The 52,799-nt window shown below is 43.6% G+C and overlaps 1 pseudogene; it reads right to left on the reverse strand.

Annotated features, from left to right (window-relative positions):
* Window positions 1-23,115: 23,115 nt before the first annotated feature.
* Window positions 23,116-27,405, reverse strand: LOC134760754 (zinc finger protein 561-like; annotated as a pseudogene).
* Window positions 27,406-52,799: the final 25,394 nt, after the last annotated feature.

The raw sequence follows: 52,799 nt of genomic DNA on the forward strand, positions 1-52,799 counted from the left end.
ACTTAGGACCAGGTTGTTAGAAATCCTTGTTCCCTGGTGCTTAAAGAAATAGCACTTGAACATAAATTTAATTTCCTCAGCAAGCCCATTTTACTTTCGGCAGAACAGGTACACTCACCAGCAGTTTTGCCACTGGAGTACACTAAACAAAGGAAACAGGGTCATTTATAACCTGACGTGTCCACCCTACTGCAGTGTCCGGTTTCCATTGGCTGGAACGGAACATCACATTCTGTATTTGACCCGGTTAGCTACCAAGTCAGAACTTTTTAAAAGAGGCAAAGGCAGAGGAGAACAAACAAAGGAGGAAGTAACTTGTGGAATGCTGAGAAACATAAAAACACCTTCAAATAAGGAAGAGGAACAGGCTGTGATCTAATGTTTGCTTGGACCAGTATAAGCATGCCAGGGCAAATATTTAGGTTACATTGTGAGAGCTAAAGAACATAAAGCACATTGATTTCTTTATTACAGCTAACAGATACTTAAGAATGTTAGCACAGGTCTTTGAATGCATTTCACTTCTAAGAGAAGTTACTATTTGTTTCTAATTAGATGGAGAGGAAAGTCTCTTTGAAGAGGAAACTCTACTTTACTTTTTACAGGGTCGAACACAGAAATTCTAGTTTCCTCCTGGGTGGGTGTGGACAGGGCCTGGGTTGGCTCAGAGAGTGGGATGCAGAAACAGGTTCAGAGAAAAGGTGAGGTTACAACCGCACCTCTGGATGCAACTGTGGGTAGAGGGTTGGGGCCCGCACTCGGAGGCGGCTTAGAGGTTGGACCTGGCCTAGCTCCTGCTACAGGTGGACGGATGGGCTGGAAAGGCTGGGATAGGGGATGGGACACACCCCAGGGGATGCTCCTCCAAAGCTTTTCCCCAGTGGGTGCAGTTTCACTCTTGTTGCCTAGGCCCGCGCCTGGCACGACCCTGTCTCTATTAAAATATATATATACATGTATATAGTCAGGCATGGTGACTCATGCCTGTAAAAAATAAAATAAAATAAAATATATGTGTGTGTGTGTATCTATATAAAATTTTTCGGATGCCTCTCCTCATGTTCCTAGAGCCTTTCCATGATTTTTCCATATTGATAAAGCTGCCGGTGAATGGCATGGTCTATATCTTCCATTCAGTCAGGCTTTCTGTAGGCCTTTGTTTCCTCATTCTTTAGTTCTTAGAACCTGCTGATTCCATTGCGTTTTCCCTTTTTTTTTTCCTTTGAGACGGAATCTCACTCTGTCACTTAGAGAAGAGAGACAGACCCTCTTATATTGTTTTATATTGTTTTATACTCAGAAAAAGAAAGAAAAGCAAAACTAAAGGCAGGTAGCCCAGCACCTAGGAACCAGACCTGAAACCAGGCCTGGGCCTGCCAGACCTAAGCCTGGTAGTTAAAGATCGACCCCTGGCCTAACTGGTTATGTTATCTATAGATTCCACACATTGTATGGAAAGGCGTTGTTAAAACTTCCCGGTCTGTTCTATTTCACTCTGACCATGGGTGCATACAGCCACTATCACATACCCACTCCTTGCTCAATCAATCACGACCCTCTCACGTGGACCCCCTTAGAGTTGTGAGCCCTTAAAAGGGACAGGAATTGCTCATTCAGGGAGCTCAGCTCTTGAGACAGGAGTCCTGCCAATGCTCCCAGCTAAATAAACCTCTTCCTCCTTTAACTCGGTGTCTGAGGAGTTTTGTCTGCACCTTGTCCTGCTACATTTCTTGGTTCCCTGACCGGGAAGTGCGGTGATTGGTGGATGGTCGAGGCAGCTTCTTAGGTGGCTTAAGGCTGCCCTGTGGAACATCCCTGCAGGGGACTCCGACCAGCCCGAGTGACGCGGATCCTGAGAGCACTCCCAGGTAGGCATTTGCCCTGGTGGGACGCCTTGCCAGAGCAGTGTGTGGCAGGCCCCCATGGAGGATCAATGCAGTGGCTGAACACCAGGAAGGAATGGGCACCTAGAGTCTTGACATCTAAAACTTGATAAGACTAGTCTTTGGAACTTGCCCACTCCGTTTTAGTGGAAGCATGGCCTGATCACCCATGGTGTGCCTTTATCTGTACTTTGGTTTTGGTTTTGGTTTTGATTTTGACTTTGTTTGAATTGCTTGACAGGAGCAGTCTTGGGAACATGCCCACTCCATTTGAGTGGAAGCATGGCCTCATCACCCACGGCATGCCTTTATTGGCGCTTTAGTTTTCGTTTTGACTTGGTTTGAATTGCTTGACAGGACTGGTCTTGGGAACTTGTCTACTCCATTTGAGGGGAAGCATGGCCTGATCACCCATGGTGTGCCTGTACTGGCACTTTGGTTTTTGTTTTTGACTTGACTTGGATTGCTTGATACTTTGGTTTTTGTTTTGACCTGGCTTGGATTTCTGGATACTCTGATTTTGGTTTTGATTTTGGTTTAGTGTAAACTACAAAAGTGTGTGTGTGCCCTTTTTACCCATTCTTTGTTTTGTGGTGTGCGTGTGGTGTGAGCGTGGTGTTTTGTCTTGAGGAAACATGGGTGAGGCAAAAGTAAGCCCACCCCACAAGGAACGATGTTGAAAAATTAAAAAAAAAAAACACAAGATTTAAAGGAGACTATGGAGTACTATGACACCAGGAAAACTTAAAACTTTGTGTAAGATAGACTGGCCAGCATTAGAAGTAGGTTGACCATTAGAAGGAAGCCTGGACAGGTCCCTTGTTTCAAAGGCATGGCACAAGGTAACCTGTAAGCCAGGGCACACAGACCAGCTCCCATACATAGACACTTGGTTACAGCTGGTTTTAGAGCCCCTTCCCCCAACACACAGTGGTTGAGAGAAAAGCAGCATAAGCGGCTATCAGATGCAAGGAAAGACCAGCAGAGAGAGAGAAAGGAAAGAGACAGAGAGGAAAAGAGGCAAAGAGAGAGAGAAAGAGACAGAGAGGAAGAGACAGACAAAGAGGGAGTCAAGGAGAGAGAGAGAGAGAAAGAAAGAGAGAGGCAGATAGAGAGAGGAAGAGAGAGAGGCAAAAGGAAAGTCAAAGACAGAGAGACAAAATCCAAGAGAGAAAAAAAGAGAGAAAGAGATAGACAAGTAGTTAAGAAAAAAAAGCCATCTATACAAATTCTAAGTTAATTTGGACAAAACAAGGTCTTACTAATAGCAAAGGATAATTAAAATCCCAAACTTACAAGGTTTTCAACAAAAGTAAAGTTTGCTAAAAGTTAACAGGGTAACATGTATTATGGTAACTTCTATACTTGTGGCCTTAGACAGTCTAGTCCACAGACATAAAAAAAAAAAGGTTCACTTTGGAAGAGAATGGTTATCATCTTCAAAAAAAAAAGAGTTATAGAAAAAGTGTGTTAAAAAAGAAGTTATGCAAGACATGTTGTATAATTTAAAAGTAATTAGTCCTCCTAAATGTAAGGCTATTGAAGAGACAGTTTATGTGCAAGGTGTATAAGGAAAGTAAAGTATACCTTTGGTAAAAGGATTATAAGGAGGCATAAGAATGTGGATTTTTACCTACATTAAAAGGTTAAAAATATGTATATTTTGATTTAAGGGTTTAAGCAAGTTTTGAAACGTTAATTGGGTGTAAATTCTGTATGTAAACATATTAGCTAAAATTAAAGAGGTATCATCCAGTTTTTCTGTAAACAGGACATTAAAATAAAAGCATAACAGGTTTTTCTTAAAGCACCAACCTGCTCTTTAGCAAAAATTTTAAAAGGTTAAAACGAGTCTATAAAATCTTACCTTATGGTCAAACATTAAAAATTAGATAAGTATGTCTACAAATTTTTATTAAAGTTAAGTTTAACATTAATAACACACTAATATAAAGATAAAATTTAGCTTATCTGGTATAAAAATCATACAAAAAGCATTATTAAATATAAAATGGTGTTTAGCTTTCTTTGGTCTAAAAACTAATAAAAATAGGTGCTAAAGGAAATTTCTCAGTAAAAAGGCACTAAAGACTATAAAGTCCACTGCCAAGGTCCCCACATTTAAAACAAAAGGCCAATTTCTTAGAAATTATATACTTGATTTATCTTCCACTTTCCTTTCCCTCAAAACTAAAAGTCTTTTAGCACATGTACCACCCCTGGAATTTCCGGTAAACCAGCACCAGCCTGAAGATCATGTTCTCATTGAAAGGTGGAAAGAAGAAAACCTCAAGCCAGACTGGGAAGGACCCTACCTTGTGCTGCTAACCACCAAGACTACTGTTTGTACAGCAGAAAAGGATGGACTCATCACATCTGAGACAAGAAAGTGCCACCCCCTCCAGAGTCATGGGCCATAATCCCAGAGGAAAACCCTACCAAACTAAAGCTAAGAAAAATTTAACTTTTTCATCTATTCTATTATTCTTTCTTCTTTCTGCGCTCTATTGCTGACCATCTAGTTATTAACATAACCAAGTCAATTTCACCTCAAACTATTGCATTTAATGCTTGCCTTGTTATACCCTGTGGGGACTTGCCAAGTCAAAGACAGCTCTCTATTTCAGAAAAGTATTTCTGTCCCTCCTGACTCTCCTCAGACTGGGCATTAGTAAACTAGGACCATTTAATCCGGGGAGATTTCAATAAAGACCCCAGTGACAACCAAGAGTCTTGCCCCCACGATGTAGTGCTTTCATGCCATAGTTGGTCCAACGTTCTGTGGACCACTAAAGAGCAAGGATGGACTGCCCCAACCGGTTTTTGTAATTTCCTAAAAACATACAGTCATTTTACTAGAGGATCATAGAAGTTAAAGACTTAAAACAAACTTTAGCAATTAAGACAGGATACCAAGATGTAAATGCCTGGTTAAAATGGATCAAATATTCCATCTGCATGTTAAACAAAAGCAATTGTTATGCTTGTGCACATGGCAGACCAGAGGCCCAAATTGTCCCTCTTCCACTAAGGTGGTCCTCCAGTCGACCAGGCATAGGATGTATGGTAGCTCTTTTCCAGGATTCTACAGCCTGGAGTAATAAGTCATGCCAAGCTCTCTCTGCTATATCCCGAAGTCTGGCACCCTGCGGATCAGCCCCCGAGAGACATCCAGCTTCCGTCTCCCAACACTAAGTTCACTTCCTGTCTGAGAGGGAGGAAATTTAGCATTCCTTGGAGACCTGAAGGGATGCAATGAGCTTAAGAATTTTCAAGAGCTTATCAATCAGTCAGCCCTTGTTCATCCCCGAGCAGATGTGTGGTGGTATTGTGGTGGACCTATACTGGGCACTCTGCCAAATAACTAGAGTGGCACTTGTGCTTTAGTCCATTTGGCTATCCCTTTCACCCTGGCATTTCATCAACCAGAGGGAGAAAAATAAGATATCCTAAAGTAAGAGAAGCCCCTTATGGGTCTTTCAACTATCACATCTATTTAGATGCAATTGGAGGCCTGCAAGGAATACCAGATCAATTTAAATCTTGAAATCAAATAGCTAGAGGATTTAAGTCAATATTTTAGTGGGTGACAGTTAATAAAAATGTAGATTAAATACTGGCTGGGTGAAGTGGCTCACGCCTGTAATCCCAGCACTTTGGGAGACTGAGGTGGGTGGATCACGAGGTCAGGAGTTCAAGACCAGCCTGACCAAGATGGTGAAACTCCATCTCTACTAAAAATACAAAAAATTAGCCAGGTGCGGTGGCAGGTGCCTGTAGTCCCAGCTACTCAGGAGGCTGAGGAAGGAGAATCATTTGAACCCAGAGGGTGAAGGTTGCAGTGAGCTGAGATCGTGCCACTGCACTCCAGCCTGGGTAACAGAGTGAAACTCCATCTAAGAAAAAAATGTAGATTAAATAAACTACATCTATTACAACCAACAGCAATGGACTTTTCATGAGTTAAAAGAAAAACTCAGGTTGGCCCCAGCCCTGGGGCTACCTGACCTGACAAAACTTTTTACACAGTATGAGTCAAAAAAATAATAATAATGGCAGTTGGAGTTTTAACCCAGACTGTGGGGCCCTGGCCAAGGCCAGTGGCCTATCTCTCAAAACAACTAGATGGGGTTTCCAAAGGCTGGCCCCCATGTCTAAAGGCCCTGGCAGCAACAGCCCTGTTAGCACAAGAAGCAGATAAGCTAACTCTTAGGCAAAACCTAAACATAAAATCCCCCCATGCTGTGGTGACTTTAATGAATACCAAAGGACATCATTAGCTAATGGATGCTAGACTAACTAGATACCAAAGCTTGCTCTGTGAAAATCCCCGCATAACCATTGAAGTTTACAACACCCCAAACCCTGCCATCTTGCTCCTGGTATCAGAGAGCCCAGCTGAACATAACTGTGTAGAGGTATTGGACTCAGTTTATTCTAGTGGGCGCAACCTCTGAGACCATCCTTAAACATCAGTAGACTGGGAGCTGTACGTGGATGGGAGCAGCTTCACCAACCCTTGCAAAGTGACTCTGAAGAAGACAACAAGTGTTTCTCCAGTCACACCCGGAAGCTGACTGGTCCACGCACAGCTGAAGCATGAGAAAACTCACTGTGGGACTCATTTTCCTTAAATTTTGGACTTGTACAGTAAAGATTTCAACTGACCTTCCTCAGACTGAGGACTGTTCCCAGTGTATACGTCAAGTCACTAAAGTAGGACAAAAGATTGCTACATTCCTATTATTTTATGGTTATTATAACCATACTCAAACTCTAAAAAAGAACTTGTTTGTATAATGTTATTCTATGCAAGGTATGTAGCCCAGGAAATGACCAACCTGATGTGTGTTATGACCCATCTGAGCCTCCCATGACCACAGTTTTTAAAATAAGATTAAGAACTGAGGACTGGTGGGTGCTCATAAATGATATGAGTAAAGTGTTAGCCAAAAAAAAAAAAGAGGTGCCTGAACAACTCACCTTGAAATTCGATGCCTGTGCTCTCATTAATAGTAATAAGTTAAAAATAGGATGCGGTTATCTTAATTAAGAAAGAGGCTATATCACAGAAAATAAGTACATTTATCATAAATTAAGACTGTAAAAATAAATGTAGATACTGGTCTTGTGTCATTTAGGTTACTCGGATAAAAAAATGAAAAAAATCCAGTCCACCTTCAGCAAGGGAAAATTGGCCATTCCTGTACCAGTGGTCCGTGTAACCCCCTATAACTAGTAATAACCAACCCCCTTATTCCTCGCTAGAAAAAAGGGGAATGTGTAACCCTAGAAATTGATGGAGTTGTACTGGATCTTCAAGTAAATATCGTGGTTTGAGGAAAAGTTTATAAACCCTCTACTGAGCCAGTATTTCAAACCTTCTATGATGAACTGAACGTGCCAGTACCAGAAATTCCAGGAAAAACAAGAAATTTGTTTTTGCAATTAGCCGAGCATATAGCCCAGTGTCTCAAAGTCCCTTCATGTTATGTATCAGCACAAGTGTACTATATGAATCATTATCAATCTATTGCACAGGAAGACATAAGTAGTGAAAAGAAGAGTGAGAACTCCCACTAATAAAAAGAGAGAGTCTCAAAGCAGGGAAATGAGAGAAGAGAGACAGACCCTCTCATATTGGTTTATGTTGTTTTATACTCAGAAAAAGAAAGAAAAGCAAAACTAAAGGCAGGTAGCCCAGTGCCTAGGAACCAGACCCAAAACCAGGCTTAAGCCTGGTAGTTAAAGATCGACCCTTGACCTAAACAGTTATGTTATCTATAGATTCCAGACATTGTATGGAAAGGCATTGTAAAACTTCCCGGTCTGTTCTGTTTCACTCTGACCACCGGTGCATGCAGCCCCTGTCATGTACCCCCTGCTTGCTTAATCGATCACGACCTTCTCACATGGGCCCCCTTAGAGTTGTGAGCCCTTAAAAGGGACAGGAATTGCTCACTCGGGGGGGGGTCGGCTCTTGAGACAGGAGTCCTGCCAATGTTCCCGCTGAATACACCTCTTCCTTCTTTAGCTCGGTGTCTGAGGAGTTTTGTCTGTGACTTGTCCTGCTACATCACCAGGGCTGGAGTGCAGTGGCATGATCTCAGCTCACTGCAACCTCCGCCTCCCGGGTGCAAGCGATTCTCCTGCCTCAGCCTCCCAAGTAGCTGGGATTACAGGTGGCCACCACTAAGCCCAGATAATTTTTTTATATTTTTAATAGAGATGGGGTTTCACCATGTTGGCCAGGCTGGTCTCAAACTCCTGACCTTGTGATTTGCCCATCTCAGCCTTCCAAAGTGCTGGAATTATATATATTCCTGTAGGAGATAGAAGCTTCAAAAAATAAAAACCTACAGCCAAGCCAATAAAATGGAGAGCATATCTCACCACAACTGCAAAGACAACTATGCTGACATTACTACTTTTAATTGGTGTTGTGCTGGAGGTTAAAATCAATCTAGTAAAGCAAGAAAATATATATTTATATTGCCTAATGACTGAAGGGGAAAAATAAGTATTACTAACAGCTTATCTGATTGCCTATGTGGAAAGGGAAAATAATCATATTAAGTACTTTGGACTGAACAATGACCCCAAAATTCATTTGTTGAAGCCCCAAACCCCAATGTGAGTGTATGTGAAAATAAGATCTTTAGGAAGTATCATTAAATGAAGTCGAGGGACACAAGGGGCTGTGGGGAGGGACAGGGAGAGTGAGAGCACGACCTGTTTCTTGGTCTCCATCATGTAAAGACATGAGGAATTAGGCATTTACATGTCAGGAAGAGAGCTCTCACCAGAAGTGGGCCATGCTGGCACTCTGATCTCAGATTTCCAGCTTCCAGAAACATGCGAATATCAATGTTAAAAACAAGTAGTTTAGACAATTCCTCTTCAAAGAGTCATTTTGTTACAAAGTGTTCTGCAAGAGGTCTTTACTTCCTTGTACTGTCTGTCCTGAAGTGTTATTTCCCTGTTGTTTAAATTAACCTTGCCCACCAATCTATCAGCCCCTCCCATCCTGCTGTGCTCAGGCATGCCCACCAAGAAGTCGCCCCCTCCCTGCTATAACAGCCTTCCCTGCCAGAACTGTTCTTCCCTGCGCTCTTCAAATTAGCTAACTGCATTCAGTTTAGACTGTGTGGTTCAACCCCAACAAATAGGGGAATGACACATCAACTAAGGCCAAGTGCATTAGGGATTAAAAACCCCTGCTGTCTTTTGTCTGATGTGCTCTTGCCATTGCTTCATCCACGAGACGCATGCTTCTGTAGAAGTAAATTTGACTCTCTGAGAAAATTTATGTTCAACTGCTATTTCTTTTGGAGCACAAATAATATGTGTCTAACAATTTGGTGGCTCATACAAGGACCCTATTCTCTTCCCGGAGGGGTTCCAGTCCTCTCCTGTGAGGACACATGCCCCACTGCCTCATTGCAGTGGCCTCAGGGGTAAGGAATGGAGACCCACCTGGTGTGATGAATAAACCCGGACTCTCAGTAACATGGGAAGAAAAGACCTATAAATACTGCGGTGACCAGATAACTGTGTCCACAGACCAAGGTAAGAAATGCTGCAGGAGCTGGCAAAGTATTTCCTAGGTGGTCATGACCAAGCTAAGAAAAACCACAGGGGCAGTGAAATATTCCTTGGTCAGGACATAACAAGGCATGAAAAACTGCGGGGGTGGTGAAGTATTCCTTGGAAGGGGTATCTTGGAAGTTAAAAGTGTATGAATGAGATGCACGATTGCATGTGAAATGAGTATTAAGTCGAGATCTGCAGTTCTGTGGTCACCTCATATGGCTTAGGGTGACCCTCCTGTAAAGGAGACCAGGATGGGGGTTTATACCAACCCACCAATGCCAAGAGGGACCTAACATGGCTAGAGAAGTATGAAGTGAAAGAAGAGGCAAAAAATTCCCAGTAGGGGGGATTGAGCCTCACAGAAACCTCCAGTAGTAAGGAAGGCAAGAAATTTCCAGTAGAGGAAATTGAGCCTCACCCGAAACTGCAAGAAATTTCCAGTAGGGGAAATTGAGCCTCACCCCAAATTGCAAGAAATTTCCAGTAAGGGAAATTGAGACTCACCCCAAAAGGCAAGAAATCTCCAGTAGGGGAGACTGAGCCTCACCCTAAAACCATCAAGATGGGAAATACCCCAAGCAAGGTAAAAAAAAAAGGATAAAGCTAGCAAAAATAATATTAACCTGATAGTCCCCAGGCCTAATGTTAAAATATTAGAAGAATAATGAAAAGACCTTAGAGAAATGATAATTAAAAGAATTCGAGAATCTGTACCCTATATCCAAAACATTACAAAAGCTTTCAATACACAACAAGAAAAAAATAAATGACCTATAAAATTCCTAAAAAGACTCAAAGAGCAAATGGAGAAATATGCAAGTCTAGAATTAGAAGACCCCCTCAGATGAGGGATGTTAAAGCTTATTTTGTAACTAATAGTCGGCCAGATATTAACAAAATATTACAAAAAATAGAGAACTGGAAATATAGACCTATAGAAGAGCTTCTTTAAAAAGCCCAAAAAACACCAGTGCAGTGGCTCATGCCTGAAATCTCAGCATTTTGGGAGGCCAAGGCAGGCAGATCACCTGAGGTCAGGAGTTCAAGAGCAGCCTAACCAAAATGGAGAAATCCCATCTCTACTAAAGATACAAAATTAGCCAGGCATGGTGGCACTTGCCTGTAATCCCAGCTACTTGGGAGGCTGAGGCAGGAGAATCACTTGAACCCAGGAGGCACAAGTTGCAGTGAGCAGAGATCATGCCATTGCACTCCAGCCCAGGCAACGAGCGAAACTCTGTCTCAAAAAAAAAAAAAAAAAAAAATCCCAAAGAGTATATGTAAGAAGAGAAAAAGAAAAACAAAAGCAAAAGGCAAAAATCTTTCTGTCTACCATACAACAAAGTACCAAGGGAGCCAGACATATAAAAAATCTAGACCTCCACTGTCCAGGTGATATAAAATGTATAAAAGAGTAAAGCCAGGAGACTCAAAGGAAGAAAAAAAAACAGAAAAAATGTTTCAAGTGTGGAAAATTAGGTGACTTTAAAAGACAATGTCCCAAGTGAGAAGGAGGAAGAGACTGAGTGTAAGGGAGAGAGTGCTGAGACAAGCTTGGTCGGGGAAACCCTAACCCAGTAGCAGTAGAGGAATTAAAGACACACACACAGAAATATAGAGGTGTGAAGTGAGAAATCAGGGGTCTCACAGCCTTCAGAGCTGAGAGCCCTGAACAGAGATTTACCCACATATTTATTAACAGCAAACCAGTCATTAGCATTGTTTCTATAGATGTTAAATTAACTAAAAGTATCCCTTATGGGAAATGAAGGGATGGGCCGAATTAAAGGAATAGGTTGGGCTAGTTAACTGCAGCAGAAGCATGTCCTTAAGGCACAGATCCCTCATGCTATTGTTTGTGGCTTAAGAATGCCTTTAAGCAGTTTTCCACCCTGGGCTGGCCAGGTGTTCCTTGCCCTCATTCCGGTAAACCCACATAATGGCATTAGGGCCATGATGAACATGTTACAGTGCTGCAGAGAATTTTTTATAGCCAGTTTTGGAGCCAGTTTATGGCCAGATTTTGGGAGGCCTGCTCCCAACATGTCCCACTTCTTTGATTTGCAAATCAATAAAAGCAAAGGGAGTTTTGTCACAGTGAGCTACTTCTTGTAGGAGTCAGGATCCACATCTGCAGACTATACAAAGACAAACAACATGAATTAAAAGCACAATCATCATTGAAATTACAGAGCTTCTAAGTGTTTTTATCCATTTTAATGGGTTACTGGCTGCTAATTTGTCTGCAGCTCCTTTAAGCACCCCAGTTCCTGGCATTAAGGTCAGGTGTGCCTGGGATGCTTTAAATATTTGTTCTTTTAATTTTGCAATATCCAAAAACAAGTTTGTAGAGTGTCCTTTTAGATGCTTTTTTATTTGTGATCTTATTAAGAGTTATTAATACTTTCCACAAATCCTTAATGTTCAGCTCCTACAACTTGCCATATCATTTGAGGTTGAGGTGCCACTATACCGCTATGGTTGCAGATAATAGGAACTCTTGTCATACTTCTTATCATTTCTACCATCTGACCATTTTGTTCAGACCAGCTGAACATAGTGTGGCTGGGGCACACAGACTGAGAGGTGCAATTCAAGCTAAACATCCCCTTAGGGGACAAATCAATAACGATTCCATAGGAATCATTGTGTAGCACCTCTGCCTGTTCTGCAATGCAATTTTCCTAAACAAGTACATTCATTTTTTCTAACTGGGTCCAATCCTGTTTACAAATAGGTTTTTGAGGGCGGTATGCCTCAATTATAGGAGCAGATTTATTATGGTAAATACTGAGATCAGAAAGCATACGTAACTGGGTCATAGAGTGATTTCATCCAGGCATTATTGCCAGCCAAGATTGATCAATATGCCCAATAATTATCATTGTTCTCTGCATCAGCTCTTATTGAAGGAATACTCACGGCAGTGGTGATAACCGCTATCATAGCTACCATTAAATTATTCATTGTGACTGGTTGTCCCACTCTCCTCAGGTTTTCTTCCACCATCTGTGATAGCTTCTTGATCTGTCCCCAGGTGGGTGGCTGTGTATGATGGGTGTTGCTCGTGACAGTTGGGGTCCTCCTCAGCAACAGTCTTGACATGGCTGCAACTGGGGGGTCCTTGGGATTCTCTCAGAGTCTCTTCCTCAGCATCTGCATCTGGCTCATGATAAGATTTCAGGTGTCTTGACGGTATCCAAATTGGCTGTTGATTTTGGCCTGGAGAAACACAAGAATAACCTCTACCCTAAGTTATTATTTTACCTATTTCCCATCTTTTTGTTATTGGATCTCTCCACCAAATCAGTTGTTCTCTTTCTGTCTTTGCAGCTGGTTTCTGTAGATGCTGTGCAGCTGCTGATAACATCTGGCCTTTGGGCAGGTTCAAAAAATTTAATGTTAATAATGCTAGATTCAGGTGTATCTGCATACACCTGCATACAGGTTCCATATTCTCTGTCTCCCCTTTTCTGCTTTTGCAACTGCTGTTTTAGGGAGAGATTCATTCTTTCCACTATGGCTTGTCCTTGAGAATTGTATGGGATACCAGTAATGTGTTTAATACTCCACATAGAGAAAAATATAGCTAGAGATTGACTAGTATAGCCTGGGGCATTATCTGTTTTAATAGAAGCTGGAATGCCCATCACCACAAAACACTGCAAAAGATGATGTTTCAGACAGGCCAAAGACTCTCCTGATTGGCAGGTAGCCCAGATAAAGTGAGAAAAGTGGTCCACACATACACGTATATAAGCTAGTCTCCCAAACGAAGGAACATGTATGACATCCATTTGCCAAAGAGAGTCAGGTTCCAATCTTCAAGGATTAACTTCTCCTGTAAAAGATGAGGAATGTACCATTTGGCAAGTTGGGCATCACTGGATAATATTTTTAGCTTCATTCCAGGTAATGCTGTATCTGCGTTTGAGACCAGAGGCATTAACATGGGTTAAATTGTGAAAATGTCTAGCATTAGATATTGCATTAGCAACTAGGCGATCACCCATTTGATTCCCTTCAGTCAAAGGTCCTGGAAGAGGTGTATGAGCCCTAATGTGACTGATGTAAAAAGGGTGCATTCTACTTCTAACTGCTGTTTGCAATTGGGTAAATAAAGTCATCAGTTGTTCATCTGTATGAAATCATAACTGAGCATTTTCAATTAACTGTACGGAATGAACCACTATGAAGAATCAGAAATCATATTAATAGGCATATCAAAAGCAGTCAATATCTCAATTACTGCTAGAAGCTCCGCTTTTTGAGCTGAAGTATAGAACGTCTGGAAAACTTCACTTTTTGAGCCAAAATAAGAAGCTTTACCATTACTAGACCAATCTGTAATAACATTCTCAGCACCTTCAATTGGTTTAAATTTAGTTATTTTGGGGAGAATCCAATTAGTTAATTTCAAAAACTGAAACAGCTTCATTTTAGGAAAATGATTATCAAGAATACCAACAAAGTCAGCTAAAGGGGTTTGACAAGTAAGACTATTTATAAAACCTTGCTGTATTTGTGCCTTCATGAGAGGGACAATAATTTTTCCAGGATCATATCCATGTAATTTAACAATCCAAGTTCTCCCAATCCCTATCATAATAGCGATTTGATCTAAATAAGGAGTTAGAGTCCACGAATTAGTATGTAGAAGAAAAAGCCACTCTACTAAGTCCTGTTCTTGGACAATAACACCAGTAAGTGAATGCTGAATTGAAAAAATTAGCAAATCTAGGTCTTCTCTGGATCTATTCTATTTATTTGAGCTTTATGGACTTGCTTCTCAATCTGCTGTAACTCTACCTCAGCCTCCTTTGTTAATTGCCAAGGGCTAGTGAGACTAGGATTTCCTCTAAGGATAGAAAACAGATTACTCATGGCATAGGTAGGAATGCCTAGAGCAGGTCATATCCAACTAATGTCCCCTAGTAATTTTCAAAAGTCATCTAATGTTTTTAATTGATCCCTACATATGGTTACTTTCTGTGGCACAATGGTAGTGTCATTTACTAAGGTCCCCAAGTAGGAGTAAGGAGTAGTAGTAGTCTGAATTTTGTCAGGAGCTATAATTAAACCAGCACAAGAAATTGAATTTTGCAAGTGATCATAACATCGGAGTAATATTTCTCGAATGGGGGCAGCACAAAGTATATCATCCACATAATGAATAATGTAACACCAAAAATTTTTTACGAGTAGGTTCAATTGCTTGCCCCACATACGTCTGGCAAATTGTTGGACTGTTTAACATGCCCTGTGGCAACACTTTCCAATGATAACACTTAGCAGGCTGCAGGTTGTTTACTGCAGGAATTGTAAATGCAAACCCTTCACAGTCTTGCTCAGCTAAAGGGATAGTAAAGAAACAGTCTTTTAAATCTATGACTATTAAAGGCCAATTTTTTGGAATTATAGCAGGAGAAGGCAATCCTGGCTGTAATGCTCCCATAGGTTGTATAACTGAATTGATAGATCTTAAGTCAGTTAACATTCTCCATTTACCTGATTTTTTCTTAATTAAGAAAACTGGAGAATTCCAAGGGGAAAATGTTGGAGCTATGTGCCTATTTTCTAATTGTTCAGTAACTAATTTCTCTAAAGCCTCCAGTTTCTCTTTACTTAGTGGCCATTGTTCTATCCAAATTGGCTTATCTGTTAACCATTTTAAAGGTATAGCTTCTGGAGTCTTAACAATGGCTGCCATCAAAAATGATATCCTAATCTTTGGTGGGAACTTTGTCTTTCCACTTGAAGTGGCTTTTTCAAACTTTGCAAATTTTTTTCTAGTCCCATACCAGGGACATACCCAATTTCATGCATCATATGTTGATTTTGAGGGCTATATAATTGTTCTGGAATTAGAACTTGTGCTCCCCATTGTTGTAATAAATCTCTTCCCCATACATTTATAGGTACATAAGTTATAATTGGTTGAATAGTCCCAGGTTGTCCATCGGGCCCTTCACAATGCAAAATATAACTATTTTGATATACTTCAGGGTCTTTACCAACTCCAACTATGTTAAATTGAGCAGGTTGAATTGGCCACGTGGATGGCCAGTGCTGTAGAGAAATATTGAAATGTCAGCTCCTGTGTCTACCAAACCTTTAAATTTCTTTCCCTGAATAGTTATTTCACAGGCAGGAAGTTTATCAGTAATTTGATTTACCCAATAAGCTGCTTTGCCTTGTTTATTTGTGCTTCCAAATCCTCCTGTTCACTTAATTGCACTTTTCCCCATTCCCACATGTGGCACAATCAGGGGCTGTGCTATGCACTCTCCTGGCTCTGCTTTATAGGGAACAGAAGTAGATATAACAATTTGAATTTCCCCATTGTAATCTGAATCAATGACTCCTGTATGTATTTGTACACCTTTTAAACTTAAACTAGGCCTTCCTAAAAGTAATCCTATTGTCCCTGTTGGCAAGGGTCCACAGACTCCTTTTGGGACCTTTTGCAAGTGTTCCCCAGGCAGAAGGCTTACAGCTTTTGTGCAGCATAAATCTACTGCAGCACTACCAGCTGTGGTGGGGGACAGACATCATATGGGGGTGAGGGAATGGCCTGAGTTAGAAATGCCCTGCTTTAGAATGGGGCCCAGGACAGGCCCTTCATGGTGTTTCCTGAAATCGGGTTACCATCTTTATCAAACATAGAGTGACATTGATTAGCCCAATGTTTTCCTTTTTTACATTTTGGACATATTTCAGGATCAGCAGTTTTCTTTTTTCCCCTCTCTGGCAGGCTGACTCGCTGATTTTTTTTACATTCTTTTTTAGTATGACCATGCTTCCCACAGTTAAAACAAGCTCTAGGAAATGGAATATTTCCTTTATCCACTCTCAGTCCTGCCATTGCCTGTGCCAACGAAGTAGCTTTATGTAGATTACATCCAATACCATTGCAAGCCTTGATATAATCAACTAAATGTGCTTTCCTGAATTTAAAAGGAAAAGGCTCAAATGTAGCTATAATATTTCTGTGTTGATCTGGGGGGTGTATTCTAACAGGGAACTGCCAAGCCTCTAAATCACCCCTCATCTAGCTTGCTGAATTCCTGCCTGAGCTCAAACAGTCACTGGGGCAACTAATTTTCACCCAGTGTCCTCCAGAAAAGAAAGATCTGGAGGGTCTTTTTCTTCAAAATAATAATGAGGGGGTGCAGAAGGGTAGAGATGAACCTCTCCCTCCTTTGCCACTTTAGCTTTAGCTGGCAAATAAACCTGCTCTGTAACCTCTTCTGTTACTTCGTTATACTCTAGTTCCTCCTCATCATCAGTGTGAAAAAGCTCCAAGGTGAAATGAACCAGACCCCACACCTGTCCCATTGTTACCCTGATGCTTCCAAGCTCCCCTTCTTACTCACCATGGGGATTGCTTCAAGAGTGCTCGGGTGTCCTCCAGCTAGTTTTCCATTCCAACTATTGCTCTGGTGACGCTTCGACCTGGATTCAAGCCCCCACGATGGACGCCACTTGCCGAAACCAGCTCAGTCAGGGAGACCCTAACCCAGTGGTTCTAGAGGAATTAAAGACACACACACAGAAATATAGAGGTGTGAAGTGGGAAATCAAGGGTCTCACAGCCTTCAGAGCTGAGAGCCCTGAACAGAGATTTACCCACGTATTTATTAACAGCAAAGCAGTCATTAGTATTTTCTGTATACATGTCAAATTAACTAAAAGTATCCCTTATGGGAAATGAAGGGATGGGCCGAATTAAAGGAATAGGTTGGGCTAGTTAATTGCAGCAGAAGCATGTCCTTAAGGCACAGATCGCTCATGCTATTGTTTGTGGCTTAAGAATGCCTTTAAGTGGTTTTCCACCCTGGGCTGGCCAGGTGTTCCTTGCCCTCATTCCGGTAAACCCACACCCTTCCAGCATGGACATTAGGGCCATTATGAACATGTTACAGTACTGCAGAGATTTTGTTTATGGCCAGTTTGGGGGCCAGTTTATGGCCACATTTTGAGAGGCCTGCTCCCAACAGAGAGGAAACAGGGGATGACAGAGAGAGAGAGAAAAAGAGAGAGTGCAAATGAGATAGAGACAAAAAAAACACCCTGTGAGTCTAAAAATAAAAAATGTAGAGAGAAACAAAAAAATTAGAGACAGAGATAGAAGGAGAGAATGAGTGAGAAAGAGACTAAAAGAGACAGAGATCAGACAGGGACACAGAAAGTGAGACTAAGGAGAGAAATAGTGTAAAAGAGAGAGGAGGCCAGGTGTGGTGGCTCACACCTGTAATCCCAGCACTTTGGGAGGCTGAGGCAGGTGGATCAGGAGGTCAAGAGATCGAGACTATCCTGGCCAACATGGTGAAACCCTGTCTCTACTAAAAATACAAAACATTAGCTGGGTGTGGTGGCCACCACCTGTAATCTCAGCTACTTGGGAGGCTGAGGCCGGAGAATCACTTGAACCCAGGAGGTGGAGGTTGCAGTGAGCCGAGATCGCACCGTTGCACTCCAGCCTAGGCAAAAAGAGTGAAACTCCATCTCCAAAAAAAAAAAAAAAAAGGCAAAAAAAAAAGAGAGAGGAAAAGACAGGAGACAAAGAGACAAAAAGTGAGTGAGCAGGTGAGAAGAGAGTTTGAGAACTATGAGAGACAGCAACTAGTAGACAAAGGAGGCAGGAGACTGCTTGGGTGCCACAGCACCCACACCATCCTCTTGTCCCCTGTCATTTGGACCCAATCAATAGCTGACCCTTGATAGAGGAGAGCAGACCTCGCAACAGCCTGAGCCTGGGCAGCAGTGCCTCCACCATCTCCCTACTCAGCAGCCTAAGTCCCAAGATATATGTGATGCAATTCTCAGAGTCTATGGATGTGTAAAAATTTATACTCTGGCAAACAATTTACAGATAGTTGCCTAATATATACATACATACATATATATACACACACACTAACAAGCAAACTCTAAGAAAGTCACCCCTTGGAGGAAGGGAGCCAGGATTAAGGTCATTCTAAAGTGTCCAAATTGATTACACCAAAATGGCCCCAAATTTGTTGCCAAAAATACCTACTAGTAATAGTAAATCACCTTGCTCACTAGGTAGAGGCTATTCTCTTTTCAAGTGCAACCGCCAGTAATGTAGTTAAAGCATTAATTGAAAATATTTTACCCAAGTTTAGATTAATAGAAAATATTGATTCAGATAATAAGACTCATTTCACTGCACATGCCTTTAAAAAATTAGCCCAAGTACTAAACATAACATAAAAATACCATACCCCCGGCACCCACCTTCATCAGGAAGAGTATAAAAAAAAAACTCTAAAAATTCACCTAACCAAATTAGTTTTAGAGATTCGGTTACCATAGACTAAATGCCTCCCCATTGCCTTGTTAAGAGTCAGGACGGCCCCTTGGAAAGATGTTGGCTTATTCCCTTATGAAATGCTGTATGGGTTGCCTTATTTACACTCCACTGCTGATATTCCTACATTCGAAACAAACAAACAAAAAATCAGTTTTGCAAAAACTATATACTTAGTCTACCTTCCACTCTCTCTTCCCTCAGAACTAGAGGCCTTTTAGCACAGGCACCACCCCTGGAGTTCCCAGCACACCTGCATCAACGTGGAGACCACGTTTTCATTAAGAGCTAGAGGGAAGCAAAACACGAAGTGGCTTTGGGAAGGACCCTTCCTAGTTCTTCTAACCACTGAGACCACAGTTGAAACAGCAAAGAGGATGGACCCATCACACCCAGGTCAAAAAAGCACCACCCCCTCCAGAATCAGGGACAGTTATTCCAGGGCCAACCCCAAACAAGCTAAAGCTAAAACGGGTTTAAATCCTCTTATGATGCAACTCTTTTTTTTCCCCTTCTATTACTAATCCTCTCATCATTAATGTAACTAAGTCAAGTTCACCCCAAACTATTACTTTTAATGCTTGCCTTTTGATGCTCTGTGGAGATTTACCAAGCCAGAGGCAACACTCCACTTCAGAAAAGTATCTTTGTCCTTCCTAGCTCTCCTCAGACTAAAAATCTGTTAACTAGGATAAGTTAGTTTAAAAATAGTTTGACAAAGATTCCAGTATAAACTGGAATCTTGTCCTCCTAGAGCAGAGCTTCTCTGCCAATGTTGGTCCAATGGTCTATAAAATACTAAAGAACAAGGATAGATTGCCCTGACTAGTACTTGCAGTTTCTTAAAACCACATATTTATTTTACTAAAGCAGTTACCCCTCCCAATTGTCAGCTGAACCAACATGATCCAGTACAGATTACCATCTCTGCTCCCCAGAGTTCTTCCCCTTCATTAAGCCGTTTCTATAGTATAAGAGCAGAAGTATCAGGGAAGGACCCCTTAGGATCCTTTAAAATGCACTTCATTGTTTCCCCACCTCCTGCACCCCCTTCTCCCTCTCCAAAGTTCTCTGCTAATCAAATCTTTTCTCGTTATATACCCAATGATAAAACCAAAGTACCTGTTATAGAGGTTAAAAATTTAAAACAAACTATAGCAATTAAACAGGGTATCAAGACACAAATGCTTGGCTGGAATTGATTAAATATTCTGTTCACATGCTAAACAAAAGCGACAGTTACACTTGTGTGACAGGCAAGCCAGAGACCCAGATTGTCCCCTTTCCACTTGGGTGGTCCTCTCATGGACTGGGCATAAGCTGTATGGTAGCTGGGCATAAACAGTATTGTAGCTGTATGTTAGCCCCCTTCCAAAACCCCACAGCCTGGGGCGATGAGTCATGCAAAACTCTTTCACTGCTGTTCCTTGAGGTCAACAGCCCTAAGAGTCAGCCCCCAAGGGCCATCTGGCCTTCAGTCCCTAATATTAACTTCACCTCGTGCCTTTCACTGCAGGGGGAAATGTTAGCACTCCTTGGAGACTTAACAGAGTGCAGTGAAACCAAGCCTTTTCAAGAGCTTACCAATCAGTCTTTGTTCATCCCCAAGCAGTTGTGTAGTGGTATTGCAAGGGACTATTGCTGGGTACTCTGCCAGGCCATTAGAGTGGCACTTATGCTCTAGGCCTTTTCCAGGTGAAAAGGCCATCCTTTTCCCCCTCGCATTTCATCAACCAAGAAAGATAATGGTAAAACACCATAAAAACAAAAAATGCTCTCCGTGAGTCCTTTAATCCTCACGTTTATGTAAATACTATCGAGGTTCCACAAAGAGTACCAAATAAATTTAAGGCCCATAATCAAGTAGCTGCAGGGTTTGAGTCTATATTGTTCTGGTAGTTGACTATAAATAAAAATGTATGTTAAATAAATTACATCTATTACAACCAGCAACAATGTAATTATACTAAAGATGTTATTTAAAAAAAGGTCAACAATTAAGGCTCATCAGTCAAATGACTTGAGAAAATAAAATAGCATTAAATATAATACTAGCAAAAAAAAGAGGTAGAGTTTGTGTCATAATTAAAACTCAATGTTGTACTTTTATCCCTAATAGCACTGCCACCAATGAATCATAACAAAAGCACTACAAGGCCTTACTACTTTGTCCAATAAGCTAGCTAAAATTTCTAAAATAAATAATCACTTCACTAATTTATTGAAAAATGGTTTAGCAAGTTAAAAGGACTTATGTCCTAAATCCTCACTTCCCTTGCTATTATACTAAATATGATCATTCTTGGTAAGTGTTGTATTATCCCTTGCATCCATAGGCTAATTCAGAGGCTTATAAAAACAGCTCTCATTAAAACCTTCCCCAATTCTCTCCCACCCTATTCAGACAAACTTTTCCTTCTAGATAATAATTTTTAAAAAATTTGACAAATTCAAGCCACGTTAAATAAATTTAAAGAAGGAAGTGTATAAATTCAAGAGGGGTTAAATTGTTAAAAACAAGTAGTTCAAACAGTTCCTCTTCAAAGAGTTTCACTTTGTTACAAACAAGGTGTTCTTCTCCATGAGGTCTTCACTTCCTTGTTCTGTCTCTCCTGAAGTCTTATTTCCCTGGTCTAAATAATTCTTGCCTGCCAATCTATCAGCCCCTCCTGCCCTGCTGTGCTCAGGCATGCCCGCCAGGAAATCACCCCTTCCCTGCTGTAACAGCTTTACTCGCAGAAACTGTTCTTCCGTGCGCTCTTCTAATTAGCTAATTACATTTAGCTTAGACTGTGCGGCCCACCCCAACCAACAGGGGAATGAAACAGCAACTAAGGCCAACAGCGTTAGGGATTAAAAACCCTCTCCATTAAAAATGCTCTGCATTGTGTGATGTGCTCTCGCCATTCCTCCATCCACAAGATGCACCGTTCTGTAGAAGTAAATTTGCCTAGCTGAGAAAACTTATATTCAAATGCTATTTCTTCTGTGGCACTAAAAATTTGTTCCAACAATAGATTTCTGTGGTTTTAACCTCACTTATTTAAAATTAAATGGATTTGTAAGCCATTTGGTCTGTGGTATTTTGTTATGGTGTCCTGAGCTAAGGCAGATTTTGTACTGAGAAGTAGAGGTACTGCAATTAAAAACAAACAAATAAAAAAACTAAAAATGTGAAGCAGCTTTGAAACTGACAAATGAGTAAAGGCTTGAAAAGTTCTGATGTGCAAGCTGGAAATAAGGTTGATAAGGGTGATTCTGGTGAGGTGTCACTGGGGAATGAGGAACATGTTATTGGAAAATGAAGAAAAGACAACCCTTGATATGAAGTGGTGAAGAACTTGGCAGAACTGTATTCTAGCATTTTGTGGAAGGTAGAGCTTGGGAGAGATAAAATTGAGTATTTATCACTAAGATCTGTAATTAAAGTGTTAAAGGACACAGGAAGCTTCATTCTTCCTCACTGCTTAAAGGAAAATGCAAAAGAGGAGACTTGAATTGCAGAATAAATTGTTAAGGAAAAAGAAACCAGAACTTGGAGATTTGGAAAATTCTCAGTCTATTCATACTGCAAAAATTAGAAAACTTGTACTGAAGAGAATCCTGAAAGTGTGGCTAAATAATCATCTCATAAACAGACCATGAGTGGGATTCATGGGCTATATCAGCCATCTTAAGAGAAATGAGGAGAGAGACTGGATTATACTAGAAGAGACACTGCCACTTACATTGTGCCACCTAAAATAGACAGAGAAGGCAGAACAGAACAGGCAAGGCTGTCACAGTTCTTAGATTTTACAAGAAGCGGTCACAGAAATAATCAGCTGTGAAAGTGTACTGGCAGTAAAAGATGGTTTCATTCCTGCCATGCTCTGCAGGATCCCTGGGAACAGAGGAGGCTTTTGGAGGAACATCTTTTAACAACCCAACTCTGGGGCCTACATTATCTTGGCTTCTAGTAAATTTTGACATGAATGTGCCACTGGCAGCCACTAACCAACAGGGGCTGGGACCAATCCGCATGATTTATCTCATATAGAATTTGTGAATGCTATGATCCTAGGCATCTAATCAGCAAGGTGAGGCAGCCTGCAGTACTGACCTCACCATCCATGACCCTTCTTCACAGATGCCCAGACTCAGGCAACCATGAAGTTGTATTCAGAAGCTGTAGGTTTAATTTCAGACCCTCGGGATGGCATCTAAGACCAATCCATGAGCCATTACAACCCTCACAAGGCATTTAGGACAAATCTGATAATCTTTTGGTGTCACTGCCAATAATTAAAGATGGCAACCAATGAGCTAAATGGTAACACTCATACCCTTACATTCATAGGGTTTCTCCCCAGTGTGAATTCTTTTTTTTGAAATGAAGTCTCACTCTGTTGCCCAGGCTGGAGTGCAGTGGCTCAATCGATCTTGGCTCACTGCAACCTCTGCCTCCAAGGTTCAAGCGATTCTCCTGCCTCAGCGTCCTGAGTAGCTGGGACTACAGGTGCGTGCCACCATGCCTGGCAAATTTTTTGTACTTTTAGTAGAGATGGGGTTTCACCGTGTTAACCAGGATGGTCTCAGATCTCCTGACCTCGTGATCCAACCACCTCGGCCTCCCAAAGTGCTGAGATTACAGGCATGAGCCACTGCGCCCAGCCATGAATTATTTTATGTCTACCTAGGTGTGAGGAAACAATAAATGCTTTCCCACATTCTTTACATATGAAGGGTTTCTCTCCAGTATGAGTTTGCAGGTGAATATTAAGGGATGAGGAATATATAAATGCTTACCCACATATCTTGCATACAAAGGGCTTTTATCCACAATGAGTTTTCAAATGTTAAGTATGATGGGAAGAAGTAATGAAGGTTTTTCCACATCCAACACATTCATAAGGCTTCTCTCCCATCTGAATTATTGTATGTTGAGTAAGGCCTGAGGATCTAGTGAAGGCTTTTCCACATTCATTACACTGATAGGGTTTCTCTTCACTGTGGCTTCGTAAGTGTATAGCAAGGCCCGTGTACTGAGTGAAGGCTTTCCCACATTCCTTACATTCATAGGGTTTTAACCCAGTGTGAGATCTTACATGTTCAGTAAGTTGAGTTGTTCTAGTGAAGGCTTTCCCACATTCTGTATATTTGTGTGGTTTTTACTCCAGTGTGAGTTTGAATGTGATCATTAAGATATGAGGAATTTCTAAAGGAAATTCCACATTCTTTACAATCAAAGGACTTCTCCTCTTTATGAGTTTTCACATGTGCAGAAAGTTGAGAAAAATTAGTGAAGGATTTCCCATATTTCTTAGTCTTTTTGGATTTCTTTCCAGTATGAACTGTTACACACTGCTTTAGATGTGAGAAGGGTGCGGTGTCTCTCCCACATTCCTGAAATTCAGAGTTTCTCACCAGTGTGAATTCCCATGTGATTATCAAGGCTTGCAAAACACTTAAAGCCTTTTCCACATTCCTTACATTTGTACGGTTGTCTTGCATTGAGAACTTCAAGATGTTCAGCAAGGCCTGGAGTTAGGGTGAAGACTTTTCCACATGGATTAAATTTAGAAAGTTCCTGTCCAAAGAGGCTTCCTTGTGTAGACTGAGGATGTCTTTTCCATAACAATTACCCTCAGAAGTGTTCCCTCCATTCTGAGCTCTCATGTGTGTCTTAAGGGAAAACCATTCCCTGAAGACCTCTTCACAATTCTTACAGAGTTTCCATCCACTGTAGCTTCTTGTCTGCTGATGAGGGGATAAAGGATTTCAAACATTTTCTGACATATTAAGAGATTTCACCCATTTGAACACAGAAACATTATTTTAATGACAATTATTGTTTTACTTTTCAATGATTAATTTTTTTTTGAGACAAAGTCTTGTTCTATCTCCCAGGCTGGAATGCAGTGGCACAATCTGGGCTAACTGAAACCTCCACCTCCCAGGCTCAAGCGATCCTCATGCCTCAGTCTCCCAAGTAGCTGGGAATACAGGTGCTGCTAATGCACCCGGCTAATCTGTACCAAGTCAGCCACAAACGCCGGCCCTTGTTCTGAGCTGATTCATAAGGGCAGTCCAAACTCAGGAATAAGATCTCAGAGAAGTACACGGGTTACCTCATAGACCTTTTCAGTTCATGTTGGATGAGCCTCCACCCCCCCAGTGTAAGTACACACAAGAACCAGCAAATACTTGTTACCTCCACATTTCGGCATTTCTGTGAAATCCACCTGAAGATCCTCAAAAGGAGCCACTCCATAAGCTTGTATGCCGGGTGGAACATTGGGGCCTTGCCTCGAATTGTGCTGTCAGCAAGTAACGCACCATTGTGCTACTGCTTTGCAAGGGCTGGCAAGTGTGAGATGTAGAAGTACCGGCCTAACAATTTTTCAAGTGACTCTTGACCTAGATGAGTGGTTTCGTGCATGGCCAATACGATTGTGGCTCCCAGCAACTGCAGCACAGCTACTCTCCCATCTGGCAGTCTGTTCCATCCTCCTTTTATTACTTGCCCCCCTTCTGCATGGAAGAAGTCTTTTTCTTCGTTAGAATAGGTAGGTACCAGGTCAGGTGTTTGAGGGAGTAAGGGGGCTGCTACCGATGCCCAGTAATGGGTAGATGCTGCTTTTTGAGTTTCTGAATCAGCTCGAGAGTTTCCCAAGGCCACTGAGGTGGAAGCTAGCTGGTGTCCCCTGCAGTGCATGACTGCCACCTTCTGAGGTTTCCACACTGCCTCTAATAATTGTAGAATATCTTGTTGATATTTTATGTCCCTTCCCCCCAGAGTTTAACAGGCCCTTTTCCTTATATAATGCTCCATGCTCCATGCACTTGGAGGATTAGAAAGGCATATCGAGAGTCAGTATAGATGTTTACAGTCTTACCTTCACTGAGTTCTAGAGCCCAAGTTAAAGCAATGAGCTCAGGCTTCCGGGTTGAAGCGCCCTGTGGCAACGGTTTGGCTTCAGTGACAGCATCCAAAGTTAACACCACATATCTTGCACATCTTTCTCCTTGTGGGTTGATGAAGCTGCTCCCGTCCATGTATAACTCCCAGTGTACTGATGCCTATGGCTGGTCCCAAAGGTCAGGTCTGCTAGAATAAACTGAGTCCAACACCTCTACACAGTTATGCTTGACTGGGCTCTCTGATACTGGAAGCAGGGTGGCGGGACTTAGGGTGTTACAGATTTCAATGGTTATGTGGGGATTTTCACGTACCAAGCTTTGGTACTTGGTTAATCTAGCATTTGTTAGCCAATGATGTCCTTTGGTATTCATCAAGGTTACCACAGTATGGGGGACCTTTATATTCAGGTTTTGCCCAAGGATTAGTTTATCTGCTTCTTGTGCTAACAGGGCTGTTGTTGCCAGGGCTGTTAGACATGGTGGCCAGTTTTTGGAAACCCCATCTAGTTGTTTTGAGAGATAGGCCACTGGCCTTATCCAGGGCCCCACGGTCTGGGTTAAAACTCCCACTGCCATTTTTTCTCTTTCTGACACATAGAGTGTAAAGGGCTTTGTGAAATCTGGTAGTCCTAGGGCTGGGGCCAACGTAAGTTTTTCCTTTAACTTACAAAAGGCTTGCTGTTGTAGAGGCCCCTGTTCAAAAGACTCCTTGTCGCCCCCCTTAGTAACCCTGTACAAAGGTTTGGCTAGTACTGCAAAGTTTGGAATCCATAATCTACAAAACCCCACAGCTCCTAGGAATTCCCTTACATGCCTTCTGGTTTTAGGTTCCGGTAGGCTGCAGATGACCTGCTTTCTTTCGGACCCCAAGGTGTGCTCCCCTTTCCGAATAGTGAATCCCAGGTAGCGTACCTGCTGTCTGCAGATCTTAGCTTTCTTCTTGGACACTTTATACCCACAGTCTTCCAGGTGCCAAAGCAGGGCATCCGTCCCTTTTTTGCTCCCGACTGCTGTGGAGTGTCCCAGCAGAAGGTCATCCACGTACAGGAGCAAGACGCAGCCTAGGTCTTTAGCAGGAAACTTTTGCAGGTCTCGAGCCAGGGCCTCCCTGAAGATAGTAGAGGAGTTCTTGAACCCTTGGGGAAGCCAGGTCCACGTGTACTGAGTAGCGACACCTGACTCCAGATCTTCCCATTGAAAGACAAACAGCTAGTCTGATGCTAAAGAAGGCGTCTTTTAAGTCCAGACAGGTAAACCAGCTGTCCTCAGCTGGCAGCAGCTCTAACAATGCCTAAGGGTTAGAAACTGTTGGTGCAGAGTCACTGTAGCTTGGTTGACCAAGCACAAGTCCTGTGCTGGCTAGTAGTCCTTGGTCCCTGGCTTAGGGACAGGCAGGAGGGGGGTGTTCCATGGAGACTGGCAAGGAACTATAACTCCACAGGCTTTCACGCACCTGAGATGAACTTGGATTCCTTCAAGATCTTCTCTGGGAACTGGATACTGCTTTTGTCTAACTGGTTGGGCCCCAGGCTTAACTTCTATGAGTATGGGGGCTTGGTTGACTGCCAGTTCCAGAAGATTATCCTTTGCCCATACTCGAGGCCATTGTTTAGCTAGAGCTGGTTTTATCTCTTGGCCTGGCTCAGTTAGAAAAAGTCTCCATTGTTCTTCCTTGGGGACTGTAAGGGCCATGATAACTCCTGTTCCTGGTAATTTTAGATGTAAAGAGCCCTGTTTTGTAAAGGAGATGGTGGCTCTTAGCTTGCTAAGCAAGTCTCTTCCCGGCAAGGGCAAGGGACAGTCAGGTATGTACAAGAACTGGTGAACTATTTCATGTACCCCCACCGCGGCGGTCCATGGTAGACAGAAAGCCTGCTTAGTGGAAACTCCTGTTGCTCTGATTGTATCAGTGGTTTTCTTGGATAAGGGGGCGACCAGGGTGGTCACTACTGAATGTTCGGCACCAGTATCAACCAAAAACTTAATGTCCTTGCCCCCAATTGTAATCCTGACCGTGGGCTCCTTGGGGACGCTTAAGCCTGGTCTCCTTCACTCTGGTAGTCCTTTGGCCAGATTGAACAAAGCTCCCTCATCTTTTCTGAGATCTTTTGTTCCAAGTCACCTTGCTTTTCCTTCAGTTGGGGACACTTATTTTTCCAATGTCCTATTTCCTTACAAAAGGCGCATTGGTTATGTTGCAAGCATGGGCGATTAGACTGGGTATTCTTCCTGGAACCCCCCTTCCCATCTCCTTTCAGGGGAATTCCCCTAATGGCCATGGCCAGTAACTTGGTGTTTCACTTGGCCTGGCATTCACCTTCCTTACAGCTTTCTCTGCAGCTTGTTGCATCTCTGTTCACAAACACTTGATTGACTATTTCCAGTAACTGCGAGGTATTCATACCCACAAACCCAGCCTGTTTCTGCAATTTTCTCCTGATATCTTCTGCGCTTTGACTAACTAAGGCCATGTTAATCATGCGTTGATTTTCAGGGCTATCTGGATCAAAAGGAGTGTACATACGGTAAGCCTCACACAGTCTTTCATAGAATTGCGCTGGACTCTCCTCTTTTCCTTGGATGACCTCAGAGACCTTATTTACATTTGTAGCCTTTTGAGCCCCTTTCTTTAGACCTTCTATTAATGCCTCACGGTACCATCTTAGCCTCTCCATGTCTGGTCACTTGTTCGGGTCCCATTGGGGGTCTGTTCCTGGCAGCTGAATTCTTATATATTATTGGGGGTTTTGGTAATCTGCTGGGATATGCCCCTCTAGCCACTTAGTTGCTGCCTGAAGCACCCTTCACTGTTTATCTGTATTAAAGAGGTACATGAGCAGCTGGTGGCAATCAGCCCAAGTAGGATTATTAGTCTGCATAATAGTTTGGAGCAAGTCAATTAAAGCTTGAGGCTTTTTGGTGTAAGATGGAGTATTATTTTTCCAATTGAGGAGGTCAGCAGAAGTGAAAGGTTCATACACAAAGGCACACCTTTCCACCATGTGTCCATCCTCATCTATCCCAGTATATCGCTGCTCTCTCAGGGGTGTTTGGATTCCAGTCTTGGGCTGTAAGCAAGCTGCCAAAGGAGGAGTTTCTCCCACAGCTTCACTTCCTCTTTTGGGTGATCTAGGAGTGTGGCTCTCTGGTGGAGGTGGAGGTGCTGTGGGCTCAGGAGTGGGGGTCCCTTCCTCTCGTTAAGGAGGGGGTACTGCTGGTACCAATTCCCACCATGATTCTTCTGGTGTTGGGTCTGACAGGACTTTTTGTGCCGACCTCCCTTGGTGTGTGGAGCAAGAACCTTCCTTAACTGTCCCTTTCCTACTAGTACTGCTGCTGCCTGTCCTCTTAACCACTGTGGGGAATCCAAAACTGGCTGTAACCAAGAATCTATATACAGGAAATGATCTGGGTGCCCTGGCTTATGGGTTACCCTGTGCCATACCTTTGAGACAAGGGACCTGTCCAGGCTTCCTTCTGATGGCCAATCCACCTCTAATGCTGGCCAGTCTATCTCACACAAAGTTCTAAGTTTTCCTGCTGTCATAGTAACTCCACAGTCTCCCTTAAATCCCTTTTTGAAATGTTTCAACATCGTTCCTAGTGGGGTGGGCTTACTTTGTGCCTGACCCATGTTTCCTTAGACAAAACACCACACTCACACCACATGCACACCACAAAATAAAGAACGAGTAAAGAGGGCACACACACACTTTTATAGTTTATGTCAAACCAGAATCAGAACAAAATCAGAGTATCAAGAAATCCAAGCCAGGTCAAAATCAAAACCAAATTATCAAGCAATCCAAGTCAAGTCAAAAACAAAAACCAAAGTGCCAGTACAGGCATGTCGTGGGTGATCAGGCCACGCTTCCACTCAAATGGAGTGGGCAAGTTCCAAAGACCAGTCTTACCAAGTTTCAGATGTCCAGACTCCAAGTGCCGTTCCTTCCTGGTGTTCAGCCACTGCTTTGATCCTCAATGGGGGCCTACCATGCACTGCTCTAGAGAGGCATTCCACCGGGGCAATTGCCTACCTGGGAGTGCTCTCAGGATCCGAGTCGCTCAAGCTAGCCAAAGTCCCCTGCAGGGGTGCTCCACAGGGCAGGCCTAAGCCACCTAAGGGGCTGCCTCAACCTTCCATTAATCACCTCACTTCCCCATCAGGGAACCAAGAAAATGTAGCAGGACAAGCTACAGACAAGAACCCCTCAGACACGGAACTGTAGAATGAAAGGGCTTTATTCAGCTGGGAGCATAAGCAGACTCACATCTCCAAAAACAGAGCTCCCCAAGCGAGCAATTCCTGTCCCTTTTAAGGGCTTACAACTCTAAGGGGGTCAGTGTGAGAGGGTTGTGATCAATTGAGCAAGCAGGGGGTATGTGACTGGGGGCTGCATGCACCTGCACTGGTAATTAGAACGGAAAAGAACAGGATATGGTTTTTCACAGTCCTTTTCTATGCAATGTCTGTAATCTGTAGATAACATAACCAATTAGGTCAGGGGTCGGTCTTTAACTACTAGGCCAAGGGTGTGACACTGGGCTGTCTGCCTGTGGGTTTCATTTCTGCCTTTTAGTTTTTACTTCTTTTTTTCTTTGGAGGCAGAAATTGGACATAAGACAATATGAGGGGTGGTCTCCTCCCTTACTTTGACCAACATCTCCCCAACCCATACCCTAAGCCCCTGGTAACTACCATTCTTTCTCTCTTTCTATGAATCCAACTTTTTTAGATTACACATAAAAGGGAGATCATCTGGTATTTGTTTTTCCATACCTGGCTTATTTCACTTAACATATTGTCCTCCAGGTCCATCCATGTTGTTGCAAATGATAATGTTTCCTTTTAAAACATATACCACTTTTGAATGTGCTTTATTCAGTCTACAAAGTCACCTATGAGACATTCAGTGGGGTCACAGCAAGAAAGTGCCTTGCAAGCCGGGCGAGGTGCCTCATATTTTTAATCCCAGCACTTTGGGAGGCCGAGGTGGGTGGATCACCTGAGGTTGGGAGTTCAAGAGCAGCCTGGCCAACAGGTGAAACTCCATCTCTACTAAAAATACAAATATTATCTGGGCATGGTGGTGCACACCTGTAATCCCAGCTACTTGGGAGGCTGAGGCAGGAGAATCGGTTGAACCCTGGTGACAGAGGGTGCAGTGAGCTGAGATTGCACCATTGCACTCCAGCCTGGGCAACAGAGCAAAACTCCGTCTCAAAAAACAAAACAAAACAAAAAAACAAAGGAAAGTGGTTTGCATCGAGTTCAGGCTGCTCTATAAGATTCTCAAGCACTTAGTCCAAATGATCTAGCAGATCCAATCATACTCAATGCCTCCATAGCATTCTCTGGCAAGCACCAATAGGAGATGCACAGCACAGTAGTGTGGAGCAAATCCAAGCCATCTTCTGCAGGAAACTACCCTCTTTTTGAGAAACACCTTGGCTCTGGTACTAGGTAGAAACAACTGACTGGTGAGTTTTTTTGGGGTTTTTTTTTTTGAGACGGAGTCTCGCTCTGTCACCCAGGCTGGAGTGCAGTGGCATGATCTCGGCTCACTTCAACCTCCGCCTCCTGGGTTGAAGTGATTCTCCTGCCTCAGCCCTCCTGAGTAGCTGGGATTACAGGGGCACGCCGCCACACCCGACTAATTTTTTTTTTGGTATTTTTAGTAGAGACGGGGTTTCATCACATTGGTCAGGCTGGTCTCAAACTCCTGACCTCATGATCCACCGGCCTCAGCCTCCCAAAGTGCTGGGATTACAGGAGTGAGCCACCGTGCCCGGCCTAACATGTGATGGTGAAGTTGATCCATATCATTGTATCTACCTTTATTACTTCATTTGCCGTAGAGCATTCCAGTAGTATAATTATGCCACAATTTACCCATTCTGTTGATCTCATTTGGGTAATTTCCAATTGAGGATCACTTCAAATAATGCTGGCAAAATGTCTTTACTGTTATCTTGATGCACACTGGAGCCATTACTCTTATGTTAGAGAGCATGTACGTGTACAAATTTAGTAGATGTTGCCAACAGTTTTTGAAATTTTCCTAATACTCTCTGCAACAAGCAGAATATGCACATCCTCTTCAGCTTTATCTTCAGAACATACCATTTTTTTCTCTATGTCCAGCTAGCTCATTGGACCCCTAAGTGACAAATACAGATGGTAATGTGAGTATTTCTTTTGTTTGTTTGTTTGTTTTTGAGATGGAGTCTTGCTCTGCCGCCCAGGCTGCAGTGCAGTGGCATGATCTTAGCTCACTGCAACCTCCGCCTCCCGGGTTCAAGCAATTCTCTGCCTCAGCCTCCCCAGTAGCCGGGATTACAGGTGCCCACGACCACGCCCAGCTAATCTTTGTATTTTTAGTAGAGACGGGGTTTCACCATCGTGGCCAGGCTGGTCTTGAACTCCTGACCTCATGATTCACCCTCCTTGGCCTCCCAAAGTGCTGAGATTACAGGCGTGAGCCACCACGCCCGGCCCAATGTGAGTATTTTTAAGCCTTATGGTTCCTTCAGAGATTTCTGGCAGCCCATGTCAGCAAGAGAGTCTTCTGATTTCATTTACCCATGGAGTGAGTAGATGTGTCGGTGACATAGGAGTCTCACACAGGACTGGTTACTCTGTACATTTCTTCTGGGAAATGGAGTCCTACTTTGGGTAGGAAGAACTCAAAGTTGGACTGAATACCACGGAGAGCCTTGCCCCTCCAAATATGAACACATATTTGCTAAGATTGATAATTAAGTGAATTTTCATGTAGAACTTATTTTCAAGTGCTCAGCCAGCCACTGATTCTGATTCTTTCAATTTCCTACTTAAGAAAATTAGTTTTTCATGAGTAGAATAAAATGATGATTAGACATCATTTTTTCTGTAGTTATAATATTGTAGATTAGATTCATCCCTCATTTTAACCCCCAAAGAAAATTCTATCAAACCTAAGAAAAACCCTTGATGTACTCACCTCTCACCGTAGATATGTAATCAGCCAATTTATATGATGCTTTCCTTAACTCCTACTCCCTTTCCTTTCAATATGGCTTATTTAGACACCATCTTTTTGGTCTCACCTTAAATAGAACTCACTTTTCTTACATTCATCTACTCCCATATACACACATAGAAAACAATACTGTCCTCTACTTCCAAAACTCTCATCACTTTGTAATAATAAGTCAGGTGCAGTGGCTCACACTTGTAATCCCAGAACTTTGGGAGGCTGAGGCAGGTGGATCACCTGAGGTCAGGAGTTCAAGACCAGCCTGGCCAACAGGGTGAAACCCCCATCTCTAGCCGGGCGTGGTGGCGCATGCCTGTAATCTCAGCTACTTGGGACGCTGAGACATGAGACTTGCTTGAATCTGAGAGGCGGAAGTTGCAGTGAGCAGAGATGGCACCACTGCACTCCAGCCTGGGCAACAGAGGGAGACTCTGTCTCAATTAAAAAAAAAAAAATTGTAATGAAACATTTATTTGCTTGGTTAGACGTCTGCCCCTCCACTAGTTTACAAGTTCCCTAAGAGCAGCCCTTTGTTGGATTTTTTTTTTCATTATGCCTTAATGAACCATTAGCATTAATCACTTTATAAGAAATACAAAAAATAAAAGAAACATTTAAACATACCATAAGACTACAATCAGAAATATTAAAATGGGTGTCTTTCTGAAATAATATGTGACTCTTCAAAAAGTTGATTTGACAGAGAAACAATAGTAACTGGTCTAGGTTCAAAGATACTAAAAGCCATAAACTTTAAATAGATCTTAGGTCCCAAGGGCCTATTTTGGAACCATGTAGAGAATTTTGTTTTTTACAAAGTAGTTACTAGATGAGTCTTTTTTTTTTTTTTTTTTTTTGAGACACAGTCTCCTTCTGCCGCCCAGGCTGGAATGCAGTGGCGTGATCTCGGCTAATTGCAACCTCCACCTCCCGAGTTCATGTGATTTTCCCGTCTCAGCTGGTGGGATCACCGGTGCCGGCTTTATTTATTTATTTATTTATAGTAGAGATGGGTTTTCGCCATGTTGGCCAGGCTGGTCTCGAACTCCTGGCCTCAAGTGAGCCACCCGCCTCGGCCTTCCAAAGTGCTGAGATTACAGGTGTGAGCCACTGTGCCCAGCCTGACATTTTTTTTAATTTTTCTTGGTTGAAATACAAATACTGTGGTTTTAGTAGACCAGTATCCTTTATCTTTTGAAAATGCATTACCAACTATTTGAAAGTCAAGTATCAGTTTCCTGCAATTTTCAACTTACTCTCAAATACTTCACCATAAAAGGTATTTTAGTTTTCTAGGGAGAGGGCAAATGGTAAATCTGATTCCTAATACTAGTGCAACAAAATCTATATCCTTTCCTCCTGGGTGCCCATTTTTGTCTTTTTGTTCAAGAGGCAAGGTGTTTCTCTGTAGCCCATGCTGGAGAACAATGTCGTGATCATAGCTCACTGTAGTCTGGAACTCTCTGTCTCAAGTGACCCTCCCGCCTCAGCCTTCCGAGGAGCTGGCACACACCACCATCTCTGGCTGGTTTTTAATTTTTTTTTTTTTTTTAAAGACGGGGTCTCGCTATGTTGCCCAGATTGGTCTTGTACCCTGGGTACGAGACCCCGTAGCCTGGGTGGGCCCCTGGTTTGTTCGTTTGCTTGGGTTTTTTGTTGTTGTTTCTGAGACAGAGTCTTGCTCTGTCGCCCCAGCTGGAGTGCAGTGGCACGATCTCAGCTCACTAACTTCCTCCTCCTGGATTCAAGTGATTCTCCTGCCTCAGCCTCCCAAGTAATTGGGATTACAGACGTGCGCCACCACGCCCAGCTAATTTTTTTGTACTTTTAGTAGAGACGAGGTTTTGCCATGTTGGCCAGGCTGGTCTCAAACTCCTGACCTCAGGTGATTTGCCTGCCTCAGTCTCCCTAAGTGCTGGGATTATGGGCGTGAGCCACCGCACCTGGCTGGCGCCTGTTTTTAAAGTCTGTGGGGAGGTCCAGGCCTACGAAGTTCAGATCAAAATAGCTTAACATTCTTATTTTTCTTCAGTAGAAAGACCTGTTTGTGGTCTACATAATTTTATATTTCTGTAAAGAAATATGCACTCCCTAGACACTTATTAAAGTATCTTTATAACAGAATGTAAGGCGTCAAAAGTACGTTTATGACACATAAACAAAGGAACACTCTCAGGTGAAACGTTCGTTCGCATAACAAGATGCCCCCTTGACCCATCCCTCACCCAATGATCACCGGAATGAGCGGGAATCGCAGGGTCTGTAAGGCAGGACGACGCTGGGGGACAAGTTAACGTGGCTCAAGTGAAGGAAATTCTTTTCCTCATAGAAAAAAACTCACAATGGTCTTTCTGGAGGCTTTTGAAGGGAGCTCCATGGGTGAGCGCGGCAATTATCGACCCCGACCTTCGCGAGGACTGACAGCCCAAGAGGCCTCGCAGACTCACCTGACGCGAGCAGAGCAGGCCAACCCTCTCTAAGAAGGCCCCTCGGCAGCTTCGGATAAACTTCAACTGTCACCACCCGTTCCACTACCAGTATACTTGCTCCCTCCGAAATCAAAGACAACCATGGGGAAACCTCGCTCAGGCTCGCGGAGCCAGTACCGGAAAAGAGGGTGGTGCCTCCCTCGCCTCACTTCCGCTTACAGCCTCCAGCTAGGAGTGGCTCCGCGGCTCGTGCTTCAGCATTGTTGGAAGACATCACGTCGAGAAATTCTAGTTTCCTCCCGCGTGGGTGCAGCTGAGCCTTGCTATGGACTCACAGAGGAAGCTGGAGTCCCCAGGTTCAGAGAACAATGTTGAAGTTAGTCAGGCCTGTGGAGGGAGCTACGGGCGAGGGGCGCAGGCCCATGCTAGAGGACCAGGAGGAAGGTGAGGCCAGTCCCAGAGGACGAGCTTGAGGTTAGAATCAGGCCTGTGGGCTGGACTACACTGGGGGCGGAGCCATGTTTGGGGGCGAAGCAGAAGGTGGGGCCAAGCCCAGAATACCAGGTTGAGATCAGAGCCAGTCCTGTGGATGGTAGAAGGGCAGGGAGGAAGGTGGGGCCTGGCCTCAAGTAATCGGCCTGCGTGGGCCTCCCAAAGTGCTGAGATTACAGGCATGAGCCACCGTGCCCTGGCCCTGGACTCTCAATTCTATGCCATTAATCTGTAGCTCTGTCCCTAAGCCAGTGCCACATTGTTTTGATTACTGCAACTTTGTGGTAAGTTTTGAAATCCAGAAATGGGAGTCCTTCAACTGTGTTCCTCTTTTTCACAATTGTTTTGGCTATTTGGTGCTTTTTCCATTTCTATATGAAGTTTAGGATTCACTTGTCAATTTCTGCCCAGAAGCCAGTGTCAAAAAACTAAATAAAAATAAATAAATAAATAAATAAGCACTGGAAAAAGCAAGATCTACATTAATTTTAGTCACCTGTACCAGATTTCTCTTTCTTTCTTTTTTTTTTTTTTTTTGAGATGGAGTCTTGCTGTGTCACCCAGGCTGGAGTGCAGTGGCACAAACTCGGATCACTGCCACCCCTGCCACCCAGGTTCAAGCGATTCTCCTACCTCAGCCTCTAGAGTAGCTGGGATTACAGGCTCCCACCACCCTGCCCGGCTAATTTTTTTTTTGGGGGGGGTGGGGGACAGAGTTTCACTCTTGTTGCCCAGGCTGGAGTGCAATGGCATGATCTCAGTTCACTGCAAACTCCAACTCCCGGGTTCAAGTGATTCTCTTGCTGCAGCATCCCAAGTAGCGGGGATTGCAGGCACCTGCCACCACGCCCAGCTAATTTTTGTATTTTTAGTAGAGACAGGGTTTCACCAGGTTGGCCAGGCTGGTCTTGAACTCCTGACCTCAGATAATCCACCTGCCTCAGCCTCACAAAATGCTGGGATTACCGGTGTGAGCCTCAGATTTTTCTTTAGGCATGGAAGTGTAGGGGTCTACATTAGGAAAGAGTTAAGAGTGCAGCAGTATCATGGGTTAAGCAGAGCTCAGGAGGAAAACCAAAAAATATTGTATCCATTTTGTGCCTTAGGAAAGGCCATCCATGAGCATCACTGGGTGGAGATTTTTGGGTAAGAGGTGTATAGTTTCTAGCACAAGGGTCAAACTCAACTCCAATGGAAAATTCTTCTTTGGGGCAGTGTCTTCTGAGGCAATGTCATCTCAGCCAGTGAAATTTGGGACCAGAGTGATATTATGATGTCATCTGGGATGTGGGACTGGGGAATCCTTTTTTTTTTTTTTTTTTGAGATGGAGTCTCACTCTATTGCCCAGGCTGGAGCTCAGTGGCATGATCTCAGCTCACTGCAAACTCTGCCTTCCAGGTTCAAGCTATTCCGATGCCTCAGTCTCCCAAGTAGGTGGGATTAAAGGCACACACTGCTATGCCAGGAAAATTTTTGTATTTTTAGTAGAGGCAGGGTTTTGCCATGTTGGCCAGGATGGTCTCGAACTCCTGTCCTCAAGTGATCCACCTTCCTTGGCCTCCCAAAGTGCAGAGATTACAGGCATGAGCCATCAAGCCCAGCCTGAGGAATCATTTTACGTGAGTACCCACTTGAGTTGAAAGGGACCTCCCGAGTGTAAACCAGTGAAAGTACAGAAACTAGTAGTAATAACACCAACAGTAAACAGAATGGTGTGCAAATGTGCCTGACAGTTTTTGTTTTTGGGGTTTTTTTGTTGTTGTTTTTGGTGGAAATTTAGCTGCTTTTTGTTTGGAGGGTTTTTTCGAGACAAGGTCTCATTGTATTACCCAGGTTGGAGTGCAGTTGTGCAATCATAGCTCACTGCACCCTTGATTCCCTGGGTTCAAGGGATCCTCCCTAAGCTACTGAGTAGCTGGGGCTAGAGGCGAATGCCACCATGCCCAACTCATTTTTCAATTTTTTTTGTAGAGATGGGTCTCATTATGTTGCTTGGGCTGGTCTTGAACTCCTGGCTTCAAGCAATTCTCCTGCCTCAGCCTCCCAAAGTGCTGGGATTACAGGTGTGAGCCACTGCACCTGGCCAAAATTAAGTTTAAATGGGTCCTGTGGCCTGGCGCGGTGGCTCACACCTGTAATCCCAGCACTTTGGGAGGCCAAGATGGGCGGATCATGAGGTCAGGAGTTCGATACCAGCCTCATCTACATGGTGAAACCCCGTCTCTACTTAAAAAATACAAAAGTGAGCCAGGCGTGTTGGCACGTGGCTGTAATCCCAGCTACTCAGGAGGCTGAGGAAGGAGAATCGCTTGAATCTGGGAGGAAGAGGTTGCAGTGAGCCGAGATCACACCACTGTACTCTACCCTGGGCAATAGAGAGAGACTCTGTCTCAAAAAAATAATCATAATAATAAAATAAAATAATAAATGGGTCCCATTACCAGATGATCAGCTGGCTGGCCTGTGGGATAATCTCTGGTTAATGAGTCCAAAGAAAGCATATACACTCAATGTGGATTCTAACCCCTGAGAGATGGGGGCAAAATTAAAAATTTGTTAAGATTGGTTAAAATTTGGGGCAAAATATAAACTTATGTAGGGGTTTATTTGTTGGACTGGAATTTGAAAAGGAGTTGTTTGAGGAGGCTGAGGCGGGTGGATCACCTGAGGTCAGGAGTTCAAGACCAGCCTGGCCAACATGGTGAAACCCTGTCTCTACTAAAAATATAAACATTAGCTGGGCATGGTGATAGGCGCCTGTAATCCCAGCTACTCAGAAGGCTGAGACAGGAGAATCGTTTGAACCTGGGAGGTAGAGGTTGCAGTGAACCGAGATAGTGCCACTGCACTCCAGACTAGGCGACAGAATAAGACTCCACCTCAAAAAAAAAAAAAAATTAATAGAGATGGGGTCTCACTATGTTGCCCAGGCTGGTCCTGAACTCCTGGGCTCAAGTGATCCTCATGCCTCTGTCTCCCAAAGTGCTGGGATTACAGGCATGAGCCACCACACCTGGCCAACCATGAAGAAGTTCTTTTATGGTCACGAACAAGAGTGACTGTTGAGTTTATTTTGTTTTATTTTAATTAATGCGTTTTTTGAGAGACAGTCCTGCTCTGTCACCCAGGCTGGAGTGCAGTGGTGCAACATCAGCTCACTGCAACCTCTGCCTCCCAGGTTCAAGCGATTCTTCTGCCTCAGCCTCCCAAGTAGGTGGGATTACAGGTGTGTGCCACCAAGCCTGGCTAATTTTTGTATTTTTAGTAGAGACAGGGTTTCACCATGTTGGCCAGGCTGGTTTGAACTCCCGACCTCAGGTGATCCACCAACCTGGGCCTCCTAAAGTGCTGGGATTACAGACATGAGCAACTGCCCACTGCACCTGGACTAACTGTTGATTTTTTTTTTTTTTTTTTTTTTAGAGATTTGGTCTCACTATGTTGGCCAGATTGGTCTTGAACTCCTGGTCTCAAGCAATCTTCTCACCTTAGCTCCCAAAGTGCTCTAATCACAGATGTGAGCCACTGCACCCAGCCTGTTGATTTTTTTTTTTTTTTTTTTTTGGAGATGGAGTCGTGCTCTGTTGCCCAGAGATGGCACAATCTCGGCTCACTGCAACCTCTGCCTCCCAGGTTCAAGTGGTTATCCTGCCTTAGCCTCCCATGTAGCTGGGATTACAGGCATCTGCCACCACGCCTTTTCTAATTTTTTTTTTGTGTGTGTGTCTTTTTAGTAGAGACAGGGTTTCACCATGTTGGCCAGGCTGGTCTTGAACTCCTGGCCTCAGGTAATCCACCTGCCTTGACCTTTCAAAGTACTGGCATTACAGGTGTGAGCCACTGTGCCTGGCCCAGCCAACTGATTTTAATTTATGAGTAAAACTTGTAAATGAGAAATATGTTGCTACCAGAATCCAAAAAGAACTAAGAGCTATTGGACTTATGTGTTTTTAATGACTATTTCGGTGAATCTCCTTGGAGGAGGACATTATTAATGTAATGTCATACCTGTGTTCCTGGAGAATGGTGTGGATGTCATCAAGATCTTCTCTGCAAAGGTTGTGCATGATAACTAACCTGTTAAGATACCCCCGGGGTAATAGGAAAAAGTATATGGTATCTCTTTGTAGGTGGAACCAAATTGTGGCTGAGAAGCTATTGAAACAGGCACTGAATAGGATATATTAGCCAATTGTATTAGTCAGGATTCTCTAGAGGGACAGAACTAATGGAATATATATATTATATATATCATATATATCATATATTATATATGATATAATATATTGTATGTAATATATAAATATAACATAATTATATATTATATATTTTATATATATATAAAAGGGAGTTTATTAAGTATTAACTCACAAGATCACAAGGTCCCACAATAGGCTGTCTGCAGGCCGAGGAGCAAGGAGAGCCAGTGTGAGTTCCAAAACTGAAGAACTTGGAGTCTGATATATGAGGGCAGGAAGCATCCCGCATGAGAGAAAGAGGTAGGCTGGGAGGCTAAGCCAGTCTCTCTGTTCACATTTTTATGTCTGCTTATATTCTAGCCTCTCTGACAGCTGATTAGATTGTGCCCACCCAGATTAGAGGTGGGTCTGCCTTTCCCAGCCCATTGACTCAACTGTTAATCTCCTTTGGCAACACCCTCACAGACACACCCAGGATCAATACTTTGTATCCTTCAATCCAATCAAGTTGACACTCAGCATTAATCATCCCACCAATCTACAAGAGCAAATTATTTATCTGTTGTTGAGTGAATAGAATCAGTAATCTAAATAATATTGGATATGGAGTATGGAGACCCTGATGAATGGGACCACAACATTAAGTCTGTAATTAGTCCATCACGAAGGGCCATTTATCACTTTTATTATTTGTTTTGTTTATTTTCTAGAGACAGGGTCTCACTCTGTTTCCCAGGCTACAGTGCAGTGGCCCAGTGACAGCCGCCTGCAGCCTCAACCTCCTGGATTCAAGTGATCCTCCCATCTCAGCCTCCCAAGTAGCTGGGACTACAGGCACACATTACCATGCTCAGCTAATTTATTTTCTTTTTGTAGAGATGGGGTCTCACTATGATGCTCATCTTCCCACCTTAGCCTCCCAAATCTCTGGGATTGTAGGCATGAGCCACCACAGTTCACCCTTGTTTTTAAACCAGTAACTAATCTAGGGATAGAATTCTGTTTACTAGCCTTGATGTTTCTTTAGTACTTACAGTTTCAAGTTACTCATTTCCACCACCTTGGATTTATAGCTGCCTAGAGCAGCCAGAAGTCTTTTTATCTCCCCCCCAGCCTCCCCATTTTAGGCTCTGAGTTGCCTAAAGCCACAGTTCTTTGTGTTTGTTTTGGGTGGTTTGAGACAGATCCTCGCTCTGTCACCCAGGCTGGAATGCAGTGGCACAATCTCAGCTCACTGCAACCTCCGTCTCCCAGAAAGCCACAGTTCTTAAATTCCATCTCTGGTTGATAAGAGGAAATGAGGGAGTGGTAAAGGTCCGATGCCTATAGGCAGTAGCCTCAAGACAATTGGTCCTTTTCTTCCCCCCATTTTTTTTTATTTTACGTAAAATCTTTACAATGGCTTGTATTTCTAAGTGGCTAAAAAAAAATTTTTTTTTTTTTGGCCAGGAGCAGTGGCTCATGCCTGTAATTCTAGCACTTTGGGAGGCCAAGGCTGGTGGAGCACTTGAGGTCAGGAACTTGAGACCAGCCTAATCAACATGGTGAAACCCCCTGTCTACTAAATATATAAATGTTATCCAGGCATGGTGGCACATGCCTGTAATCTCACCTACTCGGGAGGCTGAGGCACTAGAATAGCTTGAATTGGGAGGTGGAGGTTGCAGTGAGCCAAGATTGCACCGTTGCCCTCCAGCCTGTGCAACAAGAGTGAAACTCCATCTCAAAAAAATAATTTTTTTCCTCTTATTTTGGATGTTTACTTGACACACTGGTGGTTGGTCCCACTGGCTCCTGTTGTAAGCAGTGGCCTCCATTTGGTTTCCTTTGGCCCCATGGACAGGCAGTCACCTCCCTCCCTCTCTCTGGTGTCCCCATTGACCTCATTAGGGTCAGGTGACAAAGAACTACATAAGCCAGCAAGGGCACCAACATAGAGATCCCAGACCCTGGCAGTACGTTTGCCTGGAATGGGATATGACTTCCTGGGGAGGGGGCACTCTTCCTACTGAAGGAACCCTGTGGGGTTTTGGCACATCACCACCAAGAGCGAGGGTCTAACAGAGGCCAGTCTTCAAACTCCCATGAGGGGGTTTGCCAAATACTGGGTATATATATGCATGAAGTTGGGGTCACCCCTTTCCTGTTCCAGAACTTATGACATGAATTGCAATCTTGAACAGCTTAGCCAATTTGGCTCTGACTCATTCATTGGACTAAGAGTGAGTATAGTTCTCCCTCTTGCTGTACTAGGGCTGGGTTTTTAGCTGCACTAAGTCTAGGCTGAGTGATACCAGAACAGGAAGAACTGGTATTCTTATTGCCCCTTTAGTGTTACTTGTAATGTCCTCTGAGCTGGCTGCACCATGGTCAAGCCATCATGACATTCACCCGCCCTTGTGATAATGTACTTTGTGATATTCCCCAACCTTGTGAATGTACTTTGTAAAATTCCTCCCCACCCATGTGAGAATACACCCTCCCAGCCCTTGTGAATGTACTTTGTAACATCCTTCCCACCCTTGTGAATGTACTTTGTAACATCCTCCCCGCCCTTAAGAATGTACTTTGTAACAACCATCCCTTGCCTGCAAAACAATTGCTCCTAACTCCACAGCCTATCCCAAACCTATAAGAACCAATGATAATCCCACCACCCTTCACTGACTCCCTTCTCAGACTCAGCCCACTTGCAGCCAAGTGAATAAACAGCCTTGTTGCTCACACTAAGCCTGCTTAGGGGGTCTCTTATACGGATGCAAGTAACATTTGGTCCCAAAAACCTGGGACAGGGGAACCCCTTCAGGAGATGTGTCCCCTGTCCTCAAGCTCCCTCCGTGAGGAGATCCACCTATGACCTCGGGTCACCAGACCAACCAGCCCAAGGACCATCTCACCAATTTCAAATAAGTAAGTGGTTTTTGGCACTTGGGTCAGCAATTTTTTCACTTTCTACCTAACCTCTCTCACCTCCCTTCAATCTCTCTTTCAATTTCAGTTTCTCTCTTTTCCTGGTAGAGACAAAAAGGAGACACACTTTATCCATGTATTCAAAAACTCTGACGTTGGTCAAAGACTTGGGAAGATAGTCTTCTCTTGGTGTCTGATCACCGTGGGGATGCCTGCCTTGATCATTCACCCAGATTCCCTTGGTGGCAGGTCAATTGCAGGGATGCCTGCTTTGGCAGCTCACCCACATTACAGCCTAGGACTCAGTCAGAGTCCATGCCTACTGGAAGACTGGTAGCTGCCCACCTCCATTTCTCCGTGTCTCTACCTTCCTCTTTAAACTTGCCTTCTCCACTGTGGGCAACCTTCCATCATCCATTCTTACCTCTTCCCCCTTAGCCTGTGTTCTTAAAAACCTAAAACCCCTTTGACTAACACCCGACATAAAAGCTAAATGTCTTATTTTCTTCTGTAATATTGCTTGGCCCCAATACAAACTCAATGATAGTTCCAAGTGGCCAGAGGATCTGTTCAAGATTGCTAAGAGGCCAGACTTTCAATTTGTCTATCCTACAAGACCTCAATAATTTTTGTCGAAAATTGGGCAAATGATCTGATGTGCCTTAGGTCCAGGCATTTTTTACATTTTGCTCCCTCCCTAGTTTCTAACACCAGTGCAACTCATCCCAGATTTTCCTTCTTTTCTCTCCTGTCCGCTTCTTCAGTCTCCACCCCAAGCTCAGAGTCCTCTGAATCCTCCTTTTCCAATGACCCCTCTGACCTCTCTCCTCCCCCAGCTGCTCCTTGCCAGGGTGAACCAGGTCCCAATTCTTCCACAGCCTCTGCTCTCCCACCCTATAACCCTTCTATTACTTCCCCTCCTCACACCCAGTCTGGCTTATAGTTTCATTCTGTGACTAGCTCTCCCCCACCTGCCCAACAATTTCCTCTTAGAGAGGTGGCCGGAGCTGAAGGCATAGTCAGAGTGAGTACATGTGCCTTTTTTTCTATCAGACCTTTCCCAAATCAGCCAGTGTTTAGGCTCTTTCTCATAGGACCCCACTAAATATATACAGGAATTCCAATATCTAACTCGGTCCTACAACTTAACCTGGAGTGACTTAGATGTCATCCTGACATTTACTCCCTCCCCAGATGAACGAGAAAGAGTTTATTTTCTAGCCCAGTCCTACACAGACACCCACTGGCTTCATGAGCCAGACCTCCAAGAGGGCACCAGGACAAGTTGCCCGAGAGTATCCCCATTGGCAATACCAGACAGACTCCCCAGGTATAGCTAGGCGAGATTACATGGTCTCCCGCCTAGTCGAGGGGCTCAAAAAGGCAGCATACAGTGCTGTTAATTATGACAACCTAAGGGTAACTACCCAAGGTAAAGATGAAAACCCAGCCCTGTTCATTGCCCGCTTAGCAGCTACCCTTAGACACTTTACAGCACTTGACCAAGAGGGGCCAGAAGGCCACCTTATCCTTAATATGCATTTTATCACCCAATCTGCTCCTGACATTAGAAAAAATCTCCAAAAGTTGGATTCTGGCCCTCAAACCCCACAACAGGATTTAATCAACCCCACCTTCAAGGTGTTCAATAACAGAGAAGAAGCGGCCAAGCAGCAAAGTATCTCTGAGTTACAGCTACTTGCCTCCACTGTAAGACAACCCACAACCATATCTCCAGCATACAAAACCTTCAGAACATCCAAGCCACAGCTCCCACAGGCTCCTTCAAAACCTCCTCATGGACCTTGCTTCAAATGCCAAAAGCCTGGTCACTGGGCCTCGGATAGCCCACAGCCCGGGTTTCCTCCTAAGCCATGCCCTGTCTGTGTGGGCCCCCACTGGAAGTTGGACTGTCTGACTCACATCGCCACCACTCCTAAAGCTCCTGGAGCTCAAACCCAACTTTCCTTGGCCGACTCTTTCCCAGATCTCCTTGACTTAGTGGCTGAAGACTGATGCTGCCCAATCACCTTGGAAGCCCCCTAGACCATCATGGACGCCAAGCTTCAGGTAACTCTTACAGTGGAGGGTAAGTCCATCCCCTGTTTAACTGATATGGGGGCTACCCACACAACACTACCTTCTTTTCAAGGGCCTGTTTCCCTTGCCCCCATAACTGTTGTGGTTATTGACGGCCAGGCTTCCAGACCCCTTAAAACTCCCCAACTCTGGTGCCAACTTGGACAATATTCTTTTATGTACTCTTTTTTAGTTATCCCCACCTGCCCAGTTCCTTTATTAGGCTGAGACACCAATAATAATCTGGACCTCAGTCACACCTCATTGCTGCCCTTTGCCCGATTCAAGGCCTCTTTTGAATCCTCCTCTCGTGTCTCCCTACCTTAATCCCCAAGTGTGGGATACTTCTACTCCCTCCTTGGCGACCATTCAGGCACCATTTACCATCCCATTAAAACCTAATCACCCTTACCCCACTCAACACCAGTACCCTATCCCACAATAGGCTTTAAGAGGACTAAAGCCTGTTATCACTCGCCTGTTACAGCATAGTCTTTTAAAGCCTACAAATTCTCCTTACAACTCCCCTATCCTACCTGTCCAGAAACCGGACAAATCTTACAGGTTGGTTCAGGATCTTTGTTTTGTTAACCAAATCCATCCTGTGTTGCCAAACACATATACTCTCCTATACTCAATACCTCCCTCCACAACTTATTATTCCATCCTTGACCTCAAAGATGCCTCTTCACTATTCCTTTGCACCCCTCATCCCAATCTCCTTTCACTTTCACATGGACTGACTGTGACACCCACCTATCTCAGCAACTCACGTGGACTGTACTGCTGCAAGGCTTCAGAGACAACCCCCATTACTTTAGTTAAGCTCTTTCTCATGATCTACTCTCTTTCTATCTGTTTTTCACCTTATTCAATATATGGACGACCTTCTCCTCTGCAGCCCCTCTTATGAATCTTCCCAACAGGATACCCTCCTGCTCCTTCAACATCTATTCTCAAAGGAGTATCACGTATCCCCATCTGAAGCCCAATTTCTTTCCCATCTGTTACCTATCTCGGCATAGTCCTTCATCAAAACACACGTGGTCTCCCTGCTAACTGTGTCTGGCTAATCTCCAAAACCCCAACCCCTTCTGCAAAGCAACAACTCCTGTCCTTCCTAGGCGTGGTTGGATACCTTTGCCTTTGGATACCAGGTTTTGCCATCCTAACTAAACCCCTATATAAACTCACAAAGGGAAACCTGACTGACCCCACAAACCCTAAGTCCTTTCCCCACTCTTCTTTTCATTCCTTAAAGACAGTCCTAGAAACAGCTCCCACATTAGCACTCCCTAATTTGCCCCAATCTTTCTTATATATGGCTGAAATACAAGGCTGTGCGGTTGGAGTTCTTACACAGGAACCAGGCCCACGACCTGTAGCCTTCCTATCCAAACAACTTAACTTCACCGTTCTAGGCTGGCCTTCATGTCTACATGTGGTGGCAGCTGCAGCTTCAATACTTCTAGAGGCCCTCAAGATCATAAATCATGCCCCACTTATTCTCTACAGCTCTCATAACTTTCAAAATCTATTTTCCTCCTCACACTTGGCACATATACTTTCTGCCCCCAGACTCCTCCAACTCTACTCACTATTCATTGAAACTCTCACAGTTACCATTGTTCCTGGCACAGACTTCAACCCAGCTGCTCACCTTATACCTAGCACCAAACCTGAACTTCATGACTGTATCTCTCAATCCATATGGCATCCTCCACATTTCCCCATATTTCCCTCTTTCCTGTTCCTAATCCAGACCACACTTGGTTTATTGATGGTAGTTCTTCAAGGCCAAATCATCAGTCACCGGCAAGGGCAGGCTATGTTGTGGTGTCTTCCACATCGGTCACTGAAGCTACTGCCCTGCACCCTTCCATTACCTCTCAACAAGCCGAACTCATTGCTTTAGCCTGGGCTCTCACCCTTGTAAAGGGACTACGTGTCAATATCTACACTGATTCCAAGTATGCCTTCCACATAGTACATTACCATGCAGTTATATGGGCAGAAAGAGGTTTTCTCACTACACAAGGGTCCTCCATCATCAATGCTTCCTTAATAAAAATCCTCCTTAAGGCTGCTCTACTGCCCAAGGAAGCCAGAGCCATTCACTGCAAGGGACCTCAGAGGTTACCAGATCCCATTGCTCGAGGCAACGCTTATGCTGATAATGCAGCAAAAGAAGCAGCTAGTATTCCCACATCTGTCCCTCACGGCCATTTTTTTTCCTTCTCATCTATCACTCCCACCTATACTCCCACTGAAACTATTACCTATCAATCCCTTCGTACTCAAGGCAAATGGTTCTTGGATCAAGGAAAATTCCTCCTTCCTGTCTCACAGGCTCATTCTATCTTATCGCCCTTTCATAACCTCTTCCATGTGGGTTACAAGCCAATGGCCCATCTCTTAAAACCTCTCATTTCTTTTCCATCATGGAAATCCATCCTCAAGGAAATTACTTCTCGGTGTTCCATCTGCTACTCTACCACCCCTCAGGGATATCTCAGGCCCCCTCCCTTTCCTACACAACAAGCTCGAGGATTTGCCCCTCACCCAAGACTGTCAGATTGACTATACCCATATGCCCCAAGTCAAAATCTAAGATACCTTTTGGCCTGGGTAGATACATTCACTGGATGGATAGAGGCCTTTCCCACAAGGTCTGAGAAGGCCACACAGTCATTTCTTCTCTCCTGTCAGATATAATTCCTCGGTTTGGCCTTCCCACCCCTATACAGTTCGATAACGGACCGGCCTTCATTAGTCAGATCACTCAAGCAGTCTCCCAGGCCCTTGGCATCCAGTGGAAACTTCATGCCCCTACGGTCCTCAATCTTTGGGAAAAGTAGAAAGAACTGATGGTCTTTTTATTATTATTATTATTAATAATTTTACTTTAGGTTCTAGCGTACATGTGCACAACATGCAGGTTTGTTACATATGTATACATGTGCCATGTTGGTTTGCTGCACCCGTCAACTCGTCATTTACATTAGGTATGTATCCTAATGCTATCCCTCCCCCCTCCCCGCAGCAGGCCCCAGTGTGTGATGTTCCCCGCCCTGTGTCCATGTGTTCTCATTGTTCAATTCCCACCTATGAGTGAGAACATGTGGTGTTTGCTTTTCTGTCCTTGTGATAGTTTGCTCAGAATGGTGGTTTCCAGCTTCATCCATGTCCCTATAAAGGAGAAGAACTCATCCTTTTTTATGGCTGCATAGTATTCCATGGTGTATATGTGCCACGTTTTCTTAATCCAGTCTATCACTGATGGACATTCGGGTTGGTTCCAAGTCTTTGCTATTGTGAATAGTGCTGCAATAAACATACGTGTGCATGTGTCTTTATAGCAGCATGATTTATAATCCTTTGGGTATATGCCCAGGGATGGCTGGGTCAAATGGTATTTCTAGTTCTAGATCCTTGAGGAATTGCCACACTGTCTTCCACAATGGTTGAACTACTTTACACTCCCACCAACAGTGTAAAAGTGGTCCTATTTCTCCACATCCTCTCCAGCACCTGTTGTTTCCTGACTTTTTAATGATCACCATTCTAACTGGTGTGAGATGGTATCTCATTGTGGTTTTGATTTGCATTTCTCTGATGGTCAGTGATGATAAGCATTTTTTCATGTGTCTGTTGGCTGCACAAATGTCTCCTTTTGAGAAGTGTCTGTTCATATCCTTCACCCACTTTTTGATGGGGTTGTTTGATTTTTTCTTGTTAATTTGTTTAAGTTCTTTGTAGATTCTGGATATTAGCCCTTTGTCAGATGGGAAGATTGTAAAAATTTTCTCCCATTCTGTAGGTTGCCTGTTCACTCTGATGGTAGTTTCTTTTGCAGTGCAGAAACTCTTTAGTTTAATTAGATCGCATTTGTCAATTTTGGCTTTTGTTTTCATTGCTTTTAGTGTTTTAGTCATGAAGTCCTTGCCCATGCCTATGTCCTGAATGGTATTGCCTAGGTTTTCTTCTAGGGCTTTTATGGTTTTAGGTGTAACATTTAAGTCTTTAATCCATCTTGAACCGATTTTTGTATAAGGTGTAAGGAAGGGATCCAGTTTCAGCTTTCTACATATGGCTAGCCAGTTTTCCCAGCACCATTTATTAAATAGGGAATCCTTTCCCCATTTCTTGTTTCAGTCAGGTTTGCCAAAGATCAGATGGTTGTAGATGTGTGGTATTATTTCCGAGGGCTCTATTCTGTTCCATTGGTCTATATCTCTGTTTTGGTAGAACTAATGGTCTTTTAAAAACATACCTCACCAAGCTCAGCCTTCAACTTAAAAAAGACTGGACAGTACTTTTACCATTTGCCCTCCTTAGAATTAGAGCTTGTCCTTGAGCAGCTACAGGGTATAGTCTATTTGACTATATGGACATGCTTTCTTGTTGGGCCCCCATCTTGTGCCAGACACCAGCCCTCTAGGTGACTATCTTCCAGTCCTCCAGCAGGCTAGACAGGAAATTCGCCAGGCTGCTAATCTTCTCTTGCCTACTCCAGATTCCCAGCCATAGGAAGACACCCTAGCTGGATGGTCAGTTCTTGTTAAGAATCTGATCCCTCAAACTCTACAACCGCGATGGACTGCTTAGTCATCTATAGTACCCCAACTCCCGTCCGCCTGCAGGACCCTCCCCATTGGGTTCACCATTCCAGAATAAAGCTGTGTCTGTCAGCCAGCCAGCCTGATCTCTCCTCTTCTTCCTGGAAGTCGCAAGTACTCTCCCCTACTTCCCTTAAACTCACTCGCATTTCTGAAGAAGAGTAATAACCCTTATAAACTTAATACATCCCTTTATTCTATTAGGTCTATTCGTCCTTACCCTACTTTTTGCAACAGGGCTTTATGAAGTCATCCCCACTACTTGGACTGTGCCCCAAAAACTTGTCATTCCTATTATCTTCTGTCTAGCCATACACCTATTCATCATTCTCAACTACTTGTAAATGCTCTGCCCTTATTTATGCTGCCAGTTTACGAGTTTACAGTTTTCATCCAAATCACCATAACTGATATCTCCTGGTTTTACTTCAAATAGCCACCTTAACTCTCTTGCAGTGAATATAAGGTCTTCAGTGGCAAGATACCCTCCAATTCTCCTATCCTGATAAGTCCTTTTTTTTTTTTTTTTACTTTTCTACTCACTCTTATCCTTGCTCCTATACTCCAGTCACTCTCTACCTCTCCCTAGGTACCTCCAGCATAGTATCAATCTCACCCACTCTCTCCTCACTGCCTCCAATCCTTCTCTAGTAAAGAACTGTTGGCTATGTGTTTCCCTTTCTTCCTGCTCTTACACAGCCGTCCCCGCTCTACAGGCTGACTGAGTTACCTCTCCTGTCTCCCTGCACCTCCGAACCTTCTTTAATAGCCCTTGTCTTTACCCACCTGAGGAACTTCTTTACTTTCTAGACAGATTTGGTGAGAACTCCCCAGAGATTTCGCATTAAAAACCTGCCACACTTCTCCGCATCTACTTACGGCACCTTTCTCCTTATGTCAATTACAATTCCCCCATATTTGGACCCCTAACCACACAAACAACTATCCCTGTTGCCACTCCTTTATGCTTCTCCCAAAAACAGCCTACTGGAATCCCTTTAGGAAACCTTCCACCGTCCAAATGTTCCTTTACTCTTTATATCCAGAACCAAGCCACACACACTACCAAACAGATGGGAGCATTCCAACTTCATATTACTGATAAGCCCTGTATCATTACTGACAAACTAAAAAACATCGGCAGTCACTAATGCTTAGGAAGACACCTACTCTGCATCTCACTCCATCTTTGGCTACCCTCGCCCTGCTCATTTGACTCTCCTCCTGGCCCCTCCTCTTGCTTGCTTATACCCAGCCCCATGAATAGTAGTGAAAGGCTACTCATAGATACTATGTGCTTTCTTATACACCATGAGAACTGAAACTTCCCTCTACACAGTTGCACCATCAATCCCCATTACAACCTCTAATGGCTGCTGCCCTTGCTGGATCACTAGGATTTTGGGTGCAGGACTCCTCTTTCACTACACCCTCTCACCTTTTCACTTTATATTTCCAGTTATGCCTGACACAAGGTCTCTTCTTTTTCTGTGGTTCATCCACCTACACCTGCCAACTGGATGGGCACATGTACTCTAGTCTTCCTTACCCCCAAAATCCAGTTTGCAGATGGGAACGAACAACTGCCTGTCCCCCTCATGACACCAACATGACAAAAAGGAGTCATCCCATTAATCCCTTTATTTGTGGGTCTAGGAATTTCTGCCTCCACTATTGCATTTAGAACTGGAATAGCAGCTATCTCAACCTCTGTCACACCATTCTGCAGCCTCTCTAATGGCTTCTCTGCTAGCATTACAGATATATCACAATCTTTATCTGTCCTCCAAGCCCAGATTGACACAACCTCTGTCACACCATTCTGCAGCCTCTCTAATGACTTCTCTGCTAGCATTACAGATATATCACAATCTTTATCTGTCATCCAAGCCCAGATTGACACTTTAGCTGCAGTTGTCCTCCAGAACTGCCATGGCCTCAATTTACTCACTGCTGAAAAAGGAGGACTCTGTATATTTCTTAATGAAGAGTGTTGTTTTTACTTTAATCAGTCTGGCCTGGTATATGATGACATCAAAAAACTCAAAGACAGAGCTCAAAACCTCGCTAGTCAGGCAACTAATTATGCTGGACCCATCTGGCCACTCTCTAACTGGGTATCCTGGCTTCTTCCAATCATTAGTCCTCTAATACCTGTCTTCCTCCTTTTCTTATTGAAGCCTTGTGTCTTCTGATTAATCTCTCAATTCCTACAAAACTGCATCTAGGCTATCACTAATCACTCTATACAACAAATGCTGCTTTTAATAATCCCACAATATCACCCCTTACCCCAAAATCTTACTTCAGTCTAATCTCTCCCACTTTAGGTTCCCACACCACCACTAATCCTGCTCAAAGCAGCCCTGAGAAAGGTCACCCATCACCCCTCCATACCAGTCCCAAAATTTCACCCCAAGTTTTCACTATTCTTATTGTATTTATTATTTTTATTTCTTATTAACATAAGAAAACAGGAATGTAAGGTCCTCTGAGCTGGCTGCACCATGGTCAAACCATTGTGACATTCCCCCCACCCTTGTGATAATGTACTTTGTGATATTCCTTGTCCTGTGAATGTACATTGTAACATTCCTCTCCACCCTTGTGAATGTAATTTGCAACACCCTCCCTGCTCTTATGAATGTATTTTGTAACATTCCTCCCATCCCTTGTGACAATACACCCTCCCCGCCCTTATGAATGTACTTTGTAACATTTCTCCCTGCCTTTGGGACAATACATCCTCCCCGCCCTTGTGAATGTACTCTGTAACATCCTCTCCACTCTTGAGAATGTACTTCATAATGTCCATCCCCTGCCCACAAAAGAAATTGCTCCTAATTCCACTGCCTATCCCAAACCTACAAGAACCAATGATAATCCCACCACCTTCACTGACTCCTTTCTCAGACTCAGCCCACTTGTACCCTAGTGAATAAACAGACTTGTTGCTCACACTAAGCCTGCTCAGGTGGTCTTTATACGGATGCATGTAACATTACTGTAAAATGAGATCTTGCAGGGTGCAGTCGCTCATGCCTGTAATCCCAGGACTTTGGATGCCGAGGTGGGTGGATCACCTCCCAAAGTGCTGGGATTACATGAATGAGTCACCATGACCAGCCAGATATTTCTTTATAACAATTCAAGAACAGGCTAATACACATGACTATTTCCAGGGTATTTTGTACCAATAGTCTAGTTGTCTGTGTAAAATGCAACAGCATCTTAATTACTATAGTTTTAATCTTGATATTAATTAGGGCAAGTTCTTCCACCTTTTTTATCAGCTGAGTTTTGATTATCCTTGCCTATTGTTCTTCCATATACCTTTT

This window comes from Pongo abelii, chromosome 20 (genome assembly GCF_028885655.2).
Source record: "Pongo abelii isolate AG06213 chromosome 20, NHGRI_mPonAbe1-v2.0_pri, whole genome shotgun sequence".
Taxonomy (NCBI): domain Eukaryota; kingdom Metazoa; phylum Chordata; class Mammalia; order Primates; family Hominidae; genus Pongo; species Pongo abelii.